Here is a 62,632-nt window from a genome sequence, read left to right on the forward strand (position 1 = left end):
CTTACCCAGGCCTGGAAATTGCTATTTCAATATCCCATGACATTTCCATGACAATGCATTTACTAATCATTTTAATTAATCATGGGTGTGTAACGTGAAATAAACCAATCGGTGTGTCACTTGCCATTCCCTTTAAGAGGCAGGTGCACTCTGACTTTGGCACGTTCATATTTTAACAGCGCAGCAGAGGATACTGACCTGCGTGTTCACGCTGTTGACTGTTTTCTAGGTTCATATCAATCAGTGGAGCACCTGTGTTTTCTGCCGTTAAAATAGCAACACGCCAAAAATTTACCTGAACACACCTCACTTCCATACCAGCACTCCCATCAGCATGGATTTATTCTTAAACTCCGACACTATTTTAATGATGCAGGCACAAGGCATGACGGGATGTAAGATAGCAATGAGTGTAATAGGGCACCTAGGGTCTAATCAGACCACGACTGTATCATTTGTATAGCAGCCTGAGACACAAATCCTACCTTATACGCTTGCCGAACTCCTCCATTATCAGCAATGTTCTCCCCCAAAGTGGTAATGCCACTAACCTGAGCCAGAAAAATAGGAAAGCATTTTTAGCTGATCTTCCTGTTTATGTTAATTGTCAAATATAGACATGACTGATACATATGATCATTATTTTACATTTATATAAACTATTATCAGAGGTGGAAAGTAACAAGTTACATTTACTCAAATTACTGTAATTGAGAAGATTTAATGAGTAATCTTGAGTAATTTGTAATTTTTTAAAATAGGTAATTTTACTTTTACTAAAGTTCATTTTGACACAAGTATTTTACTTCGCTACATTGGAAAACTCCCCGTTACTGAGTAAAAAAAAATGCTGGGGGAAAAAAACGAATTGTCTGAATTAAAAAAAATAATTGAGTTTTGTTCTCCATGGCAGTGCAGCTGAACTTTTCCCAGCAGTGTTTATTACGGTTAGCGGGAGAGACACTGTGTGAATCAGCTGTGTATCCTGGGTTCTGTGTGCGCAGTTTGGGGCGAACTGGTGTTGTGTCGAGTTATGCTACCCATCAATATGTGCATCTTTACGACACTGCGCATGCCCCAACCAATCGTTTTTTTATGATTTCTTGTTTTTAATGATAATTCTTTACGTTTTACTCGAGTAGATTTTTAGATGGGTACTTTTTTACTTTTACTTGAGTAGAATTTTAGCAAAGTAAAGTTACTTTTACTTAATTAAAATTTTTCAGTCCTTCTTCCACCTCTGATTATATCACTGTTATTAATGTATTTTAGAACTGTTTTAAATACTCATAATTACATTTTGACCTCCTGCAAGCTTCCAGGTGAATTTGCCATACTGTTGCACCATGCATTTCGACTGCTCCTCGAAGTGTTCAGTAGAATAGTTGCTCCACCAGTTGTACATGTTCCCGTCTTTGTCAAAATTCCGTCCTACAATAATAAAAGTTGCCTGCAAGGTTAGTTATCAAAAATGGCAGAGCTCTGTTGCTATTGGTTCTGCTCATACTTCCTTCCTGTCAGCTTTAGAGGGATACACGGTTAATCTGTGATATTTAAAAACCCTGTAACTTAGCACAGGTTGCAATATATCACCTGCGATTAGACAGTCATCTAATCAGAAGTGTTTATTCAGGCAAAGCAAGCCGAAATTGATGCTATTCATCAGACGAAGGTGACTGTCTCACCGTGGTCATCAAAGCCGTGAGTGATTTCGTGTCCTATCACCATCCCGATGCCTCCGAAGTTTAGTGCCTGGAGCTGCTTTTCGCTGAAGAAAGGAGGCTGCAGAATCCCAGCAGGAAACACTGTGCAGCAAGTAGAGAACGAGAGAAAGAGAGAGAGAAAGAAAGAGAGAGAGGACTTAACCCTTGTGTGGTGTTCATATTTTTGTTACTCGTTTACTTTGTTACTTGTATTTAATTCAGCAAAATTAAGAAATTTTTACATTAAAATGCTTTACACATGCTCGCTTCACCTAAATTGCAAGCAATATAAACAGCTTACATGGTTAATATTTGCCCTTTACCTTTCTTATGTTACATTTCTTTCAAAAAGTGCTACTCTTTTTTTTATAATTTTTTTAATAAAATGTAAAAGAAAATGAATTAAACTCAAGATATGAGTAGAAAATTTGTTTAGTTTCAAATTTACAAATGAAGCAATGTTTATTAGCCCTTGGCCAAACATACTGTATGTAATATAAATGTGTAGGGGGGGGGGGGGGGGGGTGTGCAGTGTGTGTTTATTGAAAATGTGTTTTTAAATATGTTTTTCACAAAAAATGAGCCAATGCCAATGAGTTTGTGTTAGAAAAAATATTTTTTTAGTATCATTTGATGAAAAATGAAAACGGGTCCCACAGACCCGAACACCACACAAGGGTTAAATTAATAAAAATGTATTAAATTAATGAAAAATCTGATAAAACTGTATATCTGTAATTAAGCAACAGGGTATTAATTGTTCTGAAATGCATATTAGGTGTATGAACGTATGAACCATCAGTGTTATCGGTGCATTCAGAGAGGCTGGTGAACATACAGTATTTTCTCCGTTTCTCCCCATGGCATCAAAAACCCTGTTTACAGCTGCCTCTCTGTCTCCAGAATAGCAATTCAGCTTGAAGTGTTTCCCAGAATGTCCAGAAACATTAAAATGTGCAATCTAAGAGTAATTATGTGGAAATTACTCCAGCTGAAAATCTGCATAATCACCCGGCTTCTGCAATCTATGTATTAACCCAGCTTGAATAGCGAGCTTTCTGTGCCTTCTGTGCATCTCTTTTAGCAGCAGCTTTGCGTGCAGTGGAGCCTGAAACTAGCTTTATATTATCTACCACAAAAAAAGCCTCGCAGGCGTTTATTATTTCCAAAGAGCTGAAAAGGCATTTAGACCTATATGCGCTTTCTGCAGGGAGACCAGAAACAATGCATCCCACCAGATCCCACCTGCATTTAATCACTTTTTAGACCTCCCTCTCCCACCATGCACCCAAAGCTCTTTACAACAGTAGAGTAGAGTTAGACTCATCGAAAATCAAAAGCTGATTCCAGTAAGTCTGCATGTTAGTTTAGTTTAAATTCTTTTACATAATAGCTCGATGTGCAAGAAAAAAAACTGCATACAACTACAATTGTACATTTCCCAATGTCTCCTGATTTTCTCTCTGATTTTGCTATTTATAGGTATATGTGTGAGTTATTCTATAAACTACAAAACAACATTTCTCCCAAATTCCAAATAAATTATTGTCATTTAGAGCATTTATTTGCATAAAATGAGAAACGGCTGAAATAACAAAAAATATGCAAAGCTTTCAGACCTCAAATAATGCAAAGAAAACAAGTTTTAAGAGTTCAGAAATCAATATTTGGTGGAATAATCCTGGTTTTTAATCACAGTTTTCATGCATCTTGTCATCATGTTCTCCTCCGCCAGTCTTACACACTGCTTTTGGATAACTTTATGCTGCTTTACTCCTGGTGCAAGTTCAAATTCAAGCAGTTCAGCTTGAAGGTTTGATGGCTTGTGATCATCCATCTTCCTCTTGATTATATTCCAGAGGTTTTCAATTTGGTAAAAAAAAGAAAAAAAAACTCAACCTACCTATCTGGTTTCTGTTGTGAGAGTAGAACGCATTGACCACAGCTGCACCGATGATCCACCTGACAAAACACATTTTGAGATATTATGAGAGAGCAGACAAAGGCTGTCGAGACACAGTTCCTGAAAGAGAGACAAATCGGAAATGTTATGTTCCGCTTTGAGTCTCATGATTTATTTGTTTTAGTTCTGTTTTGAATGAACTGCAACCCACAAGTCCGGGTCCACAGGTTCCCGCAGCTTCTTGTGACCTTTCTGAGCAGTAGCTTGAAGGTTCTGCAGAATATTCTCGAAGTAGCTCTCCTCACTGAAATTTAACTGTGGGTGAAAAGATGAGAAAATCAAACAAATAGTTGGACAACACACACACACACACACACACACACACACACAACACGGTAAATATAGATTTTTATAAAAAGATCATAGAGCATCGTATATGCAGTTTATTTACTCTAAGTAAGTCAGGGCTTCATATATCGATATGCTTTACATGACATTTGGTAGATGCTTTTGTCCAAAGCGACTTACGAATAATGATGTACATTTAACAATAGAGGCCACAGAAGTTCAAGACAAAAAAAAACATTTTTGACAGGGTCTAAAGGAGGCCAAAGGGAAATAGTGGGATAGAGAAGGAAGTAGAAGGTTAGAAGTAGTTGGATTGTTAGAGGTGTTAGGAGAGTAAGAGCTCTTTGAAGAGCTCTTAAAGAGAGTTTCTTAAAGCTAGTGAGAGAGGTTCCTGATACTCCTGATCTAGTAGTGGAAGGTAGTTTGTTCCACCATTGGGGTGGATTGGTCTGGATTGCTTTGTGTTAAGGCTTGGGAAAGCGAGGACGTAGGCCTTCAGGAGTGATCAGTGCAGGTAGGAAGGAGCCTGTTCTGTTCTGTCATCACCTTGAGCTTTAAATTTAATACAAGCAACAACCAGTAGCCAGTGGAGCTCAATGAGCAGTGGAGAGACATGTGCCCGTTGGATTTAGCTGTGGAAGTGGTTTTATAACACAGGCAGAGAGGCCGTTAGCATGGTATTGCAGTGGTCGAGGCGTGAGATGACCACTGCTTGTACCAGGAGTTGAGTCATTGGCCTGTCGTGTTCGAACGAAATGGTTGAATTTGTCTGATGTTGTAAAGCACAAAGCAGAAGGGAAGAAGCGAGAAACTGCGGCCACATGGTTTGTAAAGGATTGGATATGCTTGAGTAGAGAAATGCCGATACATGATACAATATAACGCAAAAATGTACAAATATAGTGTTACAGCATCTGTAATTTTTTGTTTTAATACAAATATCAATTGCACTCTTTTTGGAAATTCAATGTCATGTTGCTCCTATAAAAGCAGTGTTTTTAGCATATAATTAGCAAAGACTGTGCTCTGTAGAGAGTCACTCCTCCTAAACCCAAACCATTTCCACACAGATTATCCATAATGTTTTTTTTTTTTTAGAAATAAATCACACATAGATAGTAACCTGGGAAACATGTGCGATATTACAAAAACAAAGTTTAAAATAGTACAATAGTTACTTGCATAACGGAAATGCCTTAACTTACATGGGTGTACTCCTGATCCAGCTTCTGAGTTTCCTCTTGCAGGATATAGTCTGGGTAGCCGATCTGCTCTGAAATAGCCATAGCCTGAAATATTTCAATGTTCTGTCATCAGCTTCACGCATTCAGGAATACTGTAAGCTTCCCAGGCACATAATGAATAATAATAATGTGATGGAAAACTTTTTTTTTCACTCAACCTTAGCTAAATTGAAATATATACGGTTTATTGAAACTTTCACTGGCAAAAAATACATGAACACTAATGCAGCACTTGCTTAAACATAGTGATTAATCTGACAGGATATTGTAATGTAATAAACCAATAAAAACTTTAACAAGAAAAACAGAATATTTGATAGACTACAGTGCTTTAAAAGGACATTTTTTTACACTGTTAGCTAACTGCTACATGTCTGAACCATTATTAACTGATGTAGCCTTACCTTCTCTCTGGCTTTCTCCTTGGACTGATCATCCATCCAGTTCAGCTCTTCCACTGTTTCCACAAAAGCCTCCTGAATCTTTCGGATCAGCTCACCAACCTGGAAAAACAGGGGATTAAGCAGGTAAAATACACAAGCATACACATACTTTACTTATACAAGTAGGGCTGCAAATAATGATTATTTGTTAGTCAAATAATCAATTTAATGTTTTCTGATTAGTCGATTAGTCAGTTAAAATTTCTGTCATGTCCTTCATCGCTTTAAAATGAAAGAAACATGAGATCTAAGTGCCTTTTGCCGTATTTTTTGGACTATAAGGGGCAATCCTCTAATTTTTCCCTGCTGAAGTATAGCGCTATAAGGGTGAGTTTTCAGTGAAGTTTCTCCAGCACTAAGGCGGGGTGCAGCAGCATTAGCATTAGCTGCTAACAGCAGCGCTAGCTCTTTCGTCGTTCAGAGACGAGTATATTTGACTATAGTCTGCGTGTTTATCGTGTTAAAACAAGCTATGTTGGACAAATTCGCTACCTAATAGAATCCTGGGTTACTGGTACACTCAGTGTTCTTCAGTCTAGTTCTATCAATATAAAATATGAAATATTAAAAGTGTTAATTTAATTTTAAGATATGAGCATTCTGATTACATAACTTGTGCACTTTCTGTAGACACAAGTTCACACACAGATCCTCCAGCATCTTGCGTACAATGTGACTAAGGTCAAAATAGATCTTTGGCAGAACCATTAGCAAGACGAATCATTACCCAAAATAGAGCACTAGAAAGACTAAACAGCCTCGATGGCTGTTGACAGTAATGATGATGTAAAAGTGGAGAGGGAGACTTCCTGTTGCAAAAAAAATGAATCACCATGCGCTTGCTCTCTCCAGCGAAGGTCTCCCGCACATACAAAGCCCCCACTGCATTCTCCATATTGCTCTGGACGTAACGAACGCAGTCCCGCCAGCGAGCTTCCTCTACGGTGGTGCCGTGTAAAGCCTGAGGAAATATAATGTACACGTCCAGATTCAACTCAAGTCAACAAGTCAAGTAGTTTTATTGTTAATACTGTATATTAGGGGTGTCACGATTTCGATATTTCATCGAAACACTGTCACTGCTCAAAGAGCAGCCCTTTCTCCCTTTCTCTCATCTCCTTAAAGAAAAACTTGAAAATATAAAAATAACAGTTATTTTGTCTAGCCTCAAATATGTTAATAGTTTTGGTACCTTAAGGAGCATCTTTCTCTCAGATAAAGTTAATAATGTATCTTTATTAAATAAAAAAAACTTCTCTTCTACTGTTACAGTAGGATAGAGTTCAGTTTGTTAAGGCTCTAATTGTCCTATTATTTTGTGACTGTTCCTGTATTTTTTTATTATTTATTTTGTTATGTTGCACATTGCTGTTTTAATAGTGCACACTGCTTCTACCAAAAAAAAGCCACTAGATGGCATTACATATATATCTTAATTAAATTATTTAAATTTGACCGTTAGTGCCTAATTTGGTGTATTACAGATCACTTGTATCACTTTGTATCACTTATATCAAGCCTACCTTTTTAAATAAGATATTGTAAATTTGATAAATCAAACCAACGACTGACCAAAAGACTAATCTAAAACTGGCATAGGCCTCTCTACTGTAAAAAAAAAAAGACAAAAGAAAATCGAGAATCGAATCGAATCGAATCGTGATCCTAAAATCAGAAATAAAATCGAATTGAGGATTTAGAGAATCTTGACACCCCTACTGTATATGAACAGAACATACAGAGGATTGAAATTACGTTACTCTCCTTCCCAAAGTTACAGCAAGTACAGCAATATAGAAACATAAATATAAGATACTAAATGTGCAATACAAAAAGGGCACATATATAGACATACAGTAGACAAGAGACACAGATGGAATGACAGTACCAGTAATAACAGAACCCATATTTTGTTTAGTAGTGCAAATATAGTGTAATAAAAGGTTAAGGCTGGTAAAGTGAACAAGTGCATACAGTTTTCTAAATGTCACAGTTGTAGGGGGATTTAAAAGGGGTATGATAGTGCAAGTATAAGCAGTAGTGCAGTGAGTGTGTGCTGGGGGCAGAAACATTACCTTGGGTATAATAAAATTTTAAAAAGGCTAAAAAATAAAAGGGGTAGTTTGGGAGGGGCACTGGGTGATGTATGGGTTTAGAGGGAGAAGGCAGAAGGGAGAGCTGATTGGCTGAGCAGCAGCAGTAGCAGTGTGCCTCTGATAGTGGTGAGATGCAGATGGTTGGACGTCAACAGGGGGTTAAGTTATTATTGATTGACTGATCTGCATATTGTGATGTGTCTGCATACTAAAGTACACAAACTCATCATCCTCGCCTATAGCGCAGTTGAACCTGAGATAAAATAGCATCAGAGTTTAGGAATAAATCTACACTGATGGGTGTGGTGGTTCTGGAAGTGAGTTGTGTTGTGCATGTTTTTAATTTGGCAGCAGAAAACACAGGTGCGCTAATGACCGATTTAAACCCTGTCAACATTCACCCGTCCATATCTATCTTAGCTATGCAGTTGCACCGTCAGAGAGTCACATGTTCAGTGTGCGTACACTCCCGCTCGTTACACACATATACGGATGCTCAAATCAAGCTTTTACATCAACAATAAGCAGGATATAAAAATAAAATAACATTTCTGCTAATGCCAAGTGAAACACTGATTGATTTATTTCCTGTTGCTCCCAAAATACACCCATTATACACCCAAAAAGATTAAGTACATGCCTTTTCCGTGTTTTGAGCTGTAGTGGTAAAATAATCACCACTACACCACGGCCAAAGTGAGTTCTTTTTTAGGATGTGACCTCTTCTCTACGTGAGTGTTCTGAGTGTTTGGTCCTGCTGTGCTGTGTGAGCGTGACTGACCTTTCTGTAGTGAGCTCGCACATCTTTAAAGCGCCGGCTCAGGCTGCTGACCCTTTCCATCAGGAGCATCCACACCAAGTAGTTCTGCACAGTCCTACACAAACACCCACATCATCTCACATTCATTTGGGAAAGAGAATGCTGACACGTTGTGATACAGGATGTATTTAAAGGCTAAATCTGTTGCTACTGTTGCTATACTGACTTTACTGCATGTAGATTATATATCCTTGTATTTCAGCTTTTGTGTCCTATGACTTTTGCCATGTCCCACAGAAGCTAAACGACAATTCATTACCTCCCCCTGCACTGTCCACTCTGGGGGGGTAACAGAGCTGCAACAATTAGTCGACATAATCGACAATATCGTCTATAAAAAACTTTGTCGCCACAGAATTTTCATTGTCGATGCGTCATTAACTTGTGATGGAGCACAAAAATGTAAACACACCAGTATACATTTAAATATATTCTCAGCATATAAATCCCACATATAGTGGCTTCAGAGACAGCAAGTTAGTGCAAGCTGCAACCAGGGTTGCCAGGTCAAGCAAAAAATCCTGCCCAAAGTATGTCTAAAACCCAATTAATATCTAATCCAACCACAGACATTCTAAAATTGTTAAGGCTTTTTAGCGGCCGCAATAAATAAAAATAAAATAAAAGTAGCCCCAAAACGATGCACACTTGCAAAACAAGACCATTTGGGAGGGAAAATCGTGAACCTGGCAACTCAATTCAAAAGTGCAATACAAAGAGAAATACTAAATCTATCTTTTAATACTAAAAAAGGTAAATACTAATAAATAAATAAATAATATAGAAATAATATGCTGACTTAATATCAATTTACATGAATAATAAGTCAAAAATCTCTCAGTAAAATTATTAGACGAATTTACTCAGAATACAAGAGATTGATTACATTTTAATTAAAACATGTTCCAATTCAAACTAATATAATATTTAATATTAATATTTACATCTCAATTAAAGACATTTAAGTAAGATTTCCTAAAAATAACCACATCCATCCTCCTGTGAATTTCTCATATGAAATGATTTGTAATTGTATATAGAAATGTCAACTATTAAAATGTCCAGTAAAATCTGTCTAGAGCCCTAAAAATGTAGCTGCAGATGCAGTAAAATATGCACTGGTTTAGGAGCTTCACCAATAGGAAACACAAATGAAGAGCATATAGAACTAATTATGACTAATCAACTAATCAAAAAATAACCATCAGATTAATTGACTACTAAAATAGTTATTAGTTGCTAATGACTTGTTGCTCACAAGATTACACCTCAATACATACACAGGTTGTTGTCATGAGCAAGTGATACTTTATGTTATACCTGCGAATAATATTAAAATAAAATAAACAGAACTAGTTACATCACTCATGGTCTGACCTGCGGTCATATCGAGGCAGTATATTGTTGAGCTTGTCCAGGTATGGTGAACAGTACACCACGATGGGTTCCTCTGGGTTCACTACGATGGAAACGCTTTCCATGATGCCCTGAATGTAGCGGGTCCAGTTAAAACCCTGCATTACCAGCAAAACGTAAAGCGGAACATCATACAGAAGCGTCAAACATAATGCAAATTAAAAAACAATCTTTATTACATTTCCTCAGACTTACATCAAGACCAAAGGTGTCCTGCAGTTCTCGCAGGGTCATCTTGTTGTACAGGACAGTGATGTCGTTGCGCTCCTCAGCTGGAGATGTGGCCTATGGGCACAGAGGTGCAAAAAACAGCATTTAGGCCACAGGAATCTTTAGTAAAATCCCTTATTAAAGTAACTCATAGCAGAGATTATTTTAATATATTTTTGTTAGAGCTGCACAATATATGCTTTTTTTTAGCATCATCATAACTGAAGGACATCACATGACTGAACGTCACATAGCAGAATTTTTAATCGCAGTATGTGAAATGTAACACATATTTATTTACATATTAATTACCTATTTTTCAGCTGCTTGATTCAAAAGATTACAAGAAAATTATACTACTCTCATTTTTTTATGACATATATACCAAAAGCAGATTATAGCTGCCCAATATCATTGATTTTAATTCAATCTTGGATACACATTATATTATTGTAACGTCTAGTTGATTCTGATTCTGGTTGAAAAAAAAATGGCACATCAATCTGCAAAATCAATGTGCACAATTGTGATTACATGATTATGATATTTATATATTTGTTTATATATTTATTAGCATTAAATTTCATAATTATTAATACGTAATATATGCATTTGTTAAGTGCTCTAAAAGATTTAATAATGCCTTATTTTTGTGCCTCACAATGTAAAATGAATTCCACACACTGAAATCCGCAGAGGAATTTCTTTACTCATTTTCCCTGTTTTTTTTTCTTCCCTAAATCCAGTGATGTCTAGGAAACTCAGATAAATTGCTTATTTTCTATGATTAAATTCTCCACATAATAAATTATTAAATCAAAATTTCCATTGCCAAAGTAGCTTGACCGGAGAATCACTGGTTCTAATCCCGGTCAAGCAGCTTACCATCAGCTGCCAGAGCCCCGAGAGAGCACAGTTGCCGAGAGAGCACAATTGGCCTTGCTCTCTCTGGGTGGGTAGAGTACAGTAGATGGCGCTCTTTCCCCTCATCACTCCTAGGGTGATGTGGATCATCACAAGGCTGCGTCTGTGAGCTGATGTATCAGAACCGAGTCGCTGCGTTTTCCTCCGAGCGCGCTGTTATCAGCAGCAGTTCAAAAAGAGGTGGAGACTGACTTCACATGTATCGGAGTAGGCGTGTGCTAGTCTTCACTCTCCTGGTGTTGTGGCATCACTAGTGATAGGTGATAGATATACAGCTGAATAGCAGCTGAATGGGTGGGACAATTGTCCATTAGGAGAAATTAGGAGAAAATTGGAAAAAAAAAAAATGGTTGTTATCTTCTATGAAACTGACACAAATAAATCCATAAATTCTGGAATTTGTTTATTTAGGATTATTTTATCCTCTTCCGTAACATGTGAAGTATTGTTGAGGATTGTCTAGCAATATACTGAGTATCGCAGAAACGCAGTATCAGGATGTCATCATTATAGTGAGCAATATATTGTGATAATATTGTATCGTAATGCCCTGTTTTTCCCATGCCTAATATATTTTGTAAACAAATCATGTTTAAGTAAACACAGAGAAAACCCAGATAACCTGTTTTTAAGCCCTTAAACAAATAATTAATACGTTTTTTTTAGTATTTTATCCTGCATTGATCATTTTTATCTTAGATGGGATTAATTCATTATAAACTGTGGATAAGCTGATGTTAAAGCAAGACATCTTCCTGTCAGTCCAGCAGTCTGCAGGCTCTGTTATCAGATAACAGGATACTTACATTAGCTATCTCTCTCTCCAGCTCCATCACTTGCTTCACTTCATCCCACACATGCTCATCGTCTTGGGTCAGGTTCCTGTCCTCCCGCGCTATTTTCGCCATGGAAACCATGAACTGCAGGTAGGCCTCACGCACCTGCCCGCACAGACAAATACAGACAAACTGCTGATACCTGTAATTATAATATCCGCAACAAATAAGAGTGTGAATCAGGGATAGAGCAAAAAAAAGAGAGAGAGAGAGAAAGAGAGAGAGAGAGAGAGATAGTGAACCTTTTTGTAGTTTCCATCATTGAGGTAATAATCTCTGGAGGGCATTCCAAGTGATGGCTGGTCAATCTTCACAAAACAAAGGGAAAATTATTATGTTACTTAATGTGAACTACTTTCCCCAAAGAATTACATTCATTTGATGTATCCTAATTAAGCATAACATTAAGACCACCTCTCATTGTCCATTTTTACCTCCACTGAGCATAAGGGACACTTTATATTTCTATAATTACACACTGTAGCCCTGTATCTTCTTTTACCCTGTTTTACAATGGTCAGGAGCCCACAGGATACTTTACTTCAGTAATTCAGTTTAAAAAATGACTCATATATAAATCATATTATATAGATGTATTACACACAAAGTGATTTATTTTTAAGTGTTTATTTCGTTTATTAGTTTATTTAAGTCAGTATCTCAGAAAATTAAAATATTATTTAAGACCAATTGGTACTTTTAGCAGTGTGGGCAGTGTGCCAAGTCCTGCTGGAAAATAAAATCTGCATCTCCATAAAAGTTGTCAGTAGCAGAGGGAAGCATGAAGTGCTGTAAGATTTTGTGGGAAAACAAAACTGCACTGACTTTAGACTTGATCATAAAACACAGTGGATCAACACCAGCAGATGACAGACATGTCTCTTTGTCCAACCCATCACTGATTGGTGGAAACTTCACACTAGACCTCAAGCAGCTTGGACTGTGTGTCTCTCCACTCTTCCTCCAGACTCTGCTCCCTTGATTTAAAAATGAAATGTAAAATTTGATGGTCTGATGATCAGTGATGGTTTGGAGAGACATGTCTGTCATCTGCTGGGGTTGATCCACTGTGTTTTATTAACAAGTCCAATGTTAGGGACAAGGTCAAATTCCCCTTTTATCTACAAGGTGGAGAAGCTAGGGAGGAGCATCCAATAGAGTGGCCTGGACAGTCTGTGGACATAGCATTGGACACATCATCCTTTATGTCCCACAGAAGACAGACATCCTGTCTCTCACACATGGTCTTCAAGCAAAGACTGAAGAATCATCTTTTTAAAGATTTCCTATGCTAACAATTTTCTTCTAGGTGTGAAAACAGAATCAAAGCATGATCTAGTATCTCTTGATGCTAGTCGTTACACACTAGCCCTTTTGTAAATCGCTCTGGATAAGGGTGTCTGTTAAATACTCAAAATGTAATGTAATGCAATGTTTAAAACCTCCAGCAGCACTGCTGTTGTAAACAGAGGAACTGAAGAAAAACTAAAAAAAAAACCATCTGTAGGTTTTTTCCTCCCTGCACATTTTCTCTAACCCTCCCTTAGTTTACCCAACACTCCTGGGAACAATCCTTAGCTGGACCAGGTAGGGTTGTTGAAACAGAGATCCGGGTTGAAGCTGAAATCTGCGCAAGGAGGGTTGATGAACACCATTACATTTAAATGTATTAAATTCACAAAAAAAAAACAATAAATCATACGTGAATGATGTGACGACTAGAGTCTCGATCGTCAGGCCACACAAACATTTCCAGCAAAACCTTCTTGTTGTAGTGAGCATTTAAGGTCGCCAGGGTTTCATCCAGCCTCCAGGTTTCCTCTGTAAAGACAGAAGAAAATGTTTTCAGCTGTTTTTAAAACTGCCCTGATGACCTGTGATAAAACATAGTCTAGCCTGTTGTTAATGTGAAAGGGTGGAGTATGGCTAAGCTAATACAACTACAAGGGTTTGGGATGGACGATACTTTAAAATTGTATTTTTTTACTTTGATACAGATTCATTTAAAGGTTGGATAAGTATGTTTGTGCACATAAACACAGAAAATTAAAACCCTACTTAAAACCTAGTTTTTTTATTCATTTATTAGTTCTTATGAGAAAGAAGTTATGAATTATTTAGTATCTGTATACAGGCTACAGGTGTAGGTGACACAAACTCCTTTTTCTCTGCAGTAAAACAACTTTTTTACATTCTGAAAAAAATTGAGGGTTTTGAAATCTCCTACAGGACTCTTGGAGAAGCTGCCTGTTTTCTCTCAGCTCCACTTAATAATTCTAGTAAAAACTATACAATTATAACGAAACTAAAGGTTAGGATGACATGAACTGTTTGATTTGTATTCATAAAAATATTGATTTTAAAATGAATTTCAGGAAAGAGCAAATTTTATGCTTTTTATATTTTCTATTACAATTACAATTATGCTTTTTTAGTAATGTTCCTTATCAAACATGAAAGCTTTTTATGTAATGCTTGCATAGAAATACTCAAGATTTAGTGGTGTAAAATAAGGCAGAATATTGGAAAAATTAAGCACCACCACCCAGCAGATAGACCTGCTGAATTAGAAGGAAAACATGACGACGATACCATTGTTCCTTACATGATGTACCTTATAATCCAGTGCAGGATTGAACCAGGATGAATTCACAACAAGATAGGTCCTAGATAGGTCCTTAGCACTGCACTGATTACTTGCCACTTTCCTTAAAAACCTGTTATAAATCTCTAATCGCAGTCTGAGATGGGTGTGAATGTGTGCACGTTTATTTTACTGGGCTAATTATGATTTTATTTTTTATCCCCACCATTAATTTTAATTACAGCATTCCCACTAAGAGATATAAGATTGTAATAATTCAGGCCTTGGTGCCAATCACAGTCTAAGGAAACTCTCCACAACGAAACCTACACAATCTTTCACACTCTAATTGGCCGAGTGGTGAGTGTTGCAGCTTTTTAGGTGAGCGAAGCCTCAGCCTTCTCAATTAATCTGGCTCTTATCAACTCTGAGACACCAGCCTCAGTGCTATTGTGTTTATCCCATTTAGATAAGGCAGAGGCACTGCTGTCCTCTATTATAGCCCCCCAGGAGCGCCTGGTATCTTCAGTACCTGCTGTGCTGTTCCAGTCCTCCGAGGCCACGGGCCAGTCGCCAATACTGTCAATGAGCTTCAGGAGGGGCTGAGAGTCGCGCTGCTCGATTACACCTGCAGGTGGCAGTAGGAATATTATTTAATGCAGCATATTAGGAATAAGAGCCTAGCATTAGCTTAAACTTAGCTAATTACAGTGCAGTAAAAACATGTCAGTTTGCTTTGAGCAGCTCAAAACACGTAAAAGGCACGTAGTAATTCTCTTAATTATATCATGGGTGTGTTTTTGGTGTAATGTGCAATCTCTTTTTTAAGATCCAGGTGCGCTCTGACTTTGGCAGATTGCTATTGCAAAGTCGCAGCGCTTCTGAGCTTCTCAGTAGAGGAAATGTACAGGTACTGCAATGTTATTTTATTTTATATTCTGTTTATTGTTTATGTAAAAGTTGGGTTTGTGCACTGCTGTGTGTGTAACAAGCAGGGGTGTACGTATGCTGAGTGTGCACAGCGTTGCCAAGATAGCAATGAACGTCTGACTGCTGACTGTTCTATTCTGTCAGGGTCCTTCTCAGTCAGTGGCACACGCTGGTTTTCCATTGACAAGATAGCTATACGCCAGAAATTTACCTGAACACTCCTCACCTCCAGACTACCAGGCCATTCAATCTTTGCTATTTAAACGAAGCAGACACAAGGTGTGAAAAAAGACTGTTGGCGGGGTGCAAGATAGCAATGAGCATCGCAACGTGCCCTGCACAGGGTGTCTAAAAGAGCCCTTAATGGTATAGGAAACTGTATTTACAACAAAATCAATCTTATGATTCGAAATAATATCTTTCGAATGATCTAACATCGATTAATTTAAACTTGAGATACTGAGTTTCATATATGTGACCAATAGGCTACTGAGAAGAAGTCGCCATAAGACAGTTCCAACAATGATAAGCCCTACTCATAAACTGCGAGTTGCCTGCATCAGTTTTTATACCCTAAATTTAGCCTATTGCTACACACTATAAATAGTTAACCAATTAATTGTCTTCTTTGTTTTTACATTATTATTCATTTTTCAATTCATTTTCTTTCTAAAACTCCTGGTAGTTTACCATTTACCTCTGTACCATTTGAGGTGACTAAACTATAACTGCTGAAATGTCAACGAAAACTAAAAAAATCAAACATCTGACTGGAAGGGCCCTTTAAAAATGATTAACATCTGTATATAAACCGCATTTTGATCATTATTGTACCTCATCATGTGTCAGGGTCATGGCGTGCTCAAGAAATATAAATAAAGCAGCACTCACTCTCATTCATACAGGATCTGTAGAGCATTTTAGCCTTCTTAAAAGCCTGACGGTCACGCTCACTCTCCGTTTCCAGAATCCCTGCGAGCCATAAAAAACAAAGAGACATGCAGCAGAACATCTAATCCCATCCATCAGCCTCAGCCTCCGCCTGCCATTGAGACTCTAAGCAGAAAAGTCAAACAGTGGGCCTTTTTATAACTGACACAACTGACCCTTTAACACAATTTCCAGCTCGTCCCTCAGGATGTTGAAGACGCTGTGAAGCGAGCTGGTCTCGGGGATGACATGCCGCTCCAGCCATCCTCCACAGGCGTACTGGTAAAAGTTCTGGCATGGGTCAACGCTGGGGTCCATGTTCTGCAGCAGCCTTGCAGCTATAGATACAGCAGTACTGTGAGAATGCGTGGCTATGCCTTTGTTGTAAAGATAAGGATTTTGCACAACATATAGCTCTGGAAAAAATAAAAGACCACTTAAAAGTTTAAAAGAGTTTTGTTGATTTAACCAAAATTAAAAACTTTATATATAACTTCATATAAAATTAAGAGGAAGAAGAATCATCACAAGCCATTAAACCAAGCTGAACTGCTTGAATTGTCACCAGGAGTGCAGGCATAAAGTTATCCAAAAGCAGTGTGTAAGACTGGTGGAGGAGAACATAATGCCAAGATGCATGAAAAAAACTGTCATTAAAAACCAGGGTTATTCCAGCAAATATTGATTTCTGAACTCTTAAAACTTTATCAATATGACCTTGTTTTCTTCGCATTATTTGAGGTCTGAAAGCTCTGCATCTTTTTTTTTTTTTCCTGCAAATAAATGATCTAGCTGACAATATTTTTATTTGGAATTCAGGAGAAATGTTGTCTGTAGTTTATAGAATTACACAACAATGTTAATTTAACTCAAACATATACCTATAAATAGCAAAATCAGAGAAACTTATTTAGAAACTGAAGTGGTCTCTTTTTCCATTTTTTTTTCCAGAGCTGCATTTAAACTAATAAAAATACAAGTTTACCTGCAGTAACGCAGTCAGGGGTCGTGCACACACTGCTGTCAGGGGCAACGTGATACTGTAGCCCTGTTAACACCAAAGAATAACTGATACAGTAACTCTACGATAAATGTACAGTCTGTTTCAGCACAGAAAATCCAACACAGCATCTGGATTGCAGCCCAAACAACAAACCGACTCTAAAGGAACTGGTACATGCTGGTGAGGCGTTCTGCAAGGAGGATTAGTTTCAAACAATCAGACACTGCTATAGCTGGGCTGTATACAGTATGTACCATCCTAACAAAAAATACATGAATACATGTAAAACAGGGGATTTGCATAGAAAAATGGCATCCCTAATATAAGGCAGTTGGAAGAAGGTCACTTTAGACAGCGTCTGTCACAGACACTGATTCTGCATTGTTCATTCGGAACTGACTTTGTCAGCTATGACAGTGCCGCTGTCTGGAACCGCTGATAACACCGGAGCAGATGGGGATGGGAATGCAGAGATTAAAGGAGGGGAGATATACTTTTTATAGGATATAATTACCTTAATTACAAAACGTTCTGTAGTTCTGTAGCTGTTGATCAGAAGCTGTGGTTATGCAGGAATTTTGGTCCATTTCAAAACTAATTCCTTATTTCTAGTGCTAAATTGGGTTGCAATTAATGATTATTTTGATATTTGACTAATCTGAGGTGGATTTCACAAAAGGGAAACGGAGCTTTACACTTAGTGGTTATTTCTGCCATGCCCTCCATCATGTTAATAATGAAGAAACAGATGAATGCTTGATTTAAAGCCCTTTAAATGTTTCAAATACTGGTGCTCAGTGGTCCAGCTGCAACTACAATCAGGAGATCACTGGTTCAAATCCCGGTCATGCACCTTGCCATCAGCTGCCGGAGCCCTGAGAGTGCACATTTGACATTTCTCTCTCTGGGTGGGTACAGTAGATGGTGCTCTTTCCCCCTTATCACTCCTAGGGTGATGTTGATCAGCAGAAGGCTGCGCCTGTGAGCTGATGTATCAGAACCGAGTCGCTGTGCTTTCCTCCGAGTGCGCTGTAATGCTACTCGGTAATGCTACAGCATCAGCAGCAGTTTAAAAAGAGGCGGAGTCTGACTTCACATGTATCGGAGGAGGCATGTGCTAGTCTTCATCCTCCTTGTGTTTAGGCATCACTAGTGACAGGGGATATACAGCTGAATAGCAGCTAAATGGTTGGGACAATTGGCCTAGCTAAATTGGGAGAAAAGTAACATTCGGGGAATTTCTTGTGGATCATGCTGCATGCTGCTTGATAGTGATCAATATAACATTTTTACATTTTAACACACAGCTGATGAAGAAGGTGAGAATTATGACTGTACCTTTTGAATGTCCATTTCTAAAGGAGTATTCTGTAAAAGAAAGAAAGCAATGCTTAAAGGAGAAAACTTACATAATGTAGACATTTTGTGAATATGGTATCATTGCTGTCCAATGAAATAAAAATAAATAAATAGCAAAAAAGAAGGTATTTCTATTGGTCTGTTCATCAAAATTTTTGGCACAGTGTAAGGGACAGTTTATGTGTTCCAATTAAGAAGTAACTTAAAAATCAACAAAAATGGAAATACTCATTAAGTACTAAGTAGTAAAATACAAATCAACAAAAATGGAGATACTAGATAAGTATAAAGTAGTAAAATAAAAATCAACAAAAATGGAGATACTAGTTAAGTATTAAGTAGTAAAATAAAAATCGAATAAAAAGGCGATAATAGGTAAGTATTAAGTAGTAAAATAAAAATCTACAAAAATGGAGATACTAGTTTTTCATTGGAAAGCGACGATATGTTCTTTTTACCTAATACACTGTGGCTAATTGAACTGTGGTATAATCACAATAATACACTTGAGGTTCATGTTATAACATTTAATATTGGCACTGCTGTGCTGCGGTCGTAGGCATGAGGCTGTAGGATAAGGGAGTGCTATAACCTGTCAATAACATAGCAATAACATGCTATAACATGCTATAATGTTGACAAAGTAATACACTGTATTACCACTGCTTTTCTTTTATGTGTTTAAAAACACTACACATTAAAAAGATGTTTAAATTAAATAAAGGTTTTAATAATAATCTTTTTAAGGACAGTGTAAGCTCTCAGATGAGGTGTGTCTCCCTCCTACCCTTCAGTGAAGAAGCATAGAGCACGACCAGTCCAGCCAGAGCACAGCTCATCAGCAGCAAGATAATGGACAAGCCGATCTCCACTACGGTCCAGCGGTGCTTCCTGGGTTTAGTTGTCTTCTCCATGATATCCATTTGGCTCTCAGATTTTCCCATTCTGTGGTGATCTGAAATTTAAAGGAGTTTTAGAGAGCGTAGATGAGCGTAGAGGACAGATGTTCTGTGACAGTAGCATTTCTAACCTAGTGTGAATCCAGGTACTAGCTTCCAGGGGAAATATATCAAAAGTGACCTTTATATGGAACAATGTGACTCAAAAAATAAAAAAAAACTGTATTCATTGTACAAAAGTACCCAAAAATATAACTTCAAAAAGTTAGATAAGTTTATTTGTATTTCTTCAGGCTGGCTCTATAGAATGCCTTTAATAAATTAAAAAAAAGGTCTTTAAAGAAAGTTAGTTCCTAGTCCTATTAAACACAATAAAATGTGTTATAATAACTAGTTTTAGTACTTGATATTATAAAAATAATTTATTTAATCTAATCGTATTGATTGATTTTGTCTGTAATGTGTTGTACAGTGGATGTATTTGTAATATATTTACAGTTTTATTTATAGTTTTGTACTATTGCTTTTTAACTTATTTTGATTTTCTTTTTTAATAATTATTACTATTTTTATTTTTGTTTAAAAAATTAGCTCATTTATTTATTTGTATTTTTCATTGTACTATGTAAAAGTTAGTTTAAGCTTAATTTTAACTGTTTTTTGTTTTAACTTTTGATCCTAATTGATTACATAAACCAAGTTTTATTATTATTATTATTTTATAGTTTTTTTATTCTTTTTTATCTATTCTTATCTTTTATTTACTATTATTTTGAAATGATTAAATTTAGTTTTTTTTTTTCATGTCAATCCCTGTATATTTAAATTCTCGGCTTTATTGAAAATGAGGGTTGCCCTCTGAGTCAAAATAAAGGTTGATTGATTGATTGATTAAATATCTTTTTTATGGTGAAAATCAACTAAAGCTTCATTCTATTCTATTTTATATTTTGGCATGCTATTAGCTTTCTTTTTTGATTTTCTTTTCGATTCTTTAACTATTTTACATATATAACAATATCTGTTCTATAAAAAGAAAGACAATCACCGATTTTTATGGCTTAAAAAAGAACATTCTCAAATACTAAACAAAGAAATGAATATCTCTTTAAGTCTGTTTTTATAGTTTTTTGGTTATTCCTATCGTCGCTGTCCAATGAAAAACAAGTATCTCAGATTTCTGTAAATGTTTTGATTACTACATAAATTATGCATTATTTGATTTTATATAAATATATAAACATCTGTTCTTTCTACTGCGGTTGGGCCAACTATTTTTAAGTATTTTTGTGTTTATGCACAATTGCACCCTGTACAGACCCAAAACTGTATGCATTTCTATTTCATGTGGAAGTCTACAGCAGGCTGTTTTGCACTGTATCTTTAGAAGCACACGTTTCGCATTAAGCAGAAGTGAGAAAAATGGAAAAGAAAGTGAGGAAAAACAGTTTAAGATTCCTTTATGAGCATTAAAGATTAAAACGGCTTTTAGTAAGTTTTTATGTGCTTTCTTTCAGCATATTATTCAGGATGTTAAATGACACAATTACGCAAGCTGAAGGCATAATTGCATATCCATATTTGCAGGTTCTTTATCTGGCAAAGCTTTTCTCATCCAGCCTCATCTCCATGCCTGCCGCTTAATTGCCACAGCAAGAAATGAACAGTCTCTCCGTTTTAAGCATTTTCCCTGCCTTCTCTAGAAAGCAGCTGCACTGGATTATAAAATATACAGTATAAAATATCATATTCATATATCAATATCATATTCATATTCATGTGTTTTAAGTTGATTTTAAGATTAATTTGTATATTATTTTTTTAAAAAGACAAAAATGATTTAAATATTTATTATTTTCTCATTTGTCTATAATGAGATGTATTTATTTGTTTGTAATTTCTAATCTAATCTCTTTTAAACACATTTGTACAGGAAGCTATTCATCAACCTGTGGAATACAGCGTAGATATTTGATGTAAAATGTGTGTAACGGGTGTAATTGCTGCGTGATTATTGCTTTGCAGTGTTGGGCAATCAATCAAGCAGTGTGTGCCACCGGCTGCCATTAACCCATACTGATGAATACCCATGAGCACGCTCATCCCAAAAGTGCTGATGGATTTATGTTTATGTGTGTGTGTGTGTGTGTGTGTGTGCGCTGAAAGATACTGACACCTGCCAAGGGATGGGAACATTAGCTAGTTCCTATCCTTTCCTATTCTAATTATTATTTATCCTAATCTTTTTTAAATGTTAAATTACCTTCAAAACTATAATTTGTATACTATGGATTCTCTCTTATATTAGTCAACTAAGTATAGTACACTGTATACTAGGTCTTTGTTTTACTGTATCTCTGTTAATAGATTAGAAGGTTAACAGATTAAAAAGGTTTAAACAGGTTAAGCAGTCACTTAAAATGATTTTTGAAAAAAAATTTGCACCAGGAGTGGCATAAAGTTATCCAAAAGCAGTGTGTAAGACTGGTGGAGGGTTATTACACCAAATATTGATTTCTGAACTCTTAAAACTTTATTAACGTGTTTTCTTTGCATTATTTGAGGTCTCATTTTCTGCAAATAAATTATATTTATTTTATTTATTTGGAATTTGGGAGAAATGTTGTCTGTAGTTTACAGAATGAAACATCAATGTTCATTTTACTCAAACATAAACCTATAAATAGCAAAATCAGAGAAACTGATTTAGAAACTGAAGTGGTCTCTTAATTTTTAATTCTTTTTTCCAGAGCTGTATATTTATATCATATACATAGTAGCATAACTATGGCTATGGTAAAATGAGCAAATTTCCCAAGTGTTTGATTAATAAATGATTCCCTTATCTCTGATCTTAATTATATATAACCATATTTGCTTTTCAAAAAAATATATAAAATATATGAGATAATAAGTGTTTGGTCAAGAACATTATAATTAAATTTTTGTTTAATTACATTTAGCAACATTAAACTTTTTTCTATTGGTTAGAATTAGAATTCAGTCAAACCCCAAAACAACAATTTGGGTTAAAAAAAATCACATTTAAGGTATACAAAAAAAAAAAAAAAAAAAAAAAACATGACATTGAAATATTAACTAAGCAATAATAGGACAGTGCAAAAAATCCATTATTTAATAATTTAGTGAAAGCGTGCATATTTTCTATTGGAAAATGTAATGGAAATTTTCTAATTAGCAGGTGATTTTTTAAGCAAAAATGCTAATCACAAAAATGATAATTCCATTATAAAGAGTGCACACATCACACCCTTCCAGTGCAGGTGGACGTCCATCAGATCCCATCAAATTAGTGAAAAGTGCACATGAAGCCAGCTTACCTCTCTTCTGTGATGGAGCCGTTCCCTGGAGGCCCTCTCTGGACGCCTTTCAATTTCTCCAACACCCCTTCTAGGCTCTCGCCCGGAGCTGGTGTGTGCAGAAATGAAGCAGCGTGCAGACGGCTGGATGCCAGAGGGACTGTCTGTTCCGTTATGCCTCTGAGGGAGGGAGGAAAGTGAGGAAAAGATGGAGTGATGGAGGGAGGGAGAGAGCGAGAGAGGCAGAAAGTGGGAGGGAGGAGCAAGGCAGATCTGCTGGTTGAGCCCCAATGAGACAGAGAGAGAGCGGAGATAGAAAAAGTCAAGGTGCCTCAGCTAACCTTTCACAGTTCCCACCAATACAAGTACTGTCAGGATCTGGACCTGTAATATGATCTGTAATATAATATAATATAATATATAATATAAAATTGTTTGTCACTTTTTATCTGCACCTGCTTATCAAAGTATATTACAAGACTACAACAGAAGAATTAGCTTAGTCAATCAGAATCGAGACATGTTTGGTGTCTGATACATGCTTTTTTAGATATGAATAAGAGCAATGAGGCTAATGCTAACCTGCTTATGTGATTCTAACAACAACAAATATATATATATATATATATATATATATATATATATATATATATATATATATATATATATATATATATATATATATAAATATATATATAACACTCAAAAAAGCATATACATATGAAAAAATAAGAGACCACGTCAGGTTCTGAATCAGTTTCTCTGATTTTGCTATTTATAGGTTTATGTTTGAGTAAAATGAACATTGTTGTTTTATTCTTTAAAAACCTTTATTAGCAGAAAATGAGAAATGGCTGAAATAACAAAATGTATGTAGAGCTTTCAGACCTCAAATAATGCAAAAAAAAAACAAGTGTATATTCATAAAGTTTTAAGAGTTCAGAAACATATACTTGGTGGAATAACCCTGGTTTTTAATCACAGTCTTCATGCATCTTGGCATCATGTTCTCCTCCACCAGTCTTACACACTGCTTTTGGATAACTTCATGCCGTATACTCCTGGTGCAAAAAAGTCATTCAGTTCAGCTTGAAGGTTTGATGGCTTGTGATCATCCGTCTTCCTCTTCTTGATTATATTCCAGAGGTTTTTAATACGGTAAAATCAAAGAAACTCATCATTGTGCAAGTTATAGATTACTTGTGAAAACAAAGTGAAAACAATAAAGCAAAAACTTAACAACAGAGAAACATGGAATGATACTCAGATATAACAGACGTGAAACACGTACAGAAACCAACAAGGGAGCACTGAAATCAAAGGGCTATAATACACACCAAAGTGGAACAGGAAACAGGAAACACTTGGGTAAGGTAATGAGGGGGCAAAGTTACAAATAAGTCAGGTGGGAACACAAAAAACTAAGGCGGAGACAAGGGAGAACAATACAGGGCCATGTGCTCGGAAGCACATGAAAAGGAAAATAGGAAAAACACGAGAAGATGCAAAAACATGGAGACAGACAAGGAATAATAAACATGACAACATATGTCCTTCAATTTTAAAAACCATTTAAAGCCAAATTATTTTTCATTAATGAAATACAGCATGAATGGGAATGCTGTTGTTTTTAGTCACTAATGCACTTTTTTATGTCAATTGTTTAACAGTGTTATTTTAAATTTGATATATATATATTTGTTTAGTTCGTAAACTGTCCTAAACTGAAAAATAGAAGTTGTTTTAAATAAGATTGTAGAAATGAGCTCTGATTCCTCAGCTACTCAGCTGTATATCCTCCATCACTAGCCACAACACAAGGAGGGTGAAGACTAGCACACGCCTCCTCCAACACATGTGAAGCCAGACTCTGCCTTTTTTTTAACTGCTGCTGATGCTATAGCATTGCCGAGTAGCATCACAGCGCTAACGCTCAGAGGAAAGCGCAGCAACTCAGTTCTGATACATCAGCTCACAGACGCAGCCTTGTGCTGATCTACATCACCCTAGGAGTGATGAAGGGAAAGAGCGCTATTCATCTACCCACCCAGAGAGAAACCAATTGTGCTCTCTCAGGGCTCCGGCAGCTGATGGCAAGCTGCATGACCGGGATTCGAACATCGCATGAGCGATCTCCACATATACTGTATTTTCTAACAGTCTTTTTAATTCAGCTCTTACATTACAGTAAGTGAGGCTCATTACCTCCCAGAGTAAAAGATGAGTGTGCTTAGCTGATGACTTTATTCACCTCTCTGCAACTGCAAAACAGTGGGAGCTGAAGCGTGGAGAAAACTGGAGGTTAATCTCTGCTGCCCCTCATAAACTCTAAAAACGCTATGAGTGGCCAGGTGGGGGGTGGGGAGTTGGGGGGGGGGGGGGGTCACGCTGCTGCTGCTGCCGCAGGATTGGCAGGAACTTGGCCCTGGCTTGGCGGGGATGTGAACCCTACTCCCGGTGGTGTCAGATTGAAATGGCACGGTGCCCAGGCTCATTACCAGCCTGATTAACCACTGTAATTAACCGATATTAGAGGGAGAGGGAGCCGCTGGTGCTGGCCATGCTTGCTGATCAGCACCCATGCAGAACAGCCGTTTCACAGCCCAGCTGTCCGTATCACTTACCCCATCACAACACACGCCGGTGGCGATAAATGCTACAGGCTAAAATAAGAAGGGAACAATAGGGAACATGGGTCAAAGACGGCTAATTGTGGTCAGCCATTAAGAATCCATTTAAGGAGGCTAATCTCTTTTAAAGCTCTTCCTGGAGGTGTAAGCAGACGAACTGAACAGGTACTTGATACAGGAACTTGGGCACTGCAAATATACGTAATTTCAGCCACAGTAACCCATTACTGGACTGCAGAGTATAGTGTAGAGTGTAGATCAGGGGTCACCAACATGGTGCCCGCGGGCACCAGGTAGCCCGCAAGGACCTTATGAGTAGCCCGCAGGCCTGGTCTAAAAATAGCATTTTTGTTGCTATTCTTTTTTTTTTAAATCACAGTTGCATTGATGTAATTTTAGATTATATTACATTAATATTAGCTTAGAGATATATATATAAACCTATAGTTTATATATTATTATACAATATAATGTAATATAATATGTAATATTATATTAAAATATAATATAAAATGTAAACACTTGCAGAGATTTATAATAATAGTGTTGCCTATTGATATCTGTGTCTTCACATAGATGAATGTCATTAATTATTAATAATAACATATAATTAAAGGTAAATTGAGAAAATTTGTAATTTCACGAGTGTGTATCAAACTGGTAGCCCTTCGCATTAATTGGTACCCAAGAAGTAGCTCTCAGGTTCAAAAAGGTTGGTGACCCCTGGTGTAGATACTCACACTACTAATCCAAACCAAGCAAAGGAAGTGTGTGTCATTTACCTGTGGGATACATTGAATCAGAGTCATATCTGCATCAGATCTACTTTAAAAAAGAAGTTAAGTGATGTGATGTTATGTTACTCTTCTTAGAGTAGAGAAAGAGAGTAGAGTGAGCTGTTCTTATTATTTCCATTTAAAGGCAAGAAAATACCACAAACACACAGCCCGGCCAAAAAAAAACAGACAAAAAAAGTCTCCACCTGGATTTAAGTAAGTAAATGATGTGGGGTTGGTTGGTTGATGCTGCAGTTGGTCAGCAGGTTTAGGTTCAGCAACAGTATGTGCTGAAAGAATGAGATCAGCTGACTACCTGAATATACTGAATATAGACCAGGTTATTCCATCAATGGATCCATTTTTTCTTCCCCGATGAACACGGACATATTCCAAGATGACAATGCCAAGATTCATGGGTCTGGAATTGTGAAAGAGTTCAGGGTTCAGGAAGCATTAGATTATCATTTTCACACATTGATTGAGAGTGTTTACCACAGAGTCCAGATCTTAACCTCATTGATAATCTCTGCACAAGAGAGCACAAAGAAAAACTAGATTGCAGTTCCTGCAGAAACTGCGAGTGTGATTGCAGTGTTGCAGTGGTCCTGGATGGTTTTTATGGTGTTGCTAAGAAGTGTTAATTTGCTAAAAGTATGAGTTATTGACAGGTGAAGTATAACACAGATGTTCTTTTTGTGTTATGTTCTAACAACTATTTTGCCAGTTTCGCTTTCTCCCATATTAGCTAATGCTAACGCTAGCAACACATCCACACATGTTTTAGTCAAAGCATGCAAACACTCCAAGTCAGAGCAGCAAAAAGGGGTTAATCTGCACAAAAATCTATATAAATCTATAAATCTAATACTAAAACCCCAATACAAAAATCTAAATCTGGGGTCACCAGCTCTCTCCTAGAGTTCTATCTTTCTCCAACCCAGATCTGACACAGTAATACTCCTCATCCTGCTAAATAAAGACGTCTGAAGGCAATCATTAGATCATCCGGTGGGTTCGATTAGGGTTGATGCTGGAGTCTGCAGGATGGAGCAGTGCTTGTGATCATCCTGGCAGATCAGCCATGCTTAGAAAAAAAGAAATGTAAGATATGTCAATTTTTTCAAATACTTTATATTTAATAATGATTTTATTCCATTTTATCCAACAATTTAAAAAGGAAAATTACTCCACCGAGTCATTAGGACCCTATAGTAATGCCCCCAACACCAGGAAGTTAGTGCTACTTCACTACACCTGTGCTGACCAACATCACAGTAGCCCTTTCTGTTATCTCAGACTCCAGCTGCTGATGGCAAGCAGCAGCAGCATGATCTGGGATTCAAACCAGCGATCCTCAACATACACCATTGCTCAAACATCTAAAATCACTGTGAAATTCTTTGTTTATAACGGAAACACATGGATAACGGATAACTGTGTATTTATAATTTTGCCTTAATCACAAATCAACGTTTTTGCAGCAATTGCAGCCTATCAGAGCCTATGCCTCAATATGTTGAGGCAATCTGATGCTATTTCACCCCATCTTTCACAACTCAGACTGGCTTGATGCAGTCTTCCTCCATACCATACGGTCAATAGGGTTTAGATACAGCCTCCACCATGCTTCACAGATAAAATTAAACCTTGGTCTTGTATCTTTAGTCTTTGTTCATTGTTTCTGTGCCTCACAAATGTTCTTGTTTGATCCATAGACCTCAAACTCCTCTACCCATTGCAATTCTTTTGTTTTATTGGCTATTGTAGAGTATGGCTGAAATCCACCCTCTGAAGTTGCCTCTTTACTGTTAATGCTGACACTGGTGTTTGACCGGTTGCATTTAGTTCAGCTGTCAGTTGACATCCTGTGAGACATCTTTATCTCAAACTGCACACTCTAAAATATTTTTTTTTCACAGTTGTGCATCAGGGCCTCCCACTCCTTTTTCTGTCTTTGTTAGAGTCAGTGTGTGCTACTCTCTAAACAGTGTAGTCAACAGCATGGTAAGATATTTTCCTTTTTATACTCCCTTATAAGTTTACCATTTTTTTATTTTTCAGCTGTGCAATACAATTAAAAAAAGGTTTCCTAGCCATCAATTAGTCTAAAAACATCCTTAACTTGGATTGGCAGTCATACCAGGAGATTGAGGCTGAGGAATGAGAATTGCTGATATTAGAACTATATTCGAAATAGTCTCCTATATAAAAACAGGCTATAATGCAAAATGTTTATTAACTAAAAATCATCTGATACATTTACTTTAATTGTGTAATAGATAATATTGTTTTTAAATTGCATGAAAATTCGCTTTTCTTTCGAAAAGAGGGGATTTACAAGTGATCCCAAACTTTTAAGCAGTATTTTTGATAGACTGTAAAGGCTTAAAAATATATCTGTGTCACCATGACCCTTTAAATAGAAAAAAAAAAAACTCTGAAACCTCCCTGTTATCCCCCACAAGGCTTCTTGTATTTATTATTACGATGTTCTCTCTATCTCTGTATATGGATGCGTAGGCCCTTGGGAACAGATTACAGAAGAAGTGCGCTTCTTATTTTTAAAAGAAGAACGAGAATCGACTCTGTGTGCTAGCACAGCGAGAGCAAATTCAGTCATTAGGGCTTTATTTGCTGCGCTGTGTACAACCTGTTTGGCATGTTCGCTCTTGCGCTTTCTCAGGCCTCAAGTATATACTTCACTATCGTAGTGACTGGAGAAAAACAGGCTTTGAAAGCTTTTTAATTAGGCTATTAAGGTGGAATTTGTGCCATTAAAAGGCAAGTTAGTGGGTTTCGCTAAAAGCCAGTATTATGATTCTTACAAGATGAAATGTTCAGATAAGAGCCGCTTCTTTGATGGCCAATGATTATGTAAAAGTTATTACTATTCTTTTCCTCATTTGACTTTTGCCTTTTATTTCCTTTAAATTAGATAAAAAAAGAAATAATTTGCAAGATGTATACCTCATGCTCACTATTTATTAGTTCTAAATTCGAGTACTAAATTATTGGGAATTACTTTTATGAATTTTATATTTTAGTGCTAGGTATATTTTTGTTAAAATATAAATATATGTTTATTTTATTTAAAAGTTGATAATAATAAAATACTGTAAGATCTCCAAGTCATCCAGCAGTCTAAGTGTTGCCACTATGATCAGGAGATTCGAATTATGCTGATTCGAATCCTGTTTATGTAGCTTGCCATCGGCTACCGGAGCCCTGAGAGAGCACAACTGGCCTTGCTCTCTCTGGGTGGGTACAGTAGATGGCGCTCTTTCCCCACATCACTCCAAGGGTGATCTCGATCAGCACAAGGCTGCGTCTGTGAGCTGATGTATCAAAACCGTATCGCTGTGCTTTCCTCCGAGCGTTAGCGCTGTGATGCTACTCGGCAATGCTGCATCAGGAGCAGTTCAAAAGGAGGCGGAGTCTGACTTCACATGTATCGGTGGAGGCATGTGCTAGTCTTCACCCTCCTGGTGTTGGGGTAATTGGCCGTGTAAATTGTGGAGAAAATAAAAAAGAAAATGTAAATAATAATAAAATAATACACTCTGGATTGAGTCAACACTTAGTTTGCAGCTACTGTATGTCTCAGGCAGATATGTAAATGATGATTACAGGTATGGAATCTGAGTCTTACCACAAGAGGGTGTAAAAATGGCTCTGTAAAATCCAGGTTCCAGGTTTGGGATCTGACTACGTTCAATTATTAAATTTCATTATTGAGGCCCTGTGATGAGCACTTAAATCCAGCATTTGAGGTGAGGCAACACACTGCTATTGTGATAATGTGGGATGCCATTGCATACAACAGTCAGTCACCCCTAGTAATGAAACAAGAGGCACTAACATGGCTGCAGTGGCATTTTTCAGCAGGATAATGCTCACCCACACACTGCAAGAGTTTGTCATCACCAAATTGCAACACTTCCTTTGCCAACCTGGTTGCCAAATGTATCGGTAATCAATCAATCAATGCCACATTCTAGGATGACAACTTGGGATGGCAACCTAAGAGATATGAAAAGTGAGTGTAAAGAACTTTGTCATAGTTTCTGCATAATGTAGATAAAGGTTTTTTATGAGCTACTACAACCATCTTCAGACCAAGAACCAGGATGCAGCCTAGAAAATAGGTAGATTTTGGCATTCTTTATTTTTTATTAGATGAATCAACCTTCCTTTTATGTAATAACGCTTGAAGAGACTGGCTGTGGGCTGCAGGAAATGCACGTCGTAGTCGTCTGTCTTGTGTGAAGGCGCTAGCCGTCTCCACAGGGAAGATGTCACGGCGTGAGCTCTTGGCAGATTCATAGGCCATGGTTTTGTTGGTCTGCCCTTCTTCAGACACTTTGTCTGACACTGATAACTCCTGTGTTCTCCCTTTATAAGATTTACTGTTTGATTTGGACACGTCTGACATGGAACACAGGCAGGTGATGAGGTGATTGTCTCCATTAGAATGTCCCATTAACTATAACTAACTTGGTCTGCCCACTGGGCCCAATGGACCCTGTATTTTAGGGTGTTTTCACACCAGCACTATTTGGTCTGGTTAAAATAGACTCTGGATTGTTTGTACCCTTAGGGTGGTTCGATTGAGTAGGTGTGAAAAGAGTAATCACAAGTGCGCATCAAAACAACCGAACCGAGACCAGCTAGTGGAGGTGGTCTTGGTCCAGTTTTGCTTGATCTTGAACTTAATCTGGTCTCGATCCGACCCAGCTATCAAATATACTTCTTTTATTTGAGCTGAACTGCCGATAAGGAGCAGTTTAATCTGATATATAAGCCAGATAACCACAGCTAATTACCACAGCTAAGAACAAAGACTGTCTCTGCTACTCCATGCTGTTTACATGCACTGCCTTTGCTGCGTTCACTGCAGCCATAAACTATGGGCAACATTTCTCCTAATAAAAATATTCCAAATAAAAATATTACAATTTAGAGTATTTAACAAAAAGGATGCAGAGCTTACAGACCTCAAATAATGCAAGGAAAACAGGTTCATATTCATAAAATATTTCAGAAATTTTTCAGAGTTCAAAAATCAATATTTGGTGGAATAACCCTGGTTTTTAATCACAGTTTTCATTCATCTCTTTCATGTTCTCCTCCACCAGTCTTACACACTGCTTTTGGATAGCTTTATGCTGCTTCACTCCTGGTGCAAAAATTCAACCAGTTCAGTTTGGTTTGATGGCTTGTTATCATCCATCTTTCTCTTTAAAATATTCCAGAGGTTTTCAATTTGGTAAAATCAAAGAAACTCATATTTTTTTAAGTGGTCTGTATATTCAACCTTATCACCATCACAGTAATCAGTATAGAATCAGTACATCATCATCTCAAATCAGAGCCACTATGAATTATTTATCTACTTATGTATTATTTCTAAATCCTGGCGACTGAATAAAGCAGAAATTTAGAGATGAACCCTGTTCTATCAGAAACAGTTATGCGACTAAAATCAGCAGCGATCTGGTGAAGGGTCAGCGTTTAAATAGAGAGTGTGTATCTGCTGCTGCTGCAGTGTGTTATTGTCCTGAGAGGACACTGTGCTATTAAGCGTCGCTCGGTCTACACCAGATGAGTTCTGTATTTCCAGCACTAGGAACCCTGTTATTAGTGTCTTTGTTACCAAGGCAATATGGAGAATTGATTGAATCCTCTTGACTTCGAGTTGACCTTTCCCCAACGAATGCCTGTTAGAGGACATTAAACCCGCAGCAGTGAACTGTATTCATTTTAATGCCGGCTTTCCTGATGGACCAGAGGAAAGTAGCTGTTGTGTCTAGAGCTGCAACAATTGGGCAACATAATTGACAACGTTGATTATAAAAATATGGCGACTCCACATTTCATTGTTGTGTGGCGTGTGGTTGGTGTGGCGCAGTGGATAACACCACTGCATGCCAGTGAGCTACCACATCATGTGGGAGACTGGGGTTTAGTTCTCAATCTGGGGAAAAATACTGCTCTACACCAATAAGAGTCCTTGGGCAAGACTCTACAAACACTACATTGGCCAAAACTCTGTAATAGGAATAACCTTGTAAGTCTCTCTGGATAAGAGCGTCAGAAAAATGGTGTAAATGTAAATGTAATTGTTCAAAACTGATCTGGGATTTTTCTGAAAAGATTTTTAATTTTAAAATAACTTTCGACTTAAAAACCATAAAATACGGAATTTGTAAAGAAAACCTCTCGAGATCCCAAACAGATTTCGTATGGTTATGGGTATGTATTGTTAAAAATAAAATGTGGAAAACTCGATGTTAGATTGCTATGGATAATTGTGTAATTCCAGGTCTCTGCGTTTTAAAACAAGCTCTGGTTGATATTAAAAAAAGAAGAAAAGATTCTGAAAAATATTTGAATGATGTTGGAAATACAGTTGTTTTATTTTAAAATATTTCGAATTTTGTAAAAGGATATAGTGTGAAATTGTAACCCATATTTTATTGTTCTTTTTTATTAATGTATGTAACAAGGATGTAATGATAAAACATGACTGAAATATTTTGTATGTACTGTTTTCTTGTAAATTGACTTGTAAAAAACTTCAATAAAATTTATATAACAGAACCTCAGTGTTAGATTGATTATGGGCTCACTTAACTTGGTCAGTAAAGGTGACAGACACAAGAGGTTAACTATTTATTCACTAAATTTCAGAACATTTTATATTTAAATGTCTTTTTGGGGCATTTAAAGAGCATTTAAATCCCACGCTTAGCTGTTACTGTCATTTTAAAGTGAAGAATAAAGCTGGGAATACATTTTTAAAAAATCAGCCTACCACATAAAAAAATACAAAAAAAAAACATTATAAAATGCCCCACTGGCACATTTCAATATTTCCTTTCATCTGAGGATAGTAATAGTTCATAAATGTACAGTATGTTGCAGTAAGTTGAAAATATTGACAAAATGACGAATAGCAAATTCATTTTTATATAGACAATCTGCCCCCTTGGTCTACAGAGTAGAAATCCTAGAAACTCCCAACACTGTCTCAAAGGCTCTTCCTCTTGATTTTGTTTCACTCCCAGCATGCTCTGCAGCCACCATTTTTCTTTGTTTGGGTTTTCAGGGGGTTAATTTAGTTTATGTGTTTTTTAAATGTGTGTGTGTGTATTATATGTGTTTTTAGGTGCCTGAGATTTATTGTAGTTGTGGGGGTTTTACTGCTGGACCATTATTCACCCTATTGGTGTTGGGTTGGAGGGTAGATAAGGGTCTCCACCAGAGAACCAGAGAACAGGCATTGTATGAGAGAACCACTGTTTGTTTGGAGGTCTTTCATTGTCTCTCCTGTTCTAAATAAAAGATTGCTCAGGATAAAGCTAACTTGTTTTCATGTGTATATACTGTGTGTTCTGTGTTTTCCATTCATTTTAATAAGTTTCCCATAGATAAGAACAACAGAGTGTAAGGTAAAAAATGATTAAGAAAAGAAAAATATACAAGGGCAAATGAAAATGATGACTGTCTGGGGTGAAAAATAATTGAATAAGTGAGCAGTTTTACCCATGAAGTAAAAATGGTGTTTCCTCCAATTTCCTCCAATAGAGTGCATATATGACTCTATATGGTGTTGAATTACCGGTAAAATATGTGACCATATCTTATCCAGGACAGTGTTAGTGTTAAATTCAACACTGTAAGAGTTAATCTAAAACTCTCAGTTTTCTTGAATACTCTCCTCAGTTAAGCTAAAGTGAATGTGAAGACCTCAACTCCCCAGAGTTTTGTCAATCTCTCTTTTTTTGCGCTTTTCCGTACAGGTCTTTCGTCCCACCGGCCTAATCCTCCTTATCTTAATAGCATCCCAACCCTATCAGCCACATAGCAGGAGCCATCGACCCGGAGTGTCTTTTTGTCAGCCTGAGCACAGGCTGTTCGATAGCAGGCTGCTCGCTCCCCCAGCAACTGTCCGCCGCGCTCAAATCACTCCAAGCCGTCCATACATCAATATTCAGTATGACCCTGTCATTATTTCCCTGCGCTTATGCTGGCTGTTCTATTTAAGTGCTTTAAAAAAGTAGACTACATGCAAAAATATGACCTAAAGCACGATGACATGATTAAAACCATGAAAATTATCTTTCTCAGATCTCGACAAGATGCAAATCCAATAAAGAGATTTGTCCTGTCTCCAGGCCCGTTTTTGTGGGTCTTAGACCCAATCCCATTTAACCCTTTGGCTGCGGGAGAGGGGCATTTGTGCTGCATTCACTGCATGGAGCCGGGTGCCTCCTTTTACTACATGGCCAGATATATGCACTGAAGCAAAGAATCTTCTCTTTTTTTTTTACTTTCGTGCTCCAACACCCGAAAGTTCTGACCAATCAGAGGAGACAATGTGCTCGCAGGGTTTATTGGTGCGCATTTTGGTGCATTTAGGTTTATATGCCTGTGTGAAACCAAACCAAACAGAGGGAGAAACGCTCCAAATAAACAAAGTCATCAACTGATCCAGATCATAGAAACCAACTACAGGTGTGAAAACGCTCTTATATGCAAAAAAATGGCTCTGTCTTATTACCTGCACCTTCTTAATTGAACTTTTGGGTCTCAGTGTATGCTTAAACTCTGGATTTTGGTGAGAGATACTTGAATTTGAGCAGATTCTGTTTTGATGCAGGTTTTGGTTTTCTCTTTACTGCCCAGTTGGTTCTGTTTGAGGATGTGTTGAAACTGGTCCAGAGATAGAAGGCTGCTAAATATTGCCATCTGCTGGATGAGAGGTTAGGAAGAGTGTTTTTGGTTAGTGATTTGGTTTTGGTTTATTAGGTTTTTTAGGAAAAATAATTAGGGATATTTGAGTTACTGCAAAACTACAAGATCTGCTGTATCAGATTTGATGTTTTACTCAAAATAAGTCCAAATAAAAACACTGAAAGACATCCATGTCTGGGCTACATCCATGTGTGCCACAAAGTGAGATCTTCCACAGGTTCCACCTTGGCCTGTATGTTCGTGTTGTTTTCCTGCTGGTGGTGTGTGATGAGCTTTAATGAGCGATGGAGTATTCAGGCAGTGGGGTAATAAATAAACTGAAAGCACAACAGTGGGGGAGTCATTACGAGACAGGGAGAGATCTCTAATGCTAATGGCCGAGAACTCACCAGCGCCGTAGTTATAGCTTTAATCACTTACAGGGTCTGCCTGGACACCCATGGCTAGCGAAGTCGTGTGCTGAATACCGAGTGAGATGGATGCCTGACACGAGGAGGGAGCAGCCATGTCATTACCGGCCTGGCCCTCCACCGCCTGCTGAGCTGTGATTTTAATCCAGTACCGAGTGTGCTGTGTTTACTCTTGAGAGCTTAATAGCTACATGCTAATCATGAGAAACATAGCCTCTTGATTCAGTCATCATTGAAGAAAGTGGGAAAATTTGAACAGACCTGTTTTTATGAACATGTTTTTAATATACTGTATTTTACTGACTATTAAGGCGCACCGTATTATAAGGCGCACTATCAATGAAAGTCTATTTTCTGGTCTATTTTCTTACATAAGGCACAATGGATTATAAGGCGCATATTAAGCGACACTAGTAAGGGATAAGGGTGTTGCCATATCTAATTCAGCAGGTTTCACCACTGGGGGTGTATGGCTAAGTAAACAAAACTGTAATTCTTTTAAAAACTTTGAAATTTGGAAGTAAAACGAGCGCTGGATGTTAATCTACACCGATTTCTCTCCTGAAAACAGTTTATTTGGTTCAGTAAAGTATTTCTGCCTAGATTTCCAATATTTTCTGCAGCGCAGTTAGCAGCAGTGCTAGCTACCGTTAGCAGCGTTTAGCGCTAGTAAATGCAACCCGACAGAGCTACACTGAGGAACTCTGAGTGTTCCAGTAAACCAGGGTATTATCAGCTTTCGGTTCGTCACACGTAGCTTGTTTTAACAGGGTAAACACGCAGACTACAGTTCAATATACTCACCTCTGAATGGCAAAAAAAGAGCTAGTGCTACGGTTAGCAGCTAATGCTAATGCTGCTCCAGCCGTAGTTATAAATAAAAGTTGCCTACCGGCCGTTGTGCTACTCAAATGAACATTGCGTAGCTTTACCAAACATTCACACAAATCATACAGAGTTCCCAATGGTGGAACAAACTACCTTCCACTACCAGATCAGGAGCATCAGGAGCGTCCCTCACTATCTTTAAGAAACTCCTGAAGATGGAGCTCTTCAAAGAGCTCTTACTCTCCTAACACCTCTAACTAACTAAATAACTACTTCTAATTTCATATCCTTCTTCCTCTCCTATCCTCCTCTATCCCACTATTACCCTTGGCCTCCTTTAGGCCCTGTCAAAAATGTTTTTTGTCTTGAACTTCTATGTCCTCTATTGCTAAATGTACATCATTAATTTTAAGTCGCTTTGGATAAAAGCGTCCGCTGAATGTAATATAATGTAATGTAATAAAAGTTTGGGGCACATGGACTTCTGTTCCTACCAAACCGTTATTTTCTGGAGCTCACTGTGCTGAATCATGCTGAAACAGGAAATTGGAAGTGAGCAGTTCTCGTGAATATCACTTTGTTCTTTAGCAATGAGAAGGAAAAAGATTTCTCTTCTTTGGAAAAAGACCACATATATTCTTCTTCCTCCTAATTTAAGGTTTACATTCAGCCTACCAAAAACATTCTTCTGCTATCTTCCCAGCCTAAGTACATCTATTAACCTGCCTGATAGCAGAGTGATTCATCGCTGCTGGGAACGTTAGTGGTACTGGTAAATATTTCCTCTGAAAAGCCAAGAGGTTGAGATAATCTGAGTTTACACATTGTGAGAGCTTGATGCAGAGTTTTCCATTACTGGGATTCTGCTAAACTCAGTATATACACTGCCTGCCTGGCCAAAAACAAAAAGGACACACATTTCAATGTTTCTTTGATTGCAGCACGCATTCACTGTAGCATTGTTTCCATAAGCTTCTGCAACGTCACACGATTTATTTTAATCCAGTGTTGCTGGATTAATTTTTCACCAAGATCTTGCAGCAGCATTGATGATGGTAGAGTCTGACCGCTGCACAAAGCATCGCTTCTCCAGCGTTCCCACGCTGTCTCCTGAGGTACCACTTCATGATCAATTCTGCTATGCGCACATTCTTTCACAAGATAACACCTCACAATTTATACAGTTGTTTGCATTCGCACAAGGGGTGAGCAACATGATTCTAAAATAATATCATGATATTTCATGGTGTTTTCGAGATATAAAAAAAATATACAAGACTTTGATCAGATTTAAAAACAGAAGTCAATGATCCAGAATGTCATGATTAATAATAATGCACTCCATTTATCTCCATATATCTAGGATTAAAGTAAAATCAATGATTCTGGACAGATATAATCTGTCTCTAGTAGATGTATAATGGGAAATGAGAACAGTGTGATTTTTTCTTTCGCTTAAACAGCTAAAAAGTAGTACCCTGATGTGATAATTAGGGGTGGGTGATATGGCATGATACTTCGGGGTATAATATCGTTCAGGATATTCAAAAATGTTGCAGATATTATTGCGTACGATATGATAAGACACACCCCTAGTTCCCATGCTGTCCCCTAAGGTACCACTTCATGATCAATTCTGCTATGAGCACATTCTCTCAAACGATAACACCTCACAATTAATACAGTTGTTTGCGTTCCCAGGCTGTCCCCTGAGGTAACACTTTTTGCTTTCTCATGACACTAGGCATGACAGAGACATATGTTCGACTAATCAGAGATAATAAAATGCTGAGAGGGTGTCTGAAACATGGTTAATGTGGTGGGCTTCATCTCTGACTGTGTGTGAAATGTACAGACATTAAAAATACACTCAGAATTTGAATTCTGAGCCTATGAGCAGATATCTATAATGTTGGGGGGGTATGTGGTTGATGATTTGACTGTGGTTGATGATTTGACTCAGAAAAACAGAAGCTAATAGTGCGGAAGTTTACAGGGGGTTTGGTGGTTTTAAAGCTATATATATATATATATATATATATATATATATATTTTTGAATGCATGAGAGCTGTTTAAACATGCGTGACAGCTGCAGACGCCGGTTGAATATGTTGTTTCTGAGAACTGGAGGGTATCAGTCATTAAATGAACACTGAGTTTCAGCGATATTGTAAAGATTTTGTGCTGCTTTGGCTGCGGTGGGCGTCTGTGGTTGTACAAAAGGAAGTCTGGTGGGTTACACTGTGAAACTGAAAAGTTTTGTTATGAGCTTTTTATACTTTATCTTTATGAGTAATTAAAGTGATATACAGCTCTGGAAAAAATGCCACTGTAAAATGACCAGTTTCTATTAGTTTGCTATTTAGAATTACCGTTTAACCCTTTCAGACACGAATCATGTGATGGACAAAATATATAAGGATGCTGTTTTTTTGTCTGTAATCCCACAAATTAAGACACTACTACCCTAATATAAAATCTATATAAAAATAAATACAATTAATTACAAATTGTATTCCCAAACATGATAAAAATTGTTCTAAATCACAAAGATTTAGTAAAAATATGTTTGTATTATTTTGCCTCATTTGTAGTGCTATGTCTGAATTGCTGATTTTTTTCTCCAGTGCAGTGGGCGGGACTAAGCTACTGTTCCATTGGCTGATAATGGATCTTTTCTGATTGACAACAGGTCTTAATTAGTGTTGTGTGCAACAAAACATTTGAGAAAAGAAACTACATGATGTCCATTGTAATTGACAGAGGGTCTGAAAGGTATACGTTTGAGTAACACAAGCAAGTTGTTTTAATTACTAACAATATTTCTCCCAAATAAAAATATTGTCATTTAGAGTATTTATTTGCAGAAAATGAGAAAAGGTCAATATAAGGAAAAGGATGCAGTGCTTCAAATAATGCAAATATTAGAATAAAGTCATAAAATTACAACATTAAAGTCGTAAAATTACTAGATTAAAGTTGTAATATTTGGAGTTTAAATTTTTAAGAGAGGCCCTAAAATGCTGTTAGCACAGCACTGAAATTTATTACGACTTATTATTAGAATAAATTTATTATATCACGAGAATAAAGTCATAATATTACGAGATTTAATTTTTTTAGGTTTTTTTTGTAAGTTTAGCCCTGAACTGAAATAATATCACGACTATTGCTACTTAATATTAGAAGTTGTAATATTACGAGATTAAAGTCGTAATATTATGAGATTAAAGTCACGCATTAACTAATGTTTGATTGACTGATAAATGTATATTCTGATGTAAATTGCAAGAATACAGAAGAAATCAGTGATTGTGGATGGCAGTGGACACTGCAGACTCTGAAAGGGTTAATAAAATAGGCAGGTTAGGTCACGTGCACTGCGGCATTGTGGGAAATTCGAGTAGCCAATCAGCGCAGAGAACTGGCTGTTTTATAGTTTAGAGGTAAACTCAAAACCTGAGCGCTGCATGAGTGAACTGTACTGTTTTATACAGTTTAAAACGTTAATAAAACCTTTATACTCCAGCAGAACTCAGTTACAGTGAGCAGAAATGTGATATGTGAGATATTTTAAACCTCTTAACTTGTTAAATCTTGTTAAATCTGCGTTATTGTTGTAGTTGGTGTTGGTGGCGTAGGTTAGTTGCTATGGAGACCAGTGTTTCTGTTAGCTAATGCTAGCTATGCTATGCTATGCTAAGCTAAGCTAATCGGGGCGCCCTGTGTGGATAAATATGGCTTTTTTAGAAGATTTGGAAGCTTTGAGGAAACAGAACCAGGCGCTGCTGGAGAAGCTGAAGCTGCAGAGCGAGAAGCTGCAGGATATGGGAGGTTTAGCGGCTTCGGGCGGCGAAGGAGGAGCAGCAGAGAGCGGTAAATCAGAGCGGAAGACCCCGCTGAGCTCCGGGGAGGACCTGGCTGCTGGTACCGGTGGATATAAGACTGTAGACTCCAGCGAAAAGGACCGCGGGGACGACCGTGTTGTTACCACCGTGTCTGTGGGTAATAACAGGCGGCCACGCGATGCCCGGGAGGCGCTGTGTAAACCGAGGAGTGTAAAAACAGCCGTGGTGTGGGGTAGGTTAAGTAGCTAACGCTAACTGTGAGATAGCAGAGAACAGGGATTTTTAACGGTAGTGACTATTTGCACCTGGGTAACGTTATACACTACAGCTGTGGAAAACGTAAGAGAGCACTTCAGTTTTTAAATCAGTTTCTCTGATTTTGCTATTTATAGGTTTATGTTTGAGTAAAAAGAACAGTGTTGTTTTATTCTATAAACTACAGACAACATATCTCTCAAATTCCAAATAGAAATATTGTCATGTAGAGCATTTATTTGCAGAAAATGAGAAATGGCTGAAATAACAAAAAAAAAAGACAGAGCTTTCAGACCTCAAATAATGCAAAGAAAACAAGTTTATATTCATAAAGTTTTAGGAGTACAGAAATCAATATTTGGTGGAATAACCCTGTTTTTTTATTCACAGTTTTCATGCATCTTGGCATCATGTTCCCCTCCACCAGCCTTACACACTGCTTTTGGATAACTTTATGCTGCTTTACTCCTGGTGCCAATCCTGGTGTAAAAATTCAAGCAGTTCAGCTTGGTTTTGATTTGATGGCTTGTGATCATCCATCTTCCTCTTGATTATATTTCAAAAGTTTTCAATTTGGTAAAGTCAAAGAAACTCATAATTTTAAGTGGTCTTTGAATCTATTTTCTATTAATCTATTCTATTATTATTTATTATTTATATCTATTTTCTATTATCTATTCTATTATTTTCTATTAATCTATTAATTATAAAGAAGCAAAATGAACTATGGCTGTCAATGTTAAAGCTTAAACTATGGATGTGCCATGTCCTATCGTAAGCAGTAATATCACCAACGTTTTTACATATCGTGAATGGTATTATACCCTAAAATATCGTGCCATGTCACCCACCCCTAATCATCACATCAGGGTACTACTTTTTTGCTGTTTTTAGCAAAAGGAAAGTTCACATAATTATCTCCATAATTATTGACACCCTGGTTAAGAAGTGTTCTTTGGATTCTAATAACTTCTTTAAAAAATATATATATATATATAGGACAACAATGCAAATAAAAGAGAAAAATCTAAGCTTTAATTCAATTTCCTTTATTTGGTGGGAGAAAAAATCACACATCAAGAAATAAATATTTTAAATGAAATCATGTGTGCCACATTTATTGGCACCCCTTCTTTTGCTAACAAGACAGCACTTAATCTTCTACTATAACTCTTCACAAGTTTTCACAAGCCCACAGGTTTTCTATTGTGTTGAGTTTTGGGGACTGAGATGGCCATGAGAGGAGCTTGATTTTGTGCCTTGTGAACCATTTTTGAGTAGATTTGGCCACATTTTTAGGGTCATTGTTTTGCTACCAGATTCTGATTCAAAATGTCCTGATATTTCAAAGAGAAATTAAATCCTCATCTCCATAAAAGTTGTCAGCAGAGGGAAGCATGAAGTGCTGTGAGAGTTTGTGGGATAACAAAAATGCACTGACTTTAGACTTGATAATAAAACACAGTGGACCAACACCAGCAGATGACATGTCTCTCCAAACCATCACTGATTGGTGGAAACTTCACACTAGACCTCAAGCAGCTTGGACTGTGTCTCTCCACTCTTCCTCCAGACTCTGCTCTCTTGATTTACAAATGAAATGTAAAATTGACTGATGATCAGTGATGGTTTGGAGAGTCATGTCATTTGCAGTTACAATAATTGTAATAATCAAAGTAATATAGTAATTGTAAAATCGTGATTAAAATATTAATGCAGCTGGTGCTTTCCTGTATTTTGGGAGAGAGACAGTAATAATTAGGCTAAGTAATGGATTTCTTCTATATATGAATCAAACTCTAGTAGCTGTAAACTATTTGCACACGCCTCTCTGTGGTGAAGATAGACGTGTTTCTGACCATGTCCATAGTGATTTCCTAAGTGTCAAATTGCAAAACCGATTCGCATGTATTTTTGTTTTCAGATCTTGTAATACGTGGCCCCCCTGTCACAGATCAGTATCAGTCATGTAATCAACAAACCGCAACCACTTCAGTTTCCCGGTTTCAAGAGCAGTGGTGTAGTGTGATTTTGAAAGTCATGCAGGGTGAACACTGCATTACACTACCAGTCACAGTAGTGTCCCCTTCAGACTGACTCACATTTAAATTTAGATGAGTCAGAAGTGCATATCATTTTCCATATGAAGCGCATGTTACGTTAGTACAGCTCTTGTACTTAAGTAGAAATAAAATGGAAGACGCAACTGTTTGCACACTTAAATATAAAAGTGCTACAAGGAACTGCTTTTTCAGTTTGTGAGCCAAATAGGGGGAAGGACAGTATATCAATATTGCGATATATTGTATTATTTCTATAGTATTGTGTTGATATGTGGTGTGAATTTATTGAATCTAAACTTACCAAGACTCGCTCCCTAATGTGACGTACTAAAGTTACTGCATCATTACTCCACAAGGTGGCGCTATAATCAGATGGATAGGTTAAGCCTTTGGTGAAGCATATTGGTTGTCAAATTCTGAGAATCTGATGCCAATAAATCCATTATTCCTGTTTTTTTTTTGTTTTTGTTTTTTTAGGAGCGTTTTATCCTGTTCAGTAACACATTTGCCGTGACGTTTCATAGAGAATTGTATTGCAATATATTGATTATCGTAGATGTGAGACGCCCTGTGATTCCCACCCCTAGAACTGAACCACAACCTTTGTGTACTGAACCATGAGGTCCAAACTGAACTGTGAACTGCTGTGTACTGTTACACATCTAACGTCTTTACATTATATACATTATGTAAAAAAAAAAAGGAATAAATACTCAACATATGCTATTTAAAATGAGCTAATAGGGGAACTCAACAGAGAAAAAAACATAAATGTCTTTTCTGCTCACATTCGCACTCCCGTTTATCTGATTTGATGGGCCAGATATTCTGTACTGCTTGAGTTAATATTTTTTTTACATATAAAAGAGCCATTCCTCCAATACAAGAGTGTTGTACTATAAAAACATTTAATCACATTAAAAACAGATTAGGGCTGCACGTAACGTTTATTTGTATTGATTATATTTAATAACTTTATAGAATTTATAGAATATGAATATCATGAACGATATTATACCCTAAAATATCGTGCCATGTCACCCGCCCTTTATTATATTATTATTATATTATCATATTCAGGGTACTTTGTTGCTGTTTTTAGCAAAAGAAAACTTCACACTGTTCTAAATTCCCATTATATGTCTACTAGAAACAGATTAGATCTATCCAGTATCATTTATTTAACTTTAATCCTGGATATATGGAGATATTTTGAGTGTTTTATTATTAGTATCATGATGATATGGATCATCGAGTTCTGTTACAAATGTGATAAAATTCTTGTATTTTTTAATATCTCAGTTAGGGGTGTGCCATTATCATGTCATATGCAATAATATTTCATTTTGTTGCTGTAGTGTATTCTTGAAATCAGTTTAGCTATTGTGAAAATACTATGAAATATTGTGATATTATTTTAGGACTATATCGCCCACCCCTAACTGCTTGTTAGCTTTTTTTTCTCATTTACGCAGCTAACCTGTTTTTATTGTAAAATAAGTTTTGAATCAGTTCTGAGCATCTGTAATTGTTGCAGAAGTGCATCATTTAAAACTGTTTTTGCTTTCAGATCAGAAGCCAGATAATATCACTGCGGAAGCTTCGACACCAGCAGGACATGTAACTGATCAATACCGACCTTCAGAAGATGCCCCATATGTGACAGTTCTGCAGCACCAGGGGAACAGTCGCTTCCAGGAACAGATCATCAGTAAGAGACAGATGCAGCGCAGGCCTGCTCTTCTCGTGCAGGAAAAAGAGCCTGTGAGTAGGAGGCCAAAAGAAGGGGAAACCCAAAGCTTTATTTTTTTTTTAAATTTCCTCATACAGTCTGTGGGATGTAGACACATTCATTCATAATGCTTTTGTGGTTGTTTCTTTCAAACCTGCTCATTGTGTTCTACAAAGGAACTGTAGAGAAACGTACCGATCAGATCATGAAGAAAGGAAGCAGGGATTCTGGTATCTGTAATACAGATGTAGCCATTTAAGATGTTTAGTCACAACTAAAAGTCTCTACTGGAGACTGGACCAATGTTTTTGTTTTTGTTACATTGTATACTTCTACATTACTTCTACATTTAGTCCAGCTAGTTTTGGTTTCACGCTGCAGTTTTGTGACTGAGCACACTTAAGAACTTTACTACTTCCTTTGCTTGACATTGATTGGTTTGGTATATTGTTTGTTGTCAGTTTGGCAAATTGCCTTTCCATGTGTACTTTTCATTGTACCAAATTTTGTTCTGCCTCCCTGCCAGTTGTGTCACACAGCAGACGTAACCTAACAGGTCACCCCCTGTTTTCTTTTATTTCTGTTTATAAATTAGGGTTAATCTACAATTACAGTAGATACAGTAATCCAGAGTTTATATGGTCATGAAAAACCTGTAAAAGTCATGTAGTTTAAAAACAATTTCCAGGCCTGGAATAATTAAAATACCCAGAACTTTTTGGAAAAGTAACAGAAATTTGCAATCTACAAATGTGTTTCCATTTATTGATGGAAAAAAAATATTTTGAGCTAACAAATGCATCAGCTTAGAGTTAAATCAGTAATATACCTCTACACAATGGATTATTGAAGATTGTGTCAACATTGCTTAAAGATTTTTTTTTTTTTTTTCCTTTTTAGTTTTAATTGATTTTTGGTTTTATTGTCCATGTCTGCACTGATTTTTTAAACATCGTTTGGTCATGAAAAATTAATGGTTAAAAAGTTTATGAACGTGATAATCACCAGCGTAACTTGTTGCATGTGTACCTCTGCATGATGTGCATGCTTGCAAGAAGGAGTCCGATTTTAGCACAACACCAATTCTATTTCTTTTTCTATTGTTTAATGGGTGATGATAGGCTACCTCAACTTTATGTAGTTGGTCTGAAAGTCTGAACTATCTAGAAAAGTGCTTTAACACTGCAAATAAACCAGACCATGGTTCAGTAGATTCAGACAAAGAGAACACCTCTTTTGATTGGCTAAAACTCTGGTCCTTTGTTACATAGATCTTATGAAATTTTGTAACATGAAACAAAACTATTACAGTATACATGTTTAAATACTATGTTAGGAAAGAAGCATTATGAAACAATTTTACACTTCCCAGTTTAAAAAATCCCAGTCATATGTGTATGATTGCTTATGAAGCAAAAGCCCCACCCCTTCCCCATCCACACATAATGTAGATCACTGGCAGTGATTTCCAGTCCATTTTTTCATTTCTTTATTTTTTCTTTGCTGTTTTTCTCCTAACTTAGCTAGGCCATTTTATTTACCCAGTCAGCTGCTACTCAGCTGTATATCCCCCATCACGGGTGATGCAACAACACAAGACAAGCAGGGTGAAGACTAGCACATGCCTCCTCTGACACATGCAAAGTCAGACTCTGTTTCTTTTTAAACTGCTGCTGATGCAGCATTAGCGAGTAGCATCACAGCGCAATCGGAGGAAAGCGCAGCGACTCGGTTCCGATACATCAGCTCACAGGCGCCTTGTCCTGATCGACATCACCCTAGGAGTAATGAGGGAAAACATTAAAAAAAAAAATAGAATCTATACTTTTGTGCGTATGGTGTATTTTATCCATACACATAAAACAAGAACAATTATAAGATGAGCTAGTGTAATACTGTAAGTAGCTCTGACCAAGTCTTGCATGTCTTGTTGTTGCAGAGAGGCTTGGACAGAGTCATGTGTCTGTCTCCTGACCTAGACCTGGAGTCCACCTCAGAGAGACAGCGTATGCAGCCATTACTGGGATACGACTGGATTGCAGGTACAGTCAATCTCCATCTCAAGGATGTGCTGGCCTCTACCTTACATTAGGCTGGTAGTGACCCTGTGTGATGATGACAGAGACCTGGCCACATCACCAATACTGCTATGGACATTAAAGAATCTAGTAAAGTGTATATTGTATTTTTCGCACTATAATGTGCACTTAAAATCCTTTTTTCCATTTTCCCAAACTTCATCAGTGCGCTTTTTAATCTGGTGCGCCTTATGTATGAATTTTACCAGTCAGATATTAAGGATCAGTTATACAGGAGGCTGGAGCATTAGCCGCTAACCACTCTAAGCGCTAGCTCTTCCGCCGTTCAGAGGTGAGTATAATCGATCTGTAGTCTGCTGCTGATGCCAGCGAGCACTGCTGAAGCAGCATTAGCATTAGCTACTAACCACGCTAAATGCTAGCTTTATTACGTTCAGAGGTGAGTATTATCGGCCTGTAGCCTGCGCGTTTACCATGTTAAAACAAGCTTCGTGGAACAACCCACTAGCTAATATAGCCCTAGCTTACCGGAACACTCAGGGTTCCTCAGGGCAGCATTTACTAGGTCTAACTGCTAATGCTAATGCTGCTGCCTTAGTGGAATTCTGGAAATCTAAGCTTACTATAAATAAACAGATGTGATTTACCCACAAAAATAAACTGTGTTTTAGGTGAGAATGTATATATGTTTTTAAGAATTACAGTTTGATTATTTAACTTAGCTTTACTTAAATTAGTCAGACGTTTTTCCAGCTGTAGACTTTAGATCTAATATTGTATTTTCACTCAGGTCTGCTGGATGCAGAGAGCTCGCTGACTGAGCGCTCAGAACAGTTCTTCACTGAGCTGCGCAGCTTTCGCCAAGTCAACAAAGATGAATGTGTCTACAGCCAGTCATCGGGGTCAGAAATGCTGTTTATCATCATCCCACATCATAAACTAATTCCTGTATTATACCATATTAGCAGATGGAAGGATATGACACATTTCTACGGAACTGTTTTTTATACATCTCTTAGATATATGTAATGTTTGTTTGAGTGTTTCTGTTGTTTCCATAGCTACAGTATAATGTCAAGATAAATCCTTATTTTTTTACATTTTAAGCAAGATTAGTGTTTTATTTCTGTTCTGTACAATTATATACTGGGGAGGAAAAGGGAGATTTAAGTTTTTATTTGATTTCTTTTCACAGCCTTCCTGTTGTAGCAGACCCTTGGTTATCCTCAGCAGAAGAAGATGCAGCTAACCAAGAGCATGCTCCAGATACTCACCAGTGTATGAACATTTATATATTCTATATTTGTAAATAGTAAACACACTTATTCTTTGAGCAGTTCTTAAATAGAACAGACATTTTCATTAAAAAAGTTTTAACATGCAGAATATTAGGAAGATTCTACACACATCTTTTAAGTAACGTTGTAGCACCTTTATGTTGGTGAGCTGAGAAAAAAAGAACATTTGACACAAATACATCAGTAACACTTATTCAACCACATGGAATACAACAGCAACCCCCTGAGATACCTTCAAAGTCTCTTTGAATACCATAAAATCACAATGCAACAGAATATCATCCACCTGGGATACATTAAAACTAAGGATGTAACGGTACGTGGATTCATTGCCAACCGTCACGGTACAGGGGTTACAGTCTGATTCACGTAAACGCGTGCAGAATATATACGATATACAGGCAGTCTATAGGAGACTTGTGAAACCAATGAACGTAATGCAGAACTAACGTTTACAGGAGTGTTGCTATTAGCAACTCACTACTGCACTGAGAAGTTTAGCTCTGACTGGAAACAAATGGAGAGCACACGCAGAAACGCAGATTACTCAAATTGTCCTCACACCGTCGCTGAGAGAGACGTGTGAGTTAAATCGCGCCCTGACATTGGAAATTTACGGTGGCCTGTCGCTTTCCAGTGTGAACGCAGGGTCTCTTTCTCTCTCTGAGATATTATAATACAGTAAAAATGATCTAAACCACACAACACTATTATTACTGTCCCCTCATAATAATACTGGGAAATTCCAGCATAAAAACAAAATTACTCATGATTTTAAATTTAAAATGATTTAAAATCATTTTTAAGTGGCTGACACCACTAATACAATTTAATTTTAACAATCTAATGCCGTCATTTTCTTAAACAGAACTCAAACACTGAAATACATCTAGTAAAATAGGAAAAATATTTATAGTTTAAGCAGTTAAAGTAATGCTGTTGTCTTTTTTTTTTAATAAATGATCATTGGTTGTTTATTCCAACATGACCCTGGTTTCAAGCATTTAATATAAACGCCCCGTTTTAACACTCCGTCCCAAAAAACAAAACATAATTCTAATGAAGATTTCTTTGTTATTATGAAGTTAGAAAGGTGAGGTTGTACAGAATAACCAGCCCCTTTATTTTTTCCACCAACTGTACCGAAAACATACTGAACCGTGAGGTTTATACCAAAGTGTGAGAGGAACCATGAATTTTCTGTACTGTTACACAACTAATTGGAACGATTTAGTAAACCATAGGAACCTGAGAGACCTGCGTAACAATTAATAAACAACAATGCGATACTAAAGTACAGTATCTGCCTAGCAGCACCACAGCAACCCTCTAGTAATACCATTGTAATCAGCTAGCAACACCACAGCAACCATGTGGCAAGAATGTGGCAATGAACTAGCAAAAAACATTTCATCCTTTTCACTCCTTAGCACCAACCTTTGTTGAAGTGGAAACTACTTAAGCACTATGTTCTGCTTTTATGTGACTGAATAAAAACAGTATAACATAATAAAAAGAGTGTTTAGTTTGCTAATGGTGCTCTTTTATCACCATATTCATGTTTACCATTGTTTGTGCTTTGATCCTCAGGTACATTCTGCTACAGAATCAACAGTCGTCTGTTTGCTGCTCCTCTGGATCCTCAGGCTGCGTGTCCCGTATGCAAGAAGCCTAAGTCCAGGCACCCACACACTGAGCAGGAGCCCGCCTTTATTAGGTGACACTGTAAACAGGGGAATTGCTGCTAGAAGGAGTTTTCCTTTTATACATTTGTGTTCTTTTTGTTCTTTGAAAATGTTAATAGTTAATAAGTAAGACCAGATTTAGCAGATTTACTGAAACACAACTAGAATAGATTCCTACATCATCTTCCCTTATGTATTTTTTTTCCATTCTTGGAACTGAAATGTCTTGTAATGAAGTTTTAAGGCATCCTCCCAAGTTATAATATAAATAGTCATTCATTGAGTGCTTCTTTTGCAAACGGAAGATATATGAGAGAGATACAGTAATTGTATAGAAATGTACACCAATACATCTGTCCTGGGAAAATACAGCAGTCCAAGAACGTTTGGCTAAACATTGAGTAATAAAGTAGTGTCCAAAAACCCTCCCCCCTTTTAAAGTGTCCAAAAGTTTATAGACACTTTTGAATTGAATCTTATAGGGGAAATGTCCAAACTTAAAAACACCTGTTGTACGAAAAGAAAACCATATGATGTATTGTTCCAAAAAACACAAGCAACCTAATTGAGTATAGCTGTGGGAGGAGATAGTGATTCAATTTTGAGCACAGAATAATAATAATAATAAGATTACAACAAGTTGGCTTTTCCAAGCCAATTTGATAACAAGAATAAAAGTAAATAATTCCATTTCTGTTTTTTTTTTTTTTTTTTTTGTATTATTTATATCTGTATCAGGGTTAGTATTCCTCGCTCCACTCTGCTCCCTGCATACCGATACAGAGCTCACCGCCGCAGCAGTTTCGACCCCTCAGATACTCTTGGTTTGCCATCGGTGAGTTTGCTCTGGCTTTATATTTAAAGTAAAAAAAGAAAATTGGTGATTTCCAGGGAAAGGTTTAATATATTGTGAAAATCCGTTTCTTTTCCTGAAAAACAACACTGTGTGTATTCAAGAGTGTTGAAGGTTGTTCCACTGAGCAGGCCTAAAAAATTTACACTCAAGGTCAGTCTTGTCCAGTAGCAGGGAGACATGAGTTCTTCCTGCTGGACAGTACTAATTCTGGGAATAAAGCTGTACAATATATGGTTTCTGTTCGGTAAAACTTCTCTCTCTGCCCAAATATTTGTAGACGTGCTCATCAAACAAGGGTCTTGCCCATGCTTGCAGTATAGACCTTACACTGCTGGGAAGGCTTAATAGCACACAGTTTGAACTCCTTCTTTATGCTTTGTTTACACCTGCTTACTGGAGCCATTAGCATCGATATTATATCTGGATTAGGCCAAGACAAATAAAAATACAAGTGTAAACAAGTGTAAATACTCCCATTACACATTTAAAACATATGCAATCTAATCACTCTAAATCTCTAAAATCCCAATACAACAGAATGCATCCCCATGCAGTACGTAACTGGACATGTGATCCCTGTCTGTGAGGATAATGGCATATAAAATCATGCAGGACAGCTTGTAAAATGAATGAAATTGAATTTTGACATGGCAGCCATCTATAGCATATGGTCTATTATGCAAATTTTCATATCCCAAAAGAACCCATGGTGATGTATGTGTCACAAGACCTTTAAAAGCAGTGTAATGTTCCTTACAGCAGCACTCCCTCCTTCATTTTAACTAATGAAGCCCCTAAGTGACCAGTAGTGAACATCCCGAGAGCACCACTACAGGACAGTGTGTGAATCTGTGTTTACTCATCTGATCTTATTTACAGAATGTATGAGTGCTGGGTAAGTGCTGGAGTTAAAACTGGCTCCTTTTAAAAATGTTTTTATTTATTCTTTTGCTTCTACAGGTCTGTTCAACCGTTTTAACAATTTAAATGCTTTAATTAAACGTATTACACTTATACTTTACTTTACTTTACACTTATAAATATTTCTGACCTGAAAAATAAATAAATAAATAAATAAATAAATACATGTTAGGAAATTATTTTGTCATTTACAGCCATGTACCCAACATAAATAAATAGAAAACTTTAAAATAAAAATAAAAGGGCACATCCAGTGTTTTCACATTTCACCAGATTTCCTAGAATTTTTGGTATCTATTTAAAAAGTGAGTTTCTGAGGGGCACCGAGTGTGCCAGCTGTCTAAAGTGTTGCCACTATATTTGGGAGATCGCTGATTCAAATCCCAGTCATGCAGTTTGCCATTAGCTGCCAGAGCCCTGAAAGAGCACAACAGGCTCTTTCCCCTCATCACTCCTAGAGTGATGTCGATCAGCACAAGGCGTCTGTGAGCTGATGTATCAAAACCAATTCCTTGAGCTTTCCTCTGAGCCTGCTGTGATGCTGCTCAGCAAGAGGCGGGGTCTGACTTCACGTGTGTCGGAGGAGGCATGTGCTAGTCTTCACCCTCCTTGTGTTGTAGCATCACTAGTGATGGGGGGATATACAGCTGAGTAGTAGCTAAATGCGTGGTCCTAGCTAAATTGAGAGAAAAATCGGGAGAAAATTAGAAATAAATAAATTAGGTTAAAAAATGAGTTTCTCCAATGGAAAAAGGTTTGATACATGTGTCAGCCACATGTTAAGTGAGCAAACATCTGGAGATATCCACAGCACTAAAATGTTATATATGATAGAGCTGCTTCCACATAATCTTTTTAATGTGACCCATATCTAACATTTGTCTGGGCAGTTTGCACAGTGTAAATGACACATGAAGTTTCGGTTTCATCATTAAAATAAATATAGGCTATTAAAAATAGTCTATTGCTGTCATGTGGTAGATAAATATTGTGTTTGTTCCCCCTTTTACCAGTTAAAGAGTCATTGGACAGATCACTAATGGAACATTTGACTAGTGTTGTGTACATGTTGTCTATTAAATATAAAATATACTAAGAAAAAACAGTCATAGTGGGTGTTGTAACTGATGTTACATAGATGTTCTTATGCGAGTTATCTGCAATTACACATTTCCACCAGAGAGGTCTTAAAATAGCCTTTAAGTTATTAAGTTCAGAGTTCAGTGAGAGGCTTCTGCTGAATTACTGAGAAATTCTATTTTTTAGAATGCTGTTCTCAGATGCTTACAGTTACTGTAATCCTTGTTGCAGCACTGTTTGTCTGGATGGTCAAACCCCAGCCTGACACTAGGCTCCCAGATGAGCAGTCTAGATCTGAGGAGCTCCATGGTGAACAGACCAGACACAGGGTCGGTGTCTTCAGCTCAGCTTGAGAATCAACTGGTAAGAACATAGTATTTTACAGGTTTCCTGACCTGGATTAACCCTAAATTGCTCTCTGTGTACGTGTTCTTTCTTAAATCGAGAACGTGCTGTTTGTTCCAGTGACATTTCTAATAGCAAGATCAATCTCCCACCCCCTCAACACACCCCCTACCCCCCAAGTTCTGTTTGTAAGTAGTGCATATTTACATATAGGTGACAATCTGGTCACGAAGGCCACGTAGTGCCAGCCTACTATGACCACAACTGGCAGCCTCACGTAGGCCGATTATTGACACCATGTTGGCACCAGCTATGTTTGTTCTGCACAAAGTGTTTCGGCTTTTCAAACATTTTCAAGGCCTACTTTGGGCCTAAAAAAGCTCCCCAAAACTCCCCGAAAAATAGGCCTCATCATTGTTGTTTTTTTAGAAACTAACCAACGATGCCAAGCTAGCAATATATGAGCAAACACGTATACATGTGTGGCTGCATGATATAAACAAACATCCACATGATACACATGTGTTAAGTTTGAGGTTTGTCAGGACAGCTCACACTGCATTTAACAGGAAAAAATTAGTCATTTACTGTAATAGCTGGCGCATATTCACATTACGTACTGTCTGTAAAGGCAGGAATACAATGGCTAAGAACCTCATAGTCAAAGGAATACATGCACAAAGAAGGAAGTGTCAGATTGCAAAGGTATTCGTAAGAAAGATAAGGTATACCAGTTACAAAAAGTAATGATAAATTTATATTGGTCTCAGCCTGAAGTTGTAGAGGTTCCTAATGGTGTTCTGTGATAATCAATTCCATGCAGATGGTTCTCATGCAGTACCTGCAGATTTTGCATTAGAGGTGGGGTGTTAAGTTACCTTTTTTCACAGTCATTGTGTTGTCTTGTCCGCTTCTAAATAGCAGTGGTATTGAATTTCCACCTGCACTGTTTAAGTTCGCTCGACTGAACTTTTATGTATGTATATATATGTGTATGTATATGTGTATATATATATGCATATATATATATATATATATATATATATATATATATATATATATATATATATATATATATATATATATATATATATACTGTAGTTGATATTTGATTTGTTTGACTGATTTCTTTGTGTACACTGGATTATTTTGAGTCATTTATCAACACTAGAGTGGTGAACCCTTCATCACTATGAGCTCTTAAAGACTGAGGTTGGGTATCAGCTGTATTCACTGTTAAAATGGTAAGGACATTCCTTGAGGATGTTTTGGAGGTTCTTTTGAAACTGTAGCAGGAACCTTTTTATGGTTGTTCAAGAAACCTTCGGGGAACATTTTCCGTCTAAAACATTTCCTAAATATTACTCAAAGCTCCTTAAGGGGCTCCTTCAAAATACGAAACCAAATCGAACATACAAGGCTAACTGTAAATATTGGATGCTGGTGATCTTCTGGCCCTCAGGCAACTTGCAGCCTTTTGTTGCCCTCTTCCTACAAATTTTATGGAGTATGTTGCAAGCCTGATATGCAGGAAGGATTTTTATGATATTTAACAAATCAAGTTGACCAGACAAAACACTAAAATATTGACCTATTGACATTAACATGTTGTTGGCATTTTTGATGTGAAGACTGAGACCATGTACATTTAATAATTGAAAATGTTATTGAGGAAAAACATGAAATCTGGCATTGCTTTTTTTTTTTGACAGAAACTTAGGTTTACAGAAACCAAACATCTAAATATAAAATATAGAAAAAACAAATATATAAATTCATCCCAGTAAATAAAGCTTAAAAGAAAAACTGTACATTTTAAATATAAACAAAATTATAGCATCTTCAAAAATCAGTCAGGCCTACTTTCAAACAAGTAAGTAACAGAACATACAATCTAGGGGCAAAGTATTGAGAAACCCAATAAAGTGTTTCTTTAAAAATTAAGGGCTTTTGTTGTAGTTACTGTCTTTTCTGTTTAGGGGAGACTCTCTACCAGATTTTGGAGAATTGCTGTAAGGAATTGATTGTTTAATTGTAACAATATTGATATTAAGGTTTGGATGATGGATGATCACCACCGTATTCCAATTCATCCCCAACTCTCCTTCTCATTCTATGTTCTAAATCAATTAAAATAAAGATATATGTTTTTTTTTTTTTTTTCGTTCTTTTAACTCTTTTTACCCAAAATAAATCAAGCTTGGGTTCCCCCCTCTTTTTTTCTTAATGAAAAAAATGTGCAGACAGGCTTAATTTAGCTTTTTAACCTTAACTATGTTTTGACGTTACCTGTGTATTTATTTGCATGTGACCACAGCCATGCAGAGTAGCTTTTTAGTAGTTGTTGTGTTTTTTTTTTTCTTTTCATTGGCTGCCACACTGTGACATTTTAATGCTGGAATTTCCTGCAGTTTATCTGGGGATAGGAATCTGCATGAGAAAATGTCAACTGTGGTCTTTCTTATGTTTTAGATAGGTGACCTTTTTCTGTTGTGGGTGCTTTCACGTAACTTTAACATTTTCCTCTTATTGTTTAATACAGATTAGTATGGAGTTCATGGAAAATGTTTTGGGGGTGGATGATCAGCTTAAATCTGTCTGCGGATCCTTAAAGTCTTAAATTCGTTTAGCTAAGAAAAGGCCTTTAATTGTCTTAAAATGATTAAATCCATCTCTCTAAGACATAAAATGCGGTTTTAGTGTTATTGTTCAAATTGTGTACGTAAGTTTTAAGGGAGGCTGATTTAAGACTATTCTGTAGAAATGGGGAAGTTTACATTTAACAAGAAACTGCCTCTGCTCTGGACCCTATTTTGTTTATGCAAAACTGATAATTTACGTTTGTTTGAAATATGCATTTGTCAGAAAATGCAGAAGTCACAAGCGTCCTGTAAAATTAATATTGGTTTAATATTGCTTTAAAAGGTTTTTCATTTCAATATTGTGTTGTAGTTTAGGTAAAAGTAGTATAAAACATTTTAAAAAGTCTTTAATTTGTAATTTTTTTTGTTAACAACTTAAAACTAAAACTGAAATAACTAAGTAGAATTAAAATAAACAAATAAGTATGCGCAGAACTAGGTCTGGGCAATATGGTAAAATATTATATCATGATTTAAATACATGTTATCAGAATGCATCAGCAGTGACAGATCAATACTGGGCACATTTTATTAATTTTATTCACTTTTATTCAAATTAAACTGTAATAATATGCTCCCCATGACTGTACAGATTACCTCTGAGGACCTCTGGTTTCCTCACATAGTCAAATAACATAGATATCAGGTAAATTGGATAATCTAAATTGTCCAGAAAAAAAAATAATATTCTAAATTACTCTGGTGCATGTGGGTGAAAGTGTGTGTGAATGATTGAATGCTCAGGTTTGGCACTCTGTCCTGGTCCAGTGCCCGATGCAGTTTCACAGGTGGATGGTTGTTTCCGGTTAAGAGTAAGCTGTGTGTGATAGGCTGACACTTCTCACCCATGTGGGTGTATGAGTACTGATTACCAAATGACTTGAGTGTAGGATGTGATTGCAAAGCATCCATGGGTGCTATGTAAGTATAAAATCATTTATTCATTCATTCAAAATTTATTACGTGTATTGTATCATATTGCCCACCTCTATGTTGAACAAATCTCAACATGTCTTTTAAACTTTGTCAAATTGTCCACTTAAAGCTGCATCTACAGCCCACAGTGTGTGTAATAAACTTGTACTGCCTGTTTTCCATTGAATACAATGATATTTCACAGATCCAGTGTATTGTTGTGTCCTTTATAAAACATGTTCTAGCTGTTTGGCTGGCAGAATGAGTGTGCAAGGTGACTGAAAATATTAAATGCCGTGGACGTCAGCTCTGTGTTCATCACCAGAATCATCAAACTGCTCAGAGGCCGAGTGGTTGGCCATGTAGCAACGACAACGTGATATGAACACAAACACAGTCAAAATCAGTCAAATTCACCAGTCAAGGGGGTTTATATGTTTTATGTATGTTTTTGTATGTTTTAGCTGAGTAGTGGTGGTTTAGTGGTTAGAGTGATTAATTGAATCTTTAGTAAAAAGGATGCAAGTTAAATAACCACGCCCACAAAACTGCCACTGCTGAGTCCTTGACTAGACTTTTGGGCAGCTAGAGTTATTTCGGTACCACTTTAAATTAAGACTACTTTTATAAATGTTTAATAAATGGTTTACAATTAGTTTATGAATGGTTACTAATTAGGTTGTTGCCTTAAAATCATTAATAATCAGTTATAACACATACGTAGAAAGAGCAACAGTTACCTGTTGTTTGCCAAATAGTGAACCCACAGCCATCTATATTATTGCCCTTTCTACATATGTGTTATAACTGATTATTAATGCTTTTTAAGGCATTTACAACCTAATTAGTAACCATTAATAAACTAATTGTAAACCATTTATAAACTCTTTATAAAGGTAGTCTTATTTTAAAGTGGTACCGTTATTTCTAACTGGGTTCAGCTGGCTCCTCTGATACCCTTGTGTAAACGTATTTAATAAAAAAAAAAAAGTAGTACTTATGAATATTTTTCCAAAGTGTAATTAATCTCCACTGTACTTTAGCACTATCACTGTCCTCTGGGTTAGTCTGACATCATTAGAACCCTCACCAATCACATAGCTAACTAATCTCCGCCCTCCCTTCGAGTCTGAGCAACCAGAACCAGCAAACTGGTGAGCTGTCGCATAGCAACCATAGCAACATGATGAGATACCAAGCAAGGCAAATCAGACTTGAGGCTGTGTGCGTTGCCATGGTAATGTAAACAAACATTTGTTCGCCTTTGACAGATAGTGGTCATCAAGCACGTTCAGCAGAATATTATGACCACGCCCACACAATTCTTAGGTCTGAGGTCTGAGTGCATTTTTAGTGATTTTTGAGGAGTGTTGTGTTTTCTGTTTAAAATTTTTGTATTGTGATACATGTTGTATCGCCAGTTTCTTTCCAATGCACAACTGCCATTGAAGGTTTTCTGCTTAAAAACATTTTAGAAAAGGTCTTTATAGAAAAGCGATGAAGGATGATGTTTGTGTTTAATCAGCTGGACAATCATGACAAGAATAGAGAGTTGCTCAAAGACCAGTGCAGTTCCCAGAAACTGGAACATAAAGATTGACAACTGAAATAGCTGCCTCATTAACATGATTAAACATTGAGGTGGGTAGCCTCGAAACGGTAGCTTACTGGCCGGTTTCCTGATGAGACACAAAGCTGAACTGAGTGGTTTGTTGTTGTGGTTTCAGTGTTTGAGAAGAAAACTTGAGATTAGCTGCCTATACAGACAATCATTGTAAAACAATCTTGAGGTTAAACTTCTCGTAAAGTTCTTTGATTGATAAGGTTTTTTGAGTTAATCACTCATGAAAAAATCCCCGTTTCTCATTTGATTTGTTCTCTGTCTTATTTTTTTTTTTTAGAATGTGTCCGTGTCCAGAGCAGCAGGAAGCCAGCGTTCTGACCAGCTTTTGGACGTGTCTCGATTGGCACGATACCACTTCCAGCAGCTTGGCCCTGAGAGGACTAAAGCCACCAAGAGCCTGTGTACTAATTAATTTCACGCTCCCGACAGCTGCTTCTGAGTGAAGTTGTCCTGTTCTGTTCGACTGCTGGACCTGAGAAAAATGTGTAGAAGATTATGGAAGTTCTAGTATAGATATTTTTGGCTTTTTACATTGCAATTATGATTGGAACTTCACATTTATTAGTTTGTGAGCTCATAAGCATCATCGCTAGTAGCACTAAACAAATGGTGTTACTATGAAATGAAGAGCATTTGACTGAAAAAGCGACACAATCGACAGCCTCTTATCTCTTGATCTCTTTTTTTCCCCTTTCTTTTGAAACATGAAAAGCACTGTAGGTTTAAAATGTTGAGATAAGGGTTTGGTATACAGATAAGAAAAGGTCAAACCAGATGGCTGGAAGTAAACAGTGAACACTACACCTCTTAACAAATAGTCCACCTACAGTTGAAACAAGAAGTGTACATACACTATATAAAAAGACACATGCGCATGTTTTTCTCACTGTCTGACATTAAATTTAAATAAACATTTCCCTTTTTAGGTCAAAAAGGATTAGCAAAATTGTTTATATTTGCTAAATGCCAGAATAAGGAGATAAAGATATTTTTTAAGCCATTTTATTACTTCCTGCAATTATATTTTACTTTATTAGTATTTGGTACCATTGCCTTTAAACTGTATGACTTGGCTCAAAATTTTGGATATCCTTCCACAAGCTTCTCACCATAGTTGGTAGGAATTTGGGCCTATTCCTTCTGACAAAACTGGTGTAACTAAGCCATGTTTTTAGGTTGAGATTGAGATCAGAGCTTTGTGATGGCCACTCTAAAACATTGACTTAATTTGTTATTCTTAATCCACTTGTAAACAGTTTAGCAGTATGCTTTTGGTCATCGTCCATTTGGAAGACCCAAGCTTGATGTCTTAAGTTGCTTCACTATTCCCACATAGTGTTCTTTCCTTATGATGCCATCCATTTTGTAAAGTGTACCAGTCCATCCTGCAGCAAAACAACTCCACAACATGATGCTACCACCCCCGTGTTTCACACTTGGGATGGTGTTCTCAGGCTTGCAAGCTTCTTCCTTTTTTCTCCAAACTTAACCATTATGGCTAAACGGTTCAATTAAATTTTTATACACAGGACATGTCTCCAAAATTAAGTCTTTGTTTCTGTGTGCATTTGCAAATATTAATCTGTTTTTTATGTTCCTTTTGAAATTATGGCTTTTTTTTTTGGCAGCGTGGCCTTTCAGCCATGTGAATACAGTACTATGTGTTTCACTGTGGATAGCTTCATTAGCATCTTTACAAGGTCTTTTGCTTTTGTTCTTGGGTTGATCCGCACGTTTTCGGACCAAAGTTCACCTCTGGTACACAATACCCGTGTCCTTCCTCAGTGGTATGATGACTGGACATTTCCAACTTGTTTGTACTCGTATAAATATGTATTTGTACAGATGAACAAGGCACCTTCAGGCATCTTGAATTTGCACACAAGGATCAACCAGAGTTGTGCAAGTCCACAATTCTCTTCCTGATATCTTGGCTGATTTCTTTAGATATTCCCATGATGTTACACAACGGAGCAGTGTGTTATAGGTGTGCCTTAAAATATGTCCACAGGCGAGTCTCTAATTAACTAAGATATTGCCAATAAACCTACCAAAGAAGCTTCCAAAGACATATGGGCTGTCCTAAATTGTTTAAAGGCTTAGTATTCTTAGTTTATGCTAGTGTAAGCTTTTGGCTTTGCAGAAAGTATTTAAAATGTTTTATAAATTCTCTTACTCTCATTCTGGCGTTTGGCAAATATAAATAATGTTTGTAATCATAATTGACGTAAAACAGGAAAGGTCTTGTCTGATTTCATGTCAGGCAGGGAGAAAAACAGGCATATGTGTTTTTTTTATGTAGTGAATGCAAACTTCTGGTTTTAATTGTAGGTTTCTGGTAGGTGCTTTGGTACCCTGTGTGATGGACTGTCGCCCTGGCCCGAAGATATTGCTGTGTTATGCCCCTTGACTTAGAAGAAATGGAAAATGGATGAAATTAGAGATGAAAACCTGACGAACATCAATTTCCATATGAGAGATTTTAATTTTTTGTCCCATGCACATTTTGTGAATTGAAAATTATACAGAAAGTCAAGGAAAACTGCAATTGTGTGCCATGATATCAGCTGTGTTTGTCTTTATGTGATTTGTAACTGTTATGAGTTTAATAAAACTGCTTCTATTAAAAAAAAGCAATTTTTTATGACCAAGTTTACTAGTTAGCTCTTCTACAAAGCTATTGTTTGTAACAACTTCAGTTCACTGCTAGCAATATTTTTGCTGTTCTTGATAGAGATGTGAATTAAGTTAAAAGTGGTTAGCTCTGCAATTTTATTGACTCATTTTGATGTTTGCGAATACTTTAATAGTACTTCAAGAATACTTTAAGAATAAAGCAGATGATTTTAATGTCCCTAAATAAACAGGCTTTTTTGGAGCCAAGCAAGTTAGTTAGCTAGCTAGCTAGCTTGATAGCTAGCATCAAACAAAGTTTATTGCTAGCACTATTTCTAACAGCGTGTTAACCATATTTTTTTTGTGCTGCAAAAACTTTAATTATTATTCAACGCTTAATAATAATTGTACAGAACTGCGATGGAAGCATTGTTTCTAGTTATGGTGTGGTGTGAGGTTAGCTGTATGCTTCTTCCTGAGAGGAGTATGTTAGCTAATTTGAAAGCTAGCTAATTTAAGCTGAAAATGTTAATTTATTAGCATTTAAGCTCATTTTAGGTTTAGTATGTATATTTTTTAATCTAATATTCAAGGTTTCTGTAGCTATATGTGTCAAGAAACGAAGAAAACATAGCAAGTAACATTACATAACATTAGCAAGTTTTACTTTAGCTAACATGTTTAGGAGCTAGGTGGGAATTAAGCTTTAAATTTTAAAATGGTTAACTTAGCTTTACAGTTTTATTGATTCTACTTGATGCAGACAAAACATACAGCAGGTAATATTAAGTACATGTCTAAACAAACTGGATAAACGACTTTAGTTATTTAAGCAAGATAGTTAGCTATTGTGCCGTATGAGGTAAGCTAACCTAGCTGTTATATACTTCTTCTGTGAGGAGTAACTTACATTAAATTCTGAAGATAATTTGATAAATGATAATTGAGTTAATTAGTTTTTTTAACTTACTCTGAGGTTAGTAACTATACTTTTTTAAACACATATCAAACTGGGCCGAATATTAGACAATATCCAGTATTTCTGTATTAATAAGTGTTAAATTAGAAGAAATATCTTAATCTAGTAGTTAGCTATCTTGCTAAAAAATGAGTTGAATGGTTAGCTTTACTTTGGTAGTATTGATTCATTTAAATTTATGTAAATACTTATTATAATATTAATATAATTATAATTACATTGGGGGTCAGGCAGGTAAACCTAGCTAGCATCTTGTACAAACCAATTGTTTGTATTTAATTTTGTTTGCTAGATAGATGTTGTGTGGTATGAGGTATTTATTTTTCCTGTGAGGAGAATGTTAAATGTAAAAGTTCATTTAAAATGAAAAATATTTTTTTACTTTAATTTTAACAGCTATACTTTTAAACAAATATCAAATTGATATTGGGTGAAGATTTCAATATTTCTGTTTTAGTGCTGAAAAATAAGCTTAATCTATTATCTTGCTAAAATGTGTTGACTAGAATAAATTGGTTAGCTTTACAGTTTTTTATAAAGTTATTCAGCTTAAGCATATACATCTCAATTTACATATTTTGCAAAAATCAAAGTCTTCAAATCAGTCTTACTTATAAGTTTAACTTTATTTTAAGTAATTTGAACTTAAAATGAGCACAAAAAATAATCAGAGAAGTTATTCTGAATTGTTTGTCCAAATTAAAAATACAAAATAACGGAATAAAGACCTAGTCTACACTTACATAGCTTTTTACTTCAAGGATTTTGAGAGTGGGCAAAAATACACTGAAAAGTCTTTATTTGTCATGTTTTACACAAGTATAAAAGTATATTCTGGTTTGTTTAAAACTTTTCTTTCCTTACAAAATAATTATAAGTGTGTTCTTGTATATATTTAATTTCTTTAATATAAAATGTATAATGCAGAATAAATATTGAAAGAAAGAAACCCACTGAGAGGTGTCAAAAATCTGAATATTAGCAAGTGTTGTTGTATTTAATATTTCAATACTTAAGTATTAAATTTGATTATATAAGCATATATGTCTCAATTTACATATAATTTTCTCTAGTCTTTGCCAATGTTTTTTTTTTTGTTGTTGTTGTTGCATTGTGGCTATTACACTTCAAGTGTTTTTATCTTTTTCTACACTAGCAAGTGTTTTTATCCTCAATATTTGAGTACTTCAATATTACATTTACAATGCAGAAAAAATATTGAAAGAAAGAAAACACACTGACAGAGAAGAGGTTTGTCCAGTCTAAATTTAAGCAAAGAAATCTTACTTTGAGTCTTACTTTACTCGTTTTGAGTGTTTGTGGATGTTTATTTTAAGAAAATTAGCATACCCCATTGGCAG

General features: G+C 36.6%; 2 protein-coding genes across 3 annotated transcripts in view; one reads left to right on the top strand and one right to left on the bottom strand.

Moving 5' to 3' along the window:
• Positions 1-23,168, bottom strand: part of mmel1 (membrane metallo-endopeptidase-like 1) — a 230,362-nt gene extending 207,194 nt beyond the window's left edge. The window contains exons 1-21 of the mRNA XM_022682273.2: positions 22,990-23,168; positions 19,537-19,704; positions 18,729-18,758; positions 17,373-17,435; positions 16,564-16,725; positions 16,349-16,429; positions 15,060-15,155; positions 13,646-13,764; positions 12,186-12,251; positions 11,914-12,048; positions 10,169-10,258; positions 9,935-10,071; positions 8,519-8,612; positions 6,474-6,602; positions 5,603-5,701; positions 5,160-5,243; positions 3,818-3,921; positions 3,607-3,665; positions 1,686-1,805; positions 1,298-1,431; positions 486-551 (exon numbers count right to left, since the gene is read on the bottom strand). Of these exons, the coding sequence (XP_022537994.1) occupies positions 486-551; positions 1,298-1,431; positions 1,686-1,805; positions 3,607-3,665; positions 3,818-3,921; positions 5,160-5,243; positions 5,603-5,701; positions 6,474-6,602; positions 8,519-8,612; positions 9,935-10,071; positions 10,169-10,258; positions 11,914-12,048; positions 12,186-12,251; positions 13,646-13,764; positions 15,060-15,155; positions 16,349-16,429; positions 16,564-16,725; positions 17,373-17,435; positions 18,729-18,758; positions 19,537-19,693 (2,025 nt within the window). The 5' untranslated portion in view covers positions 19,694-19,704; positions 22,990-23,168. The remainder of the gene's footprint in view (positions 1-485; positions 552-1,297; positions 1,432-1,685; positions 1,806-3,606; positions 3,666-3,817; positions 3,922-5,159; positions 5,244-5,602; positions 5,702-6,473; positions 6,603-8,518; positions 8,613-9,934; positions 10,072-10,168; positions 10,259-11,913; positions 12,049-12,185; positions 12,252-13,645; positions 13,765-15,059; positions 15,156-16,348; positions 16,430-16,563; positions 16,726-17,372; positions 17,436-18,728; positions 18,759-19,536; positions 19,705-22,989) is intronic.
• Positions 23,169-39,794: 16,626 nt separating this feature from the next.
• On the top strand, positions 39,795-60,309 carry LOC103027394 (migration and invasion inhibitory protein). Of its 2 annotated transcripts, none has more exons than XM_022682275.2 (10): positions 39,795-40,453; positions 44,110-44,303; positions 46,211-46,313; positions 47,101-47,212; positions 47,506-47,588; positions 49,199-49,325; positions 50,032-50,128; positions 52,382-52,513; positions 57,954-58,077; positions 60,008-60,309. In XM_022682275.2, the coding sequence occupies exons 1-10, from the start codon at positions 40,111-40,113 to the stop codon at positions 60,016-60,018; spliced, it is 1,326 nt and encodes a 441-aa protein (XP_022537996.2). In that variant the 5' UTR covers positions 39,795-40,110; the 3' UTR covers positions 60,019-60,309. The 2 variants fall into 2 exon arrangements, with proteins under 2 accessions (XP_022537996.2, XP_049327602.1); XM_049471645.1 differs by having other exon boundaries at positions 39,796-39,936; positions 40,124-40,453; positions 57,954-60,309.
• Positions 60,310-62,632: the final 2,323 nt, after the last annotated feature.

Source organism: Astyanax mexicanus, chromosome 24, assembly GCF_023375975.1.
Source record: "Astyanax mexicanus isolate ESR-SI-001 chromosome 24, AstMex3_surface, whole genome shotgun sequence".
Classification (NCBI taxonomy): Eukaryota; Metazoa; Chordata; class Actinopteri; order Characiformes; family Acestrorhamphidae; genus Astyanax; species Astyanax mexicanus.

Coding starts and splice junctions, on each gene's coding strand:
- LOC103027394 (XM_022682275.2), top strand. CDS start 40,111: ATGGCTTTTTTAGAAGATTTGGAAGCTTTGAGGAAACAGAACCAGGCG. Junction 49,326..50,031: donor CAGGAGCCCGCCTTTATTAG/GTGACACTGTAA, acceptor TATCTGTATCAG/GGTTAGTATTCCTCGCTCCA. Junction 50,129..52,381: donor ATACTCTTGGTTTGCCATCG/GTGAGTTTGCTC, acceptor TCCTTGTTGCAG/CACTGTTTGTCTGGATGGTC.